At 41.8% G+C, this 72,089-nt stretch overlaps 1 long non-coding RNA gene across 1 annotated transcript; it reads left to right on the top strand.

Moving 5' to 3' along the window:
- The first annotated feature begins 23,515 nt into the window (after nucleotides 1–23,515).
- LOC120881506 lies at nucleotides 23,516–26,315 on the top strand. The gene is made up of 2 exons (XR_005725321.1): nucleotides 23,516–24,256; nucleotides 26,170–26,315. It is a non-coding gene; the product is annotated as an uncharacterized LOC120881506 (long non-coding RNA).
- Nucleotides 26,316–72,089: the final 45,774 nt, after the last annotated feature.

Here is a 72,089-nt window from a genome sequence, read left to right as displayed (position 1 = left end):
AGGCAATTTGTGCTTCAGAAGACATTTAGATCTATAGATTAGCCAGGGACATGTGCAGTCCAGTTGGTTCAATTTCATTATTTATTCATTTAATAATTATTCCTAGGAAAGCCTCTTTTAAACAAAATGCTCACAGAATGGAGTTTTCTGGCTAACTGCAGGCTGACCGTATATACCTGTAACCATGAAAATGTAATTGTTACAGCTGATTTTCAGATTAGAATCTTAAAAGCCTTAAGGAAGAGGATCTCTGCATGTTTAAAAAATAATCTTTTAAAGCTACAAATTAGTATTCCTAATATTTTTCTCCATTCCTAGAGAAACCGTAAGCTTTTAAAAACCCATGGCAAATAGGAAAAAAAAGTAACAGTAGCACAAATTCCGACTTGCAACTTGAATACATACACGCCTTAAATATTTTTGTTACAGAGAAGAACAAAATCTGACTATGGTGTTGGATTTGTTTATTTTACCTTAACCTTTGCTTCTGGTTGCTTTTGTTCACTAAAAGGAAACTGTCCACACATAGTGGTCTACATCAGGGACCCCTGCCCTTCTGTCTGAATGTTAAACCGAAGTGCCTTTGTTCAGGGTAATACTCTGACCTTGTCCATCTGTGAAATGGCTGCAAAAAAGAAGAAATTAACATAGTATCCCTACACCACCCCAGACTGGCTATTCCAGGAGTTATTTGCAAGGTTACTTTACTTTTTTACTTATTTGCTTTTCTACTTTACTTCCTCACCTCCTCCTTCTCTGTGTTCTATAAAAGAAACTGGCATCCAGAACCCCATAAGATGGTTATTTTGAGACACTAATCTGCCATCTTTTTGATCTGCTGGCTTTCCAAATACACTCCCTGTTCCTTGCTTCAACACCTCTTTTCCCGACTTACTGGCCTGTCATGTGGTGAGCAGAGTGAGCTTGGCTTTGGTAACACTTTCATAGTTTTCTGGAAAGTGTTTTTTTTTTTTTAAAGTGGGATTTAATTTACAAAAGAAAACACCACAATTCATACTGTAGATATGGTTTGTCGATATTTTGCACTCTGGAAGGTTGGGGTTTGCATGTCCATGGTTCTTTCTGAGTGCTTCTGGTCTGTGTTCCATTAAGAGCAAAATGCGAAAATTTGTCAAGGGGACTCTGACTTTTTTGGTTGGCTTGTTGGTGGTTGTCTCCTCACATTTTGTTTAGGATAAAAATGAGATTCAAGAATGCTCCATACCTGGAGGCTTTGACACAGGATAAAATTCCGAGCTTTGTGGCTATAATCAGGGTCTGTAATTACAGCTTTCCAAGTGACTTGCTCACACTTTTTGCTTTTGTCTGAAACCTTCAGTCAGGCAGCTTTTAGCATGAGGCACTTCACTTGTTTCTGTCTTCTCCAGAGCGTTGGTTATCTATTTTGGCAACGTTTACTCTAAAAACAGATACTATTTCAGGGAACTTCTTATTACCATAGATTTTGCTCTTTAAGCATCTACTTAGTGAAAAGCATTGTCCATAACCTTTTGGAATGAGAGAAAGGACAGTTGCTACCACCCCTTGGTTTGGCCCTTCCTCCATCCGCATGGCCTGGCTAGTGCCCAGGGCTCACTTATGTTGGCGTCTCCTCTTCTTCCTAAGCACAGAATCACATGCCCTTTCCTGCCCTCCTGCTCTAGATTGGACTGTGTTACAGCTGTCACCACTGAAATGTGTCCTGAAATGTTGAGTGCCACTCCTAGCCTGGCCCTGAAACATCCCTTGTATTCGTCCATTCACTGTCTCTTCAAAATCCGCCTGCTGGATGAATAGGAGCTGGTGGAGTACTCAGTGGCCCTAAAAGATGTCACTTAGTGGAAAGAGCCCACATATCTGAATAACCACTTGGAGCAGAGCCCTCCTCTCACCCCATCCCACAATCTCTATGAGACCCTACAATCCGTGTCACTCATGTTTATTTCTCAGCATTGAAACAAATCATTAAACCATTTTGTGTTAAGCCACAGAGATTTCTTTTTTAAAGTTTTATTTTATTTTCAATTTTACTTAAAAATTGACTGCTCTTTATGCTTCATGTAGTTCTAAAGGTTTTATGCCGTATTTTGCCACTCAGATGGTAGTGGTGGTTTAGTCTCTCAGTTATGTCTGACTCTTTGTGACCCCATGGACTGTAGCCCTACAGGCTGCTCTGTCCATGCGATTTCCTAGGCAAGAATACTGGAGTGGGTTGCCATTCTTTTCTCCAGGGGATCTTCCCCACCGAGGGAGGAGAGTTCTTTTATAGTCATCCTACCTTTACTAATAAACTTCAGACTTGCTTTTCCTTATTGGACCTGGTACCTGACTCTTCAGGCACAGTAATATCCTCACTGGTTTGTGACCCCACAGCCTTGCATGTAAACTGGGGCCATCAAATTCCTTCCTTTATGAAGAGCCTTGATAGGAAGCAAATGTAGATATGAATCTCAGTTGGTTACTGAACTTGGGCCTGCTCACCCATGTGCAGTAAAGCCAATCTACTGACACCAGATTGTGGAGAAGGAAAGTGCAGGGTTTATTTCAGGGAGTTCAGGGCAACGACTTCTCAAAACACCAGAATGCCCCCACGGGTTTCAGGGGAGCATTTTAAAAGGCCAAGTGAGGAAGGGGAGTTGCAGGGTTTGTGATCAGCTTGTACACAATTCTCTGATTGGCTGATGGTGTAGTAACAGGGCTCTGTCATAGGGGTAACACCGTCAAACCTCAGGTTCCATCCGGTAGGCCTGGGGTGTATATGCTTGTGATCATCAGGTAGTTAATTTCTTCCCTTTGGTGGAGGTTTTAGCATCTTTAAAACAACTCAGGAAATGGGCATCAAATACTATTGTCTAGGTACTCAGAGAGGAGCTAAAGCAGAGGACATGGGGAGGGGTCCTGCTCAGTTACAAGTCCATATTACTTACATGTGCTGGAAATAGAACATTTTTTTTCTCTCTCTTTGTTTTCAGCTTCCATTGAGCCAGTGGGCAGAAACTTAATTTCAGGCTTTTTATCTTTAAGCAATCTCAATCAGTTCAGGGTTTCCTTAGTGAATTTAGAGTACCAACTCCCTCCCTGCCTCCAGCTGTAGATCACATCTGTGTTTGAGGTGTTTCTTCTTTCCACTGTGGTATACATGCACTGTTGAATTCTTCTTGTCCTGATAGCTAAGTCCCTCCAACTTCAGCTCTCTCTCTCAGCTACTTCTGAATATATAGGAAACATCTGCTTGCACTTCATACCACCCTGGAGAAGTCCCACGAGGCTGTCTCAAGCTCGTTTGTGTAAATTCATCACACAACCATCACCACTGCCCCTTTTACATGTTGGTGAGAATTAACTCTGCAGGGCTTGCCACTTCTCTGGGATCTATCCAGGAAGTTAGGCACAGGCCCTGTTTACTTTTTTAAAATATTTATTTATTTGGCTGTGCCAGGTCTTAGGGTCTTAGCTGTGGCACACAGCATCCTGTTTACTTTTGAGCCCCCGAATCTATCTGTTGGGTTCTATGGTTATCCCCAAGAAATTGGCTCAGGCTGGTAGGGCACAGGGATTCCTATTAGCATATAATTCTTGTGCTTCTCATCTGATTCATCTTCTCAGTGGCCCAGGGAGTTCTCTAGTATGGGTGGGAAGGATGAGAAAAGCAAAAGAATAACAGGAAATCGGGATGGGAACCACTATGGTTAATATGTCAATATCATTCTGCTTTTACAAAGAAAGAATCTGCCATTTGGTCACATGACAAAAAGAATCAGACCTGAAGAGGAGAACTGAGTTGGGTGAGTGGTAGAATGGCCAGCAATCACACATCAAGTCCTTCTTGTATTTAAAATCTCAGATTTTAAAAATATTTATTTTTTTTAATTGAAAGATAATTGCTTTACAATATTGTGTTGGTTTCTGCCATACATCAGCATGAATCAGCCATAGGTATATATATTTCCTCCCTCATGGACCTCCCTCCCACCTCCCACCCCTTCCTCCCTCTAGGTTGTTACAGAGCCCTGGTTTGAGTTCCCTGAGTCATACAGCAAATTCCCATTGGCTATCTATTTTACATATGGTAGTGTATATGCCTCCTTTCTACTTTATCCATTCATCCCACCCTCTACTTCCTCCCTCACCAGCCCATGTCCATAAGTCTGTTCTCTGTCTGCATCTCCATTGCTCTGCAAACAGGTTCATTAGTACCATCTTTCTAGATTCCATACATATGCATTAATATATGATATTTGTTTTTTTCTTTCTGAATTACTTCACTCTGTATAGTAGGCTCTAGGTTGATCCACCTCATTAGAACTGACTCAAATGCATTCCTTTTTATGGCTGAGTAGTATTCTATTGCATATATGTACCACATCTTCTTTACCCATTCATCTGTTGATGGACATCTAGATTGCTTCCATGTCCTAGCTTTTGTAAATAGTGCTGCAATGAACATTGGGTTATATGTGTCTTTTTCAGTTTTGCTTTCTTCAAGGTATATCCTTAGTAGTGGGATTGCTTGGTCATATGGTAATTTTATTCCTAGTTTTTAAAGGAATCTCTATACTGTCTTCCATAGTGTCTGTATCAGTTTACATTCTCACCAACAGTACAAGAGGGTTTCCTTTTCTCTACACTTTCTCCAGCATTTATTGTTTGTGGATTTTTTTTTTTTTGATGATGGTCATTCTGATCAGTGTGAGGTGATATCTCATTGTAATTTTGATTCACATTTCTCTAATAATGAGCAATGTTGAGCATCTTTTTATGTGTTTATTAGCCATCTGTAAATCTTTGGAGAAATGTCTGTTTAAGTCTTTTGCCCACTTTTTGATTGGGTTGTTTGTTTTTCTGGTATTGAGTCATATGAGCTGCTTGTATATTTTTGGAAATTAATCCTTTGTCAGTTGTTTCATTTGCCATTATTATCTACCATTCTGAGGGTTGTCTTGTTTATAGTTTCCTTGTTTATATTTTCCTTTGCTGTGCAAAAGCTTTTAAGTTTAATTAGGTCCCACTTGTTTATTTTTGTTTTTATTTCCATTCCTCTGGAGGTGGGTAATAGAGGAACTTGGCTGTGATTTATGTCATAGTGTTCCGCCTATGTTTCCCTCTAGGAGTTTTATAGTTTGTTGTCTTATATTTAGGTCTTTAATCATTTTTGAGTTTATCTTTGTGTATGGTGTTAGGAAGTGTTCTAGTTTCATTCTTTTACAGGTAGCTGTCCAGTTCTCCCAGCACCAATTATTGAAGAGTCAGTCTTTTCCCCATTGTATATTCTTGCCTTCTTTGTCAAAGATAAGGTGCCCATAGGTGCGTGAGTTTATCTCTGGGCTTTCTATCTTGTTCCATTGGTCTATATGTCTGTTTTTGTGCCAGTGCCATACTGTCTTGATGACTGTAACTTTGTAGTATAGTCTCAAGTTAGGAAGGTTGATTCCTCCAGCTCCATTCTTCTTTCTCAAGATTGCTTTGGCTATTCATATAATTTCCATATGAACTGTGAAATTTTTTGTTCTAGATCTGTGAAAAATACCATTGGTAATTTGATAGGGATTGCTTTGAATCTGTAGATTGCATTTGGTAGGATAATCATTTTCACAATATTGATTCTTTCAGCCCAGGGGCATGTAATATATCTCCATCTGTTTATATCATCTTTGATTTCTTTCCTCTAAGATCAGGAACAAGACAAGAGTGCCCACTCTTACCACTGTTATTCAATATAGTTTTGAAAGTCCTAGCAACAGCAATCAGAGAAGAAAAAGAAATAAAATGAATCCAGATTGGAAAAGAAGATGTAAAACTCTGTTTGTAGATGACATGCTACTATACATAGAAAACGCTAAAGATACTATCACAAAATTACTAGAGCTAATCAGTGAATTTAGTAAAGCCACAGGATACAAAATCAATACACAGAAATCACTTGCATTCCTATGCACTAACAATGAAAAATCAGAAAGAGAATTTAAGGAATCAATCTCATTTACCATTGCAACAGAAAGAATAAAATACCTAGGAATAAACCTACCTAAGGAGACAAAGGAGCTATATACAGAAAATTAGAAGACACTGATGAAAGAAATTAAGTCTCAGATTTAAAGGCTCATGTCATAGGTCAGGTCCACTCAGATAATCTCCCCATTTTAGGATCAACTGATTTGGAACTGTAATTATATCTGCAAAATCTCTTTAAGCAGCACCTAGGTTTGTGTGTGCAGAGAAGGCAATGGCACCCCACTCCAGTACTCTTGCCTGGAAAATCCCATGGACAGAGGAGCCTGGTAGGCTGCAGTCCATGGGGTCACTACTAGTCGGACACAATTGCGCGACTTCACTTTCACTTTTCACTTTCATGCATTGGAGAAGGAAATGGAAACCCACTCCAGTGTTCTTGCCTGGAGAATCCCGGGGATGGGGGAGCCTGGTGGGCTGCCGTCCACGGGGTCACACAGAATCGGACACGACTGAAGCGACTTAGCAGCAGCAGAAGCAGGTTTGTGTGTGAGTAACTGAGAGAAGATATATGCACACCAGGGGGTCATCTCAAAATTCTGCCTGGTACACTGCCTTATGCTTTATATGGGAAGTCTTGTCTTCACAGTTCAGTTCAGTTCAGTCACTCAGTTGTGTCCAACGCCTTGCAACCCCATGAACAGCAGCACACCAGGCCTCCCTGTCCATCACCAACTCCTGGAGTTCACTCAAACTCACATCCATTGAGTCGGTGATGCCATCCAGCCATCTCATCCTCTGTCATCCCCTTCTCCTATTGCCCCCAATCCCTCCCAGCATCAGAGTCTTTTCCAATGAATCAACTCTTCGCATGAGGTGGCCAAAGTATTGGAGTTTCAGCTTTAGCATCAGTCCTTCCAAAGAACACCCAGGGCTGATCTCCTTCAGAATGGACAGGTTGGATCTCCTTGTAGTCCAAGGGACTCTCAAAAGTCTTCTCCAACAACACAGTTCAAAAGCATCAATTCTTTAGCACTCAGCTTTCTTCAGAGTCCCACTTTCGCATCCATACATGACACTGGAAAAACCATAGCCTTGACTAGACGGAGCTTTTTGTCTTCACATATATTATTAAATGGGCAGGATGGTATTATGACCACTTAAAAAATACATATGAGGAACTTGGAGCAATGGAAAACAGTCAGTTGATAATAGAGAAGGAATTAAACCCCCTTTTTATTCAACACTTTGTCTTTTAATGCCATACCCATCTTTGTTTTAAAAAATTTATAATCCAATTTGGATGTAATAGAAATGAAGAGCAATCACAGTCTAATATAAGTAGATTTGCTCTAATGTAATGAGACTTACATTGTATTCAATGTATTCTAACCCATTTGTATAAATGTTTACATTAAGGAAGGATTAATCATATTGTAATACTGGCTTACATCAGAGCCCTTAAAATTGTACCCATTATCACTCCTACCTGCTTAGTGAATAATGATGAAAACTAGTATTTGGTAATGTTTTACAGTTTGCAAAGTATTTCATTCATGTTTTATTTATTTTTTTGTGCCTGCTATCAAAGAAAATTTTATTTACTGTAATAAAAGCTTGTAATAAGCATGAAAATGATTTAAGAAAGTCACTAAAATTTGAGTTAAAATTGACTTTCACAGAGTCCAAAAGACTGTTCTATACATCTGTGTCTCTTTTGCTGTCTCTCATACAAGGTTATTGTTACCATCTTTCTAAATTCCATATATATGTGTTAGTATACTGTATTGGTGTTTTTTTTTTTCTGGCTTACTTCACTCTGCATAATTGGCTCCAGTTTCATCCACCTCATTAGAACTAATTCAAATGTATTCTTTTTAATGGCTGAGTAATACTCCATTGTGTATATGTACCACAGCTTTCTTGTCCATTCATCTGCTGATGGACATCTAGGTTGCTTCCATGTCCCGGCTATTATAAACAGTGCTGTGATGAACACTGGGGTACACGTGTCTCTTTCAATTCTGGTTTCCTCAGTGTGTATGCCCAGCAGTGGGATTGCTGGGTCATAAGGCAGTTCTATTTCCAGTTTTTAAAGGAATCTCCACACTGTTCTCCATAGTGGCTGCACTGTTATTGGACTCTGTGGGAGAGGGAGAGGGTGGGATGATTTGGGAGAATGGCATTGAAACATGTATAATATCATATAAGAAATGAATCGCCAGTCCAGGTTCGATGCAGGATATGGGATGCCCGGGGCTGGTGCACTGAGATGACCCAGAGGGATGGTATGGGGAGGGAGGTGGGAGGGGGGTTCAGGATTGGGAACACGTGTACACCCGTGGTGGATTCATGTTGCTGTATGGCAAAACCAATACAATATTGTAAAGTAATTAGCCTCCAATTAAAATAAATAAATTTAAATTAAAAAAATTGACTTTCACCTATAAAAATTTTCATATTTGCTGGATTTTCAGGAGCATCCTTTTGTGAAAAGGGAGATGTCCCTATAGGAGATGTAGGTGTTGGGGTATGTGTGTGTGTGTCTGTGATTATATGTACAAAAAAATGGAACAGTTTCTGATCTGTATGCAAATGTAGACCATATCTATGGTATTTCTTTGTAGTTGCACTGGCAAACTGGAAGTCATATTGACAGAGTGGAACCAGGGACAGAGAAGCTATGGAGCAGGATGTGTGTATGAGCTTGTGTGTGTTAGAGCCACACAGAAAATGACTAAAAATAGTGAGAATAAAAATTGCAGAGTGAGAGAGCAAAATGGAGAGAACACTTGAGTATCTGGTTGCACTGGGCACGAATTCCCCTTTGCTTAACTCTGATGGGAAAGCTAGTTTTTTCATACCTAGCCCACCTTCCGCCTCTGCTTCTAGCCCCGACAGCTCAGTCATGTGAGGGAGAGTAGCTTGAGAGGGAAGTATTTCTATGCTTCTGAGAATTCTGTTTACCTCTTTCCTCTCTCTCAGAGAGGCCATATCTGGTTCTGCACTATGAGCAGAGTTGTTGGCTGTAAGGGAACAGATTTTAGTTACCTGTATTTCCCTCAAAAGTAGTAACATGTACTGATCAAGGTTTTTTAAAAATTAATTTTTATTGGAGTATAGTTGCTTTACAATATTGTGTTCATTTCTACTATACAGCAAAGTGAATCAGCTACATATATATGTGTGTGTGTGTATCCCCTCATTTTTTGGATTTCTTTCCCATTTGGGTCACCACAGAATATTGAGTAGAGTTCCCTAAGCTATAAGCAGGTTCTCATCAGTTATCTGTTTTATGCATAATAGTATATACATGTCAATCCCAACCTCCCAGATCATCCCATTCCCCTTCTCCTCCTTGGTGTCCATACGTTTGTTCTCCACATCTGTGTCTGCATTTTTGTTTTGCAAATAAAATCATTTATCTATGAGGTTGGTTTTTTGTTGTTGTTGGTTTTTTTTTTTTGTCACTAATAGCAATTTGATCATGGGTGGTTGGGAAGAAGGCTTTGTGTTTGGGGGAACTGAAATGTATTTGGGGGAACATTTTCAAGGAACCTAGTGAAAAGGAGGAGAAAGGACTGAAGGATCTCTGAGCAGAGCAGAGAATGTCAGAATTACTGATGTCTATTTCATTACTGGGGCTAAAAGATCTGGCTATCTACCCTACCAAGGCAGAAATATGGGCTTTGGAGATGATACCAAGAGAAGGATTCCACCCTGAGAAGGAATTGGGTGCTAGGTAATCTCTTCAGATGTTAACTTTAGAGGGAGAAATTACTTCTTTATATTATTTTATAAAAAGACAGTAGTTCTAACAAACTGATTTTTTTATTTTGACACATATCAGTTGGCCAGGCCAGAAATCTACCATGCTACTAATTCATATCATTTGCTTCCTGAGACCAGATAGACTGGAAAATAAAATCTTCTTCCTTTTTATATACAAATACACAGAAAATCTCCCAAACCGTCACATACACAAACACAATTTTAGACAAGTCCAATCATATCTCTTCTTTTGGTCTTGGCATTAGAGACTGAGTGGTTAAATATGTCAATTTTGGAGTTGGATAGAACTGAGTTTTATTTCTGTTCCATAAACAAACAGCTAAGTCATCACTGGCAAATCATTTTGCCTTTCTGGCCTCAGTCTTTTCAACCATGAAATGGGGGGGGTGGTGGATAAAAATAATACTTGTCTTACAAGATTATAGGGAAGGGAAGCCTCATGCTCAGTCGTCTCCAACTCTTTGCGACCCCATGGACTGTAACCTGCCAGGCTCCTCTGTCCATGTGATTTCCCAGGCAGGAATACTGGAGTGGGTTGCCATTCCCTTCTCCAGGGGATCTTCCCAACTCAGGGACTGAATCTGTGTCTCCTGCATTGGCAGGCAGATTCTTTATCACTGAGACACCTGGGAAGCCCCCTGAACATAATAAAGTGTTCAATAAATGTTACCTGTTCTTACTATTATAAATAACCAGTTAAGGAATGTGATGTGCATTGCTACTGTAAAACCAAGAAGACCCCTTTGCCTTCAAGAGTCTTGTGGCCTCTGTCTTTCCTTATTAAATGCTTTGCCAGTGAAAAGGGAGAATTTCTTTTCACGTCTAATATTCCAAGCAGCCTCACTGTGAGTTCTACAGGACATTGAGCAAGTTAGGGAACAATGTAGGGCATGCAGGTCTGTGTGCTTGGATCTTGCATCTTGGACTGAGAAAAGGCTGTTATTTCCACCAAGGAAGCAGTATCACAAAATGGGTATGATTAGGGGAAAAAAATCCCAGCAGTTTAGGCCATACAAAAGAGCATTTGTTTTCAACTGGATTAAGGGAGGATATTGAAGAATGATGCTTAACAAGGAACATAGTGAAAATGGTTGTGTGTGTGCACTGTTTCTTCAGTTGTGTCCAACTCTTTGTGATGCTGTGGACTGTAGCCCACCAGGCTCTTTTGTCCATGGGATTCTCCAGGTAAGAATACTGGAGTGGGTTGCCATTTCCTACTCTAGGGACTCTTCTTGATCCAAGGATCGAACCCACATCTCTTATGTCTCCTGCACTGGTAGGTGGGTTCTTTACCACTAGCACCACCTGGGAAGCCCCTGAAAATAGTCATGCACCTTTGTAAATGGTTATAATAGTCATAGTGAACTCTTATGAAGGTTGTTGTGAGGATTAAATGAGATAATACATGTTAAATAAGATAATACATGTAAAAAGCTTAGTATAGTGTCTGGCACACAAGCAAATGCTCAATAGCTATTAGCTATAATAATTACAAACTCTGTTTCTACTCCTTGGAGATTCTGACTCAGATTTGAAGGAGGAACCTAGGGATATGAGAACCCCATGAACCTAGGTATATGAGAACCCCATGAACAGTATGAAAAGGCAAAAAGATATGACACTGAAAGATGAACTCCTCAGGTCGGTAGGTGCCTAATATGCTACTGGAAAAGAGTGGAGAAATATCTCCAGAAAGAGTGAAGAGACAGAGCCAAAGCAGAAACAACAGCCAGTTGTGGATGTGACAGGTGATGGAAGTGAAGTCCAGTGCTGTAAAGAACAATACTGCATAGGAACCTGGAATGTTAGATTCATGAGTCAAGGTCAATTGGAAGTAGTCAAACAGGAGATGGCAAGAGTGAACATCGACATTTTAGAAATAAGGCAACTAAAATGGACTGAAATGGGTGAATTTAACTCAGATGACCATTATACCTGCTACTGTGGGGAAGAATCCGTTAGAAGAAATGGAGTAGCCCTTATAGTCAACAAAAGAGTCTGAAATGCAGTACTTAGGTGCAATCTCAAAAATGATAGAATGATCTCTGTTTCTAAGGCAAACTATTCGATATCACAGTAATCCAAGTCTATGCCCCCACCAGTAATTCTGAAGAAGCTGAAGTTGAATGGTTCTATGAAGACCTACAAGACCTTCTAGAACTAACACCCAAAAAAGATGTCCTTTTCATTATAGGGGACTAGAATGCAAAAGTAGGAAGTCAAGAGATACCTGGAGTAACAGGCAAGTTTGGCCTAGGAATATGAAATTTGCCAAGGGAAAAGGCTAACAGAATTTTGCCAAGAGAATGCACTGGTCATAGCAAACACCTTCTTCCAAGAACACAAGAGACGACTCTACACATGGACATCACCAAATGGTTAATACTGAAACCAGATTGATTATATTCTTTGCAGCCAAAGATGGAGAAGCTCTATACAGTCAGCAAAAACAAGACTAGGAGCTGACTGTGGCTCAGATCATGAACTTCTGATTGCCAAATTCAGACTTAAATTGAAGAAAGGGAAAACCACTAGACTATTCAGGTATGACCTAAATGAAATTCCTTACGATTATACAGTGGAAGTGACAAATAGATTAAAGGGATTAGATTTGATAGACAAAGTGCCTGAAGAACTATGGATGGAGGTTTGTGATATTGTACAGGATGTGGTGATCAAGACCATTCCCAAGAAAAAGAAATGCAAAAAGGCAAAATGGTTGTCTGAGGAGGCCTTTCTCTTCTCCAGCTGAGAAAAGAAGAGAAGTGAAAGGCAAAGGAGAAAAGGAAAGGTATACCTATCTGAATGCAGAGTTCCAAAGAATAGCTAGGAGAGATAAGAAAGCCTTCCTCAGTGATCAATGCAAAGAAATAGAGGAAAACAACAGAATGGGAAAGACTAGAGATCTCTTTAAGAAAAATTAGAGATACCAAGGGAACATTTCATACAAAGATGGACACAATAAAGGACAGAAATGGTATGAACCTAACAGAAGCAGAAGATATTAAGAAGAGGTGATAAGAATACACAGAAGTACTATACAAAGAATATCTTCATGACCCAGGTAACCACGATGGTGTGATGACTCACCTAGAACCTGACATCCTGGAATGTGAAGTCAAGTGGGCCTTAGGAAGCATCACTATGAACAAAGCTAGTGGAGCTGATAGAATTGCAGCTGAGCTATTTTAAATTCTAAAAGATGATGCTGTGAAATTGCTGCAGGGAGTGGAAGCTCATTGAGAATCCAATTCAGTTGGATTAGCTTTGGCACCCTGGATTTGGAGCATGTATGCAGGAGAAGGGTAGAAGGGGTAGCCTAGTACTTAGGACTTCTCTGGCCAGCTGTGTGGAGGTTTGCCCAATTCTCAATTCATTCCACTCCTTTCTTCTACTCTAACATCAGATGACCAAGCATGCCTTCTAATACTCAAGGAATTAATGGCAAATAGTGTTCTACAATTTTTCATCACCAATGTGCTTGTAAGACTAGAAAGACGGTGGTCCAATTTGAAGCAAAGTAAAGGCAATAGAGACTACTGTAGAAAGCAAAGGAGGCTTCAGTGAAACAGGTCTCATTATTATCATTTGTTAATTTCAGATCCATAGACCCAACATGGAAGTGTGGGATGATGGATCAGAGCCACCTTTTCCCTTGCTTTACCCGTTGAGTCAAGTTCCAGGAAGGATCACCTCTTGCCAAAGTCCCCTCCTTTCATCCTAGTTCTCAGAACAGCAGGTTTTACCACAGAGTCACCATTTACAGAGGAGGAAACAGAGGCTTAGAGAGGTCAAATTATTTTCCCAATGTTTTGCCCAGTGGTAGAGATATTCAAACCCATGTAATCTGACTCAAGAGTCCCAGTCCCAACTATTAAGGTTAAACTGCCTCTACATGGTTTTTTTTTGCCAAAAACTCTATAAGAACTTCTGATTTCATGCCTAGTTAAGAACTCCTGATTTGTTTCTTGAATCTTTAAAAATTATTTGAAGTATTTTAGGCAAAATGTAATACATAAATATAGTAACAAGTTCAAATTATACAAAAGATCATACAGTGAAAAGTGAGTCTTCCTCTCCGACCTGCTCTAGATCCACAGTTCTCAATCCTCCCCTCTCTAGAGGCAAATGTTATTTTTTTGCATTCCCTTCCAGAAATAATCTGAGCTACAGTGCTCCATATATACCCTTGAAAGATAAGTGGAAGCATGTGATACATACTGATGCCTCCAGTCTAACTGAGAAATCCTGCCTTGGCAAATAACACCATCGCCAAGATCCAAACACAGGTGAGGACTGGATGGATATAATGTTTTATATACCCATGAAAAACCTGGTGATGTAAAGAATTCATCCTGTAGTTTCAAGCAGTTAATCTGGATAGGAAGTGACTCCATCTGGAAGTGTCTTCTTGGAGGAACTAATGCTCACTTGGGTACAGGCTGAACAGCTCTGCTCCCTGAGACACAGGAATCTCCTATGTCTTAAAGAGGGTTGTATCCTGCTCAGTATCTAATGAGCTTAGTTCCTTGTGTATATACACTGGCTTTTCAGTCAATGATGGCTGTAGGTATGCTTGCAAAATTTGCTTTGTTTGCTTAAAAAAATCCTTGTAATGGAGTGTGGGTTACTCCCATGATAAATCCCTTTGTTCTCCACTTTCACTTTTCAGTACCAAGGTGCTCTGTACTCTTAGTGTGTACAAATTTTTGAATTATGCTGAAAATCTAGTTTCCTACAAACTGGCAAAGATTGCTGGTATGGTCCAGAATGGTACAAAATAGAAATCCTGATTAGTATTTTTACTTTCAGAAAAGAATTAACAAAATATCACCTAGCACCTGAGGACCACAGGAACACAAACAAAATATCATCTATTTATTAAAAAAAATGTTTTGCTCTAAGCTATAAAGAATTGGTGTTAAATTTCTAAACAAAAACTATCAGTTTGGGAGGGGAAAAGTTTATGACAAGGATTATGGGTGTGGGAGGTAAAGGTAAGGTATATATATATATGGTGGTGGTGGTTTAGTTGCTAATTTGTGTCTGACTCTTTGCGACCTCATGGATTGTAGCCCGCCAGGCTCCTCTGTCTGTGGGATTTTCCAGGCAAGAATTCTGGAGTGAGTTGCCATTTCCCTGTCCAAGGGATCTTCCCCACCCAGGGATTGAATCTGGGTCTCCTGCATTGCAGGTGGATTCTTTACCAACTGAGCCACCAGGGAAGCCCAGAGTATATAGTCAAGTAAGGTGTTGAACAAAACTAAAACATGAACATGAAACTGGAACAAATCACACTAATTTGCTAAATATTGGCGGGGGGTGGGGGGCAAGTAGATATAGCTGCTGCTGCTGCAGAAAAAGAGATTTTGGAGATGAACAGACTTGGATTCCAATATAACTTTACTCTTTAAGGACCCAGTGTAAGCTCTCTCTGAGCCACAGTTTCCTCATCTGTAAAACGGGTATGATCATGATTAGAATCTTCTTTCTTTATTTTTTAATATATTTAAAAATTGAAGTATAGTTGATTTACAGTGTTGTGTTAGTTTCAGGTATACAGCAAAGTGATTCAGTTATACATATATATGTATATGTGTGTATATATATATGTGTGTGTGTGTGTGTTAGTTACTCAGTCGTGTCTGACTCTTTGCAACCCAATGTTTTGTAGCCCGCCAAGCTCCTCTGTTCATGGAATTCTCCAGGCAAGAATACTGGAGTGGGTTGCCATTTCCTTCTCCAGGGGATCTTCTTGACCCAGGAATCAAGCTTGGATCTCCTGCATTGCAGGCAGATTCTTTATCATCTGAGCCACCAGGGAAGCTCTCTCTCCCACCCTCCCCACCCCCCCCGACCCCGACACACACACTCATTTTCAGATTCTTTTCCATTATAGGTTATTACAGGGTTTTGTATACAGTTCCTTGTGAAAATCTAATTATGAAATGAACTCAAGCAAGCTACACATTTATCAAAAAACAAACACCTCCCCCAGTCCTTTTATTATCATTGAGGGAAACGAAACCTCCCAAGAACCTAGTAATATCTTTCCTTTTTAATTGTTCCCTTAATAGCCTATAGTTATTTTCACAGTTCACTCTGAATCTTAATTTTATCTACCAAAGCATTTTAAGAGTTTCTCTTTGACTCTTGTGCTTATTACCTTTCTCAGTGTGGAAGACAACATCTAAGGTGGCTCTCAGTGACGCCCAGCTCTTGATATTCACGCCCTGGTGTAATCCTCTTTTAGCTGGATCCAGTGACTTACTTCTAAGGAATAGAATACAGCCAAAATGGTGTGGATCACTTCTGTGACTAGGTTACAAGACTGTGACTTCCATCTTGCTAGCTGTCTCTCTTGCTGGCTTTGCCAAAACAAGATGCCATGTTGGAGAGGTCTGTTTGGCAAGGAACCAAGCATGGCTTCCAGCCAATAGCAAGTGAGGAAACTCCTGCTGACAGCCTGTGAAGACCTGAGTCCTGCCAACAAGCACATGAATGAGCTTGGAAGCGGATCCTCCCTCAGTCAAGCCTTGAGATGCTACCCCGGCCCTGGCCAATGTCTTGATTATAGCCTATGAGAAACACTAGAGCAGAAGACCCTGTTTAGCCATGCTTGGATTCTTGACCCACAAAAACAGTGAGATAATAAATGTGTTATTCTAAGCTGCTAAATTTTAGGGTAACTTGTTATGCCTAGAATGGTCTTTCTAGTACTATTTCCTAGAAGTCAAAAGAATGATCCATGCTGAACTTTCAGTAGAAAAATATGACAACACTATTATCAGTTATTGAACATTTCCTATGTGCTGGGTATAGTATTTTTTTGTTTACTTTAAAAAATTTATTTATTTTAAATTATTTTTGGCTGTACTGGGTCTTTATTGCTGTGTGCGGGCTTTCTCTATTTGTGGTGAGTGGGGCCTACTCTCTAGTTGTGATGTGTGGGCTTCTCATTGCAGAGCACGGGCTCTAGGTGTTCCCAGGCTCAGTAGTTGTCCCCATGGGCTTAGTTGCTCCATGGCATGTCAGATCCTCCCTGTCCAGGGATCGAACCAGTGTCCCCTGCATTGCAAGGTGAATTTTCAACCACTGGACCACTAGGGAAGCCATGGGTATAGTATTAACTGCTTTATTATTAAGTTCATTGACTTAATTCTCATGACAACTCTCTGAGGTAGGCATTAGGATCTCTATTTTACAGATTAGGAAACTGGGTCTCAGAGAGCTGAATTAACTTATCCAGTGTAAAATAAACAGTGGCTGGTATAACTTCAAAACACGTGTTCTTAATCAGATAAATAGGGTTGTTGTTGTTCAGTTGCTAAGTTGTGTCCAACTCTTTGTGACCCCATGGACTGCAGCACACCAGGCTCCTCTGTCCTTCACTATCTCCTGGAGTCTGCTCAAACTCATGTCCATTGAGTCAGTGATGCCATCCAACCATCTCATCCTCTGTTGTCCCCTTCTCTTCTCCTCTCCTCCTGGAGGAGGGAATGGCAAATCACTTCTGTATTCTTGCCTTGAGAACCCCATGAACAGTAGAAAGAGGCAAAATAGAGTTGGCTTCATAACAATATGATAACTCAAGATGTACTCTGCCCTTAGCTCAATGCTTGGCACATAGGAGGTGCTCAGTATATATGAGCTACGATTATTACACCTTGAACTCACAGCAAGGAGCCTCTGCATCAGTCCCCATTCAAAAACAAGCTCTCTACACCCTGCTGGGGTACACAGTCTTGCCCATAGTGGCCACAGTGGTCCACACATCCTGAACAAGGGGTCCACACATCCTGAACAAGGTCCCGCTTCACCAAGTGATCTTAATAACCCATCCTAATATGTCCTCTTGAGAGTTCCATCCAGCATGTGGCAATGTGCTGGACTCATTTTCATTCTGCTTGGGTGCTACCATTGAGCTCTGGAGGCTCTTGATCTGTTCACATGGATTACCCACGGCCATATACACATGCAGGGCTATTTAGAATAGTGATTGAATTTGAGGCACCAGGTGCCTTCCAATGATCTGTTGCAGCTGAAATTAAATACTCCTTTCTTTTACACCCCTATAAGGCTTGGTTAACTCCTATTTACAGATGGAACTTTACAGCTAGCATATTTTATAGAGCACTTACCCTATTGATAATAACAGAAACACCTTACAATTGTGTCAGCTTGACTGTTTATAAAACACTTTCATATGCATTTCATTTGATTCTGTGGCACTTCATCTATGCCATATGAGATGAATCGCTTTCTACCTTGTATTATAGCTGCCTATATACATGAGGCAGGATGGTCTGGTGGAAGAATCCCAGTTCCACCATGTACTAGATGTGTGGCTTGAATAAGTTTATGATCTTCCCTGAGCTTCTGTTATACTCATTTATAAAATGGGCTTAATCATGCTCATCTTATAGGGCTATTGTGGGGAATGAGATCACATGTAAAGTGCAGGACAAATAATAAGAACTCAACTAATATTTTCTCAAAAATATTGTTAGTTTGCATGCTGATACCTAGCAAAATCTGTAACTATTCTTTACGTCTGCAACAGGCCTGGCACTGTGTCTTCTATCTTTTAGAAAGAAGCTCAATATGTATTTCTTGAATGGGCAAGCCTGGAGATATTCACGAGAGTTACTATTATCATAGCAAGTGGAGGTTCAGCGGCCTGCCCAGGACTCGCATGACTGATAACTGATAGAACTGGAATTTGAATTCTGGTTATCTTCTGCCTAGTCCAATCCTGTGGTCTTTTGGGTTGGTTTGAAAGAAAGATGTACTGGGAATAAAATCTCTTGTGGAAGTGAAACTACAGAGAGCCTAGGCTGGATTTCTCCACCAGGATTCAGATCTCTTTGGACATGCTGTAAAGAGCCTCCATCCCATGCCTCCATGGGTTACCAAGGAGACTTCTGAGAGTCATGTTCACATGCTAGGTACAATAGTAGTGCCTTAGTTGTTAGAGGGCTTGGGAAAATCTGAGTATAATATATTGCCTGCCACTCAGATTTACCCATTGGTCTACTTCCCTAAGGATTTGTATCTAACTAGACACAGAGGGTTAAGGGATTGTGAAAATAAAAACAAGATTATTGTTGTTTAGTTGCTAAGTGGTGTCCGACTCTTTTGTGACCCCATGCACTGTAGCTTGCCAGGTTCCTCTGTACGTGGAATTTCCCAGGCAAGAATACTGGATGGGTTGCCATTTCCTTCTCCAGGGGATCTTCCCAATCCAAGGATCAAACCTCTGTCTCCTGCATTGCAGGTGCATTCTTTACCACTGAGCCATCTGGGAAGCCCCCAAAGAAGATAAAAGCAGGAAAAAACAAAGCAGTTTCTCTGAACTCTGTGAGACGTTGGAAAGGAGCTAAGGCAGCACAGCTTTTATGATGACCTGATTGAGCATTGGCTCAGAACATAGCCAACTCTGGCACATGGGGTTTCCAGGGAACAGAACTCAGCTTTGGCATTTAAAGAGTTGTGATACATCAGTGACACCAGGGGCAGCACAGAGGGCCACTTTGTTTTAAGAGTAGTGCAGGGTAGGGACTTCCCTGGTGGTCCAGTGGTTAAGACTCTGCGCTTCCAATACAGGAGGCCCCGGTTCAATACCTAGTCAGGGAACTATTAATAAGATTCCACATGCAATGTAGTGCAGCAAAAAAAAAAAAAAAAAAGTAGTGCCAAGCAGCATCAGTGGCTTAATGTAGCTCTGGAGGCTTTGGGAACAGGGGTAAGTGGTATCCTTGGTACAAGCATTAATGCCCTTATCATTCATGGTGAGCACTGCTAGCAGTGATGAGATGCCTGGGATGTGGCTTCTGTATGTGGTGAAGCTCTAAGAAGTCCATAAGGCTGAGAAGCCTTCTTTATGAATAGACCTGAGACAACCACTGAGAAATAGTGGCGGTACGATAACAATGGGTTTGTGTGAAAATCAGAGAAATGTTTATGACAATTGTTTGTTTTTTTTTTTTTACCTGTAGCTTGATATGATTTGGGGAATTTCAGATTAGCAACCTGACACCAAAAGTCAGATTGATAACAGTTTACCCTGTAATCTTGGAGCCCTTCCTACTTCTGCTCCCCTGTGTGAGGTGCTAATTGTCAGAGGTAGAATCCTCCCTCCTCCTGCTCCTATGCCCCCAAAGCTCATTACTGCATGCAATTGGGCAGAATTCCTGGGAGCACAGACATTGGAAAGAGAGGTTACTGAACGTGACTCGACATCTCCATCTGGCTATTTGGATGAAGGTGGTAAGCACTCTGGAGCATCTAGGTGAGGGGCTGGGGGAGGCAGGGGCAGTGAGGGGGAAGCTGCGCATCATTACCAGTGTGCATGGAGATGGCAAACCACGTGTCCTGGAGTGGGTGGCATAGCTCTGCTTCCCTCTTACAAAGTGCTGGCTGTGCAAAGGGCTGAGATGGTGGCATCATGCCTTTGCTATCAGTGACACAAGTTGTATCTTGTACGCTAAGTAAAACAAGCTTCTTTCCCTCAAGCTCATCTGTCTGTCTTGCCCTTCAAGGTTAACCAAAGATGTGGTAAAGACGTTAGATACATGTCAAGAATGACACCACCACCAGCAACAAGAGTAAATGCTTATATATGTTCTACAGTACACACACACACACACACGTACACACACACATGTACACATGCACACACACACACTTCCCCCCCATTGGTCCATCCTCTATCTCACAATGGCTTAAAGATTGAGTTAGAGACTTATCTTCCTGACCAAAAAGGTTTTCCGAAAATTTAGTTCTAAGACCAGTTGTGTCAGGCAAATTTAGTAGGTGGTAGACAAAAAAGGGTTCCCTGATCAAGTAAGTTTGGGAGACATTGCATTATACAATGATTTGACAATACAGTTGGGTTATACAGTTACTCTACTGTAGGACTTCCTGGGGGGGCTAATGTGTGTAGAGACAAGGATGGGAAAATAAAAGTGAAATAGGAATTTCCCAAAGAGAGACAGCAAGCATGGTGTTATGCATGGGCGGCTCTGGCAGCAGACCTTCTGGGTTTAGAACCCAGCTAGTATCTGTCACTTTCTACTTAGGGGACCTTGGAAAAGTTTATTTCACTAAAGCTATGACAAACCTTGAAAGCATATTAAAAAGTAGAGACATCACTTTGCTGACAAAGGTCCATATAGTCAAAGCTGTGGTTTTTCCAGTAGTCATGTATGGATATGAGAGTTGGACCATAAAGAAGGCTGAGCTCAGAAGAATTGATGCTTTTGAACTCTGGTGTTGGAGAAGACTCTTGAGAGTCCCTTAGACTGCAAGGAGATCAAATCAGTCAATTGTAAAGGAAATCAATCTTGAATATTCATTAGAAGGACTGACGCTGAAGCTGAAGCTCCAATACTTTAGTCACCTGATGTGAAGAGGTGACCCAAACACCCTGATGTTGGGAAATATTGAGGGCAGGAGGAGAAGGGGATGACAGAGAATGAGATGGTTGCATGGTATCACCGACTCAATGGACATGAGTTTGAGCAAACTCTGGGAGATGGTGAAGGACAGGGAAGCCTGGTGTGCTGCAGTCCATGGGGTCACAAAGAATCAGACATAACTTAGTAACTGAACAACAACAACAATTCTTTCTTAAAGTCTTTATTGAATTTTGTTGCAGTATTGCTTCTGTTTCAATTTTTGTTGTTTTTGGCCATGAGACCTATGGGATCTTAGCTCCCCGACCATGGATCAAACCTGCACCCCCTGCATTGGAAGGCAAAGTCTTAACTACTGGACCACTAGGGAAGTCCCCTTTTTTTTCTTTTTAAAGAGATACTCACCCTTTGAAAAATCTAAAAATAAAAAAAATAAAGAGATACTCACTTGCTAGCCTCAAGATGGTTGTGTGTACAGTTTTGGAGGAAGGAGGATGGACTCAATGAGTGGTTTTTGTCAATTATACAATGACTTGAATGCCTTTGATTTCTGGATCTAAAAAGTGTCTTGGAATTTTGCTAGGAGTAAGGAGTGATACCAAAGCATTCAAGATTAATCCAAGCCCACAATCAAACTGAATCATGTTCTCATACTCCAATTTCATCAGAAAACATCAAATGGCAGGAAATCAAGCTGCCTCCTGACTGGGCAGAGTGTTCTTTGTGAGCTGATGATCTACACCTGCAACCGACTTTTAGCGACAGGTAGTATCATATAGAGCAGTACTCAAGCTATCGTGTGTATCAGAATCACCTGTGTGGCTTGTTAAAGTCCAGGGGGCTGGGCCCCCACCCCAGTTTTTGTTTCACTAGGTCTGGTTGGGGGCAGGTGTGGAGAGACAAGGCTGAGGACCACACTTTGAAAACTACTGATACAGAGGTTAAGGGAATGGACACTTCAGTTGGACAGACCTGGGTTTAATTTCTAGTCCCACCACTTAAAAGATGTGGAATCTCAATTAAGTTACTTGTGTGCCTCAGCTTACCCTTCTGTAGAGTGGGGATCATAGCAACTACCTCATGGGATTGTTGTGAGGATTAATGAGTTAATATACAAAAAACCCTTAGAATAGTGCTTACTGTATTAGTGTTAGTTGTTACTATTGTTGTTGTTGCTGCTGCTGCTGCTAAGTCGCTTCAGTCGTGTCTGACTCTGTGTGACCCCATAGACACCAGGCTTCCCCGGCCCTGGGATTCTCCAGGCAAGAACACTGGAGTGGGTTGCCATTTCCTTCTCCAATGCATGAAAGTGAACAGTGAAAGTGAAGTCACTCAGTCGTGCCCGACTCTTCGCGACCCCATGGACTGCAGCCTACCAGGTTCCTCCATCCATGGGATTTTCCAAGCAAGAGTACTGGAGTGGGGTGCCATTGCCTTCTCCGACTATTGTTACTATTGTTATTAAGAGATTAGACCACCAAGTTGGGACAGGATCCATAGAATGGGAAAGGAGCATTGATATAGCAAGCTGTATCACTGCCTTTTAATTTGCCATTTTAAAGGGATATTAATGGTAGGATTTGACACTTGGTTTTCTAGTGATGGAGGTGCTTTGGGGCAGAGAGATCTGAACCCTGAGGATTGACCTCCTCCCCTTTGTCTGGTTTACTGGTCTCTCTTACTTCCAGTCTCATCCCCACCAAGGGCTTCACTTCCTAGCAAAGTGGTAACAGTGCAAGTTTGGCTGCAGGCGTCAAAGGCAAATGCTCCACATCTCTTTGGGAATCTCATGGAATATCTTTATTCCAGACAACATTTATGAAGTGCTCACTGGTGTTCAAACCTTCATGGTTTGATCTCTCTTTCTTAGAGTTCCAGTTAATGATCCTGTTTAAAAACAGAAGTTTCTGTTTAAAATTCTGAAGCCTTTGGTAAGTTGCTTGTAGAGGAAAGAAATGTATACATTTCTAATCCATTCACCCTACCCCCAAGTGTGCCTCGCTTGTCCTGAGGTTCCCAATATACCTCTAGCTCAGATGATAATTAGGAAGCTTGCTAGCATCATCAGAATGCAGCTGCTTGGGGGAAAGTGCCTAAATCTGACCATAATGTAACCAACTCTCAAGCTCTTTCGGTGACAGTCCAAGTTCTTTGGGTGTTTGTAAACACCAGCCCCTGCACTTCATTGTGGTGGCTGATTCTGGTAGGCTGGAGGGGAAGGTTAATAATTCCCAGTGGGTCCATTAGCTTTAGCCAAGTCTTTCTCGGTGAACTAAAATGCAGTGTGGCTATCATCCACAGTGGCTTTCCTCTCTGCTCATTAGTTAATGTCAAGGCTTTAATGGTGCAGAGCAAAAGGAAGGGTATGTATATTTGTGTGTCCCCATTTGCCTTTTCCCTCATCAGTTGAGCGTAATTTCTTTCTACAAAGGAAATGATGCCTTAATGAGTCCTGGCCTAGAAGCTGGAAAACTTTGATTCTAGAACTAGCATCCCCTCTGACTTGCTCTATTACCTTGGATTATTAGATTTTCTGGGCCTTTGTGTCCTTTTCTGCAAAATCAGATGATCCTGACTCCCTCATCTCAGAGTTGTTGAATAGCTAACGAGATAAGATAACTGGTGGAAACTGATTAGTGCTTTATGGATGTGAGAGAGAATTATGATACCCAGTAAATTCAGATTAGAGATCCTGTGCTTTCTTCACACACTTGCCAAGTCTTATTTAATGAAAATAACCCTTATAACTTTTTAAAACTAAAAATATAAATTGAATAAATATCTTTTACAAAAGAATAATTAAATTATAATTTGATATTTTCCAAAAAGAAAAAGAAGAAGCATCTTTCACAATAAAAAGCATAGAGGAGATTCACCTACTTGGTGGATCATTTTCTGGAAAAAAAAATCCAGAATTGAACACTAGATGTCAGTGTTGGACAAGCACAGAGATATTGGCAGCACCTCCCGCATTAGCGTCTGGCTCCATTTCAGCTATCAAGTTTCTCTGCAAAGGAGAGGGAGTTTGTGTAACTGAAGCAAAGATTTTGCTTTCTCACTTCTCGCCCCGTCTTGCGGAAAACAGCCTGATGCTCTGGGTAAGTCGCCCGTTATCTGTTATCTTCACTTTCAGTGATTCCCTTTATAGATCTGCAGTCTGCTGAGAAGTTTAAAACACAAAATTAAACATGTGCTTAGCTCCCCGAAGGCCACATACTTGTTTTTCTTCACAAAGGTTTGCTTTTCTTTTTCCAGATCAGCCTTCCTGGCCTACCTTTGCGTAAAATTAATCAAATCTAACAAGGAAATACTGCTCTTGGGGACCCAGGTTCCAAAAGCCCTTGAATGAGGGTCTTTGTTTATTTATTTTTTTATTTATTTTTTGCTACAGTGACACTTGCTCTGATTTCAGATCATTTTCTAAAAATGGCAGCTACTTGGTGTGTCATTTTTAAAAGAAAACGTGGTCACATTATAGCTGTGCTAAACAGCCTCTTTCAGTCCTCTTTCATTTTACACTTTTACTGGGAGGCTTGAAAAGAGGCAATGTAATTAGGTTCGTTGTGTCTGTTGAGCTCAGAGATGCTCACCTTTCCTTGGGGGAAGATGAATTCCTGTTATGTTGGTTTCTTATCACATCCTGGATTACGGAGGAAATCTGTGGTGAATTCAGACTTAAGCTAGTGATAAAATCAACTCAGCTCTTTGAAAAGGCCACCTGCTCTGGGGTTTTGGAATTCAGATTTTTGGGGCTACCCCTCTTGAACAATTTTCAAGGGTAGAGTTTCAGTTTCTTGTGCCACTCTTGCCCTTTATAGAAGGCCAGCTCAGACACATTTAGAAAACGTTTTGTGGAGTAATTTGGAATTGACACATCCTTTCATTGGTTTAGCTTGATCCCTTTTGCCCTCCAGTTGGCCAACAGGAAGAAATGGTTTAGTGACACAAAGTCAAACGTGGCTTTCGTGTGTGGCCACACTTCCTGGAGACCAGTGGAGGGAGCTGGATGTGACAGCGCCTCGTGGTGTGGAACAGTGCCCTGCTGCAGCACCCTGCGTGGCTGCTGGCCAGGAACTGGCCGTGTCCTGGGGAATGAGTCATCAGGCACAAGCAGCTTGCTCTTGGAGGCAGGCCCAGCATTGGTTTCAAGGTCCTCTTGGATCTGCTGCCTCTCAGCTTCCACTTCACTGCGTCTCAGCCTCCCTGGGTCTCCTCAGCAGTGTTCAGAATTTTGCAGGAAGAAAAGCCCCCTCACCCTCTGCCCTATTCCATCACTTTGCCACTTCCCCACTTATGCCTGAGACCTTGCCCCTCCCCAGCTTCTGAAGGATCTTTTCCCAAACACATCCGCTTCTGGTCTGGCGCTTTCAACCTTGTCTCCTCCCTGCTGCTTCCCCGGTGCCTTCCTGCCAATGAGGGAGCTGAGAGCAATAGTTTTGGGGTCAGACATAGCTCAGCTACTCGCTACTTGTCTGACAGGAGGGCAGTTCCTTTAGTTCTCTGAGCTTCGGTTTCTTAATAACAGAACTTATCTAGTTGTGTTTTGTGAGGATTAAATGAGCTAAAGTCTGTAAGGAAAGCAACTAGCACTTTGTTGGAGTTATGGGAGCCATAGCTGCTGCTGTTCACTTTGTTGTTTCTGACTATTCTCCTAATTGTCTGCCCGCTCTCCGTTCTCTCTTCGCCCTTCAGCTGCTCAGTATGTCTAATGACTGGGTTATCCTTACTTTTGCTCTTTTACATCTACTCACTGTCCATTGCTTCTTTTTGTTTTGGCAATTATATTTTAAATTCCTACACTTTTCCTTGTTCTTGGTTTCTGGCTTGTAGAATCCTGTCCATATTTTCTAGATGCAAAGGTCATCTCCAATCACTCTAAAGAAAAGAATTAAGTTAAAAAATTATCTTTTTTTCCCCCAGAATTATCTATATTCTAGGATCTTTAGTTTTTCCTATTTACCCAATTATTATCCCTTCTGTGCTTATTGAAATTTTATCTGTTTTTTTCTAGGCCTTGCTGAAATGCCACATCCTCCAGAATGCCATACTTAATCTACAAATTTGAAGCGAGTTTGTCTTCCCTACTCCACCTTTATAACCCTTGGCTTGAACCTTTTTATTACATAGCACTGTATATTATATACCTAAGTGCTTGTTTTTGTGGCTCACTTTGACTTTCTTCTTGGAGTATAAGTTCCTGGAGGTCAAGGACTAGCCTCTCTGCCTTTATGGGGACAGAGGTCACCACCACAGGACAAGAATCATGTAAAACTTAAGTAAGAGTGTCCTGTTAGATCAAGAATTGCACTGGTTGATAGAGGAGGCAATAGACCTTTCCTAGAAGTCTTGGCAACCCACTCCAGTGTTCTTGCCTGGAGAATTCCAGGGACGGGGGAGCCTGGTGGCTGCCGTCTATGGGGTTGCACAGAGTCGGACATGACTGAAGCGACTTAGCAGCAGCAGCAGCAGCTGAAGTCTTTACAAATGGCTGTGTCCTCATTAGACTGAGATGAGTGGAGGTTTGCTGCAAAATGAACTGTTGTGATACTCTAAGTATAGTGGCTGTGGACGCCATGAGTCTGCATTGCAGGGACGCCCTGTCCCCCTGTAGCAAATGACCGGTAACTTCAAAGTACATGTATGTCAGCAGGGACCTGACTGAGTAAGGTCTCAGCAGTGGGTTTGGACCATATCAGGGTTTCTTCAGAGGGGATTGAGATTTATTTGAATGTTTTCACTCAAACTATCCAGCAGGGAAATCTTTCCCCACAAACATCATAGTATAAATAAGAAGCTTGCCTTTATTTTTTTCCTGTCTGAGGTCTGTCAATCTCACACATACAATACAACGCAAGGCCAAGGCCACGACCTGACTGATTTGACTGGTAAGGATACAGTGAGGCACTTTTAGATTTAGAAAGTTGAGTACTCACGTAGACAGTAAAAACAAAAAGAAGCTGAAAGAGCCACGTTTTTGTAGCTGTTGTCCCCCACACTGAAAGGAATGACATGGGCCAGATGACCACAACATGAGTGGTGGGGCACTTCATTGCTGAGAAGCCCTATGTAGGCCACCACAAAGTAGTTCTGTATTCTGCATAATAAATATATAAATTTATATTAGAAATTGTATTTTATATTTTTATAACATTTATATTTTATAAATGTGTGTTTATATATTAAAATAGTTAGATATTCTGAGAAGACAAGGCAGAAAACCACATACCTCATTAGGACTTGAGAAGCAAGGAGAAACTGTCTCATGAGAACCTCCAGGGCAGGAGGGGTGGGGGTAGGGAGGGTGAGGGGGAAGGTAGATCACTAGGAGATGGACTCCTAGCAACTCCTTACACGGCCTCCTCCCATTGTCTTCTGTACCAGGAGGATCACAAAGCATCGGACAGGACTCAGGCTGCACTTCCACACTTTGCCTGCATGACCTGTGTGGGTGGATATATACGCATGGCCACCAGGGGGCCGTGGCAGAGCCACTCCCCAGCATGGCTCAGGGGTGCCTTCTCTGGAGCCCAGTCAAGTGTTTGTTGATAGTAGCTTTGGTTTCTGCATATAGAAAACTTCTGAAGTTCTAGCCCCACCACAGCTGAGACACACACACACCTCTTTCTCTCAATTCAGAGTTTAGGTAATTGCCAACAAAACTATCTATACAATTTGCTCTTGTTCTTATATTTCATCCTGATCATTATGCTCCCTACTCAAGTTACGCTGATTCACTTCCTTGCTTCCTCAGCCAAGGTTCTTTCATCATAAGAAACATCTAAGAAACTTCCTAAACAGGACAGGAATTGGCCTCTGAATCCAAGTCTCCTCAAAACCTGGCCCCTCCAGTTTGCTCTCTTGCTTGCTTTGTCCTGAACAGTTGCTTTCTGTAGGTCTTCGGGATTTTGAGCATATATATGGCTTAAATTTTTTTAATTTATTAATTTAATTTGTTGTTTTTGACTGTGCTGGACCTTTGTTGCTACACACAGGCTTTCTCTAGTTGCAGCAAGTAGGGGCTACTCTCTGTTGTGGTGTGGGGGCTTCTCCTTGTGGTGGTTTCTCTTATTGTGGAGAAGGGCATGGCAAACCACTCCAGTATTCTTGCCTGGAGAATCCCAGGGATGGCGGAGCCTGGTGGGCTGCCGTCTATGGGGTCATACAGAGTCGGACACGACTGAAGCGACTTAGCAGCAGCAGCAGTTGCAACTTCCAGGCTCTAGAGCACAGACTCAGTAGTTGTGGCACAGGGGCTTACTTGCTCCACAGCACGTGGATCTTCTCAAACCAGGGATCGAACTGGCATCCCCTGAATTGCCAGGTGGACTCTTAACCACTAGACCACCAGGGAAACCCCATATATGGCTTTGGACCAGAGGCCTTTCCCTACCCTTTGTCAGACATGTTCTTGTGGTTCCAGACTATTTTGCCCAGCCTCGGAGCCCCAGCTTTGCAACATCATGAACTGTAGCCCAATAGGCTCCTCTGTCCATGAAATTCTCCAATCAAGAATACTGGAGTGGGTAGCCATTCCCTTCCCCAGGGGATCTTCCCAACCCAGGGATCAAACCCAGGTCTCCCGCATTGCAGGTGGATTCTTTACTAGCTGAGCACTACCCTAAAACTCCTCTGTGCTCTACCTATTCATCCCTCTTTTGTCTCCCCCTCACCCCTGGAAACCACTGATCATTTTACTGTCTCCATAGTTTTGTCTTTTCCAGAATGTCACATAGTTGGAGTAATATAGTATGCAGTCTTTTCAGACTGGCTTCTTTCACTTAGTAATATGCATTTAAGTTTCCTCCATGTCTTTTTGTGGCTTGGTAGCTCATTTATTTTTGGCCCTGAATAGTGTTCCTTTTGTCTGGATGTACCACAGTTTATTTATCCCTTCACCTACTGAAGGACTTCAAGTTTAGGCTATTAAGAATAAAGCTACTATAAACAGTGTTTCAGATTTAGGCCATTCTAATAGGTGTGGAGTGGTGTCTTGTTATTTTCATTTACATCTCTTCAATGACATATGATGTGGAACATCTTTTCATACACTGAGAAAATTATTTCAGACCAATCTTGGGGATATCCATTTATGGTGGGGATTGAGAGTAGTGACTCATTATTCATCTATCCATAAATTTATCTATTCAACAAATATTTACTGAATATTTTCTATGGACCGGGTACTGTTCTAGGCCCATATGTGAATGAAACAGATGCTATTGGAAATTCTCAAGAAATTCTAATTGGTGGTATGGAGGGAAGAAAACATTAAACAAGTAAACAAAAATAAATCAGATGAAATCAGGTACTGAGAAGTGTTACAAAGAAAATAAATTGGCAATGTGCTAGAGTAGATACATGATAGATAGAAAAGGCCTGTCTGAGAAGGGGATATAGGATTTATGTAAATTTCAGGAAGAATAGCATTTTAGGCAGAGGGAGGAGCTAGTATTGAGACAGTGAGTATTCTAGGCGGAATATAAATAACACCATAGTGTCTCACTCTTCACAAAGGGCTGTGGTGGTGGGTTTTGAAAGGGGAGGAGGTAACACTGTGAGGATGTCTCAAATGGACTTCCTTTCATCAACATCCCTCCAAACAAATAAAGACTCACATAACTGGCAGCCCCCTTGCCCAGACACAGAAGAAACTGAAATGAGGCTTTCAGTCTCTGACATCCATTCTGATGTTCAGCAGTTGGCAGTGATGATTGTGAATATACTTTTAGGAGACAAGAAAGGATGACTTTTTTTCCCTTCCCTCCATCTCTCTCTCTCTTTCTTTCCCCTCCCTTCCCTATTCCCTCTTCTCTATATATACATCTAGTGAAAGAATTTGACAGATTAATTCATACTACAATGTTAATGGTTGTATATGATCCCTCCTGTGAATATTTACCTTTTTAAAGATGACTCCTAGGGAAAAGGCAACAAATACAGGAATGAACCAACTGAGCTTCTGATGTTGGAATTTCAAACCCTGGTCTGGCCAGGTAAAGGAGAAGTTCCCTTTAGATCTGTTAAATCTCTCATGTACATTTTCCAGATTGATGATGTCCACATCTCTACGTCTATCTAGACTCCTTGCTAACATGCTGTCCCTGTCCCAGATCAGGAGGTGGTTCCAGATATGTCCATAGCAGCCTTGGGGGTCACCCACATTTTCCATCTTCTGCTGGAGCCCCTTTTCTTGAACTTTAGTTTCCTGCCTGAAAGTGAGTCACTCAGTCATGTCTGACTCTTTGTGACCTCATGGACTATACAGTCCATGGAATTCTCCAGGCCAGAATACTGGAGTGGGTAGCCTTTCCCTTCTCCAGGGGATCTTCCCAACCCAGGGATCGAACCCAGGTCTCCCGCATTGCAGGCAGATTCTTTACCAGCTGAGCCACCTGGGAAGCCCTTCCTGCCTGAGGACAGGAACAATTTCTACCCTCTCCTCACCCTCATGAGCTTGGCAAGCTGACAGAGAAAATTAAGATCACTGCCATCAAGTTTTTATCTGCTATAAGCAAAAACAGGAAACCAAGAAATAGAGGCATGGCTCAGCAATAGCTCCTGAGTGGGTAACATGGGAAAAGTTTTTCTTAAATCCTCTTCTCATGTGCCTTCCCACCCACATGTTCTTAGTCAGATTTATTTTTTGTATTTCAGTTTCTGAGGATGACAAGAAACCTGCCCTTTTCTTAACTATGGTTTTCAGAAGCAGATTATCCTGCGCTTAGTGGAGACCTCTCATGGAACCCTTGGAATAAATAATACCTTCGGCTCCGGGAGTGGGTGTTGAATAGAGATTTTATGACTCATGATGGAGTGTCAAAATAGCCACTGCTGATGTATGGGTCCTTTGTCAGTTTTGGAAATGGCACTGGGTGAAACCACACGCTCCTCTGGTATTGAAATGCTGTGATGGAGACAAGTTCTAAGAAGACTGTTCAGCGTTTCTTGGTATTTCCAAGTCCCACGTGGAATGGTAACCTTTTTCAAAGGTGACTTGGGCTTAGCCTGGAAAAGCCACTGTCCCTTGGGGAAGGGAGCAGAGCATTTCTCTGGTGTGGGGGGTGGGGAAAGCTCGAGGATGAAAGGAGGAAAAGATTGGCATTTCCCTGCCCTGTGTTTTGAGGTGCTTGTTCCCAAAGGAACGTAGGGTTAGGATTTTATGCTTTCCCTAGAATAGATGGAGAGATGACATCAAGCTGTTAGTTGACATTTCCAGGGCTCAGGCCTTTGCTGTTCTCCCTCTCTTCTTGGAGGAAATGAAAAGTGTGGTCCTCTCACTAGGCCCATGGGTCTGAGGGCAGCCTCACCTTGAGCTGAGCCCCTGTCTTTGGATTTAATCTCAATGGCCACACTCTGAGCACAGGGCCCCTTAGTGTAGTAATGAGGTTCTGCAATGTGCCTCTTAAGATATTAGTGCTCTGTGTAGATGCCTTTCCAACAAGAGATACTTGTGAATATCTGCCATGTTTGCAATCCAGTGGGCCAATTCAAAGCAATACAAAATCTCTTCTTCCTCCTCATGAGTTCAAGAACATGTTGGGGAGATTAAAAAACATGAAATAGGGACGTCCCTGGTGGTCCAGAGGTTAAGACTCTGGGCCTCGACTGCAGGGCACATGGGTTGATCCCTAATCAGGGAACAAAGATCATGTATGCCACGCAGAACCAACTGAAAACCAAACAAAACAAAAAAACCTGTAGGGAATAAATAGAGAAAAATACAGGTCAGTGTACAATGTGGGGCTAGATCACATGAAACAGACTATAGGGCTTAGTAGGGAAGAGGAACGAGAAGTAATGTGGGCTGGAGGGGCTAGGAAGTTCTTCCCAGAGGATTTGAGGCTTAAAGCAGGAATAGAAACTGGTCAGGTGAAGAGAAGTGAGTACATGTGAGGCAGAAGGGTCAATAAAGGCACAGGGACCAGCAGACTAAACATTTCTGAAGTGGAGGGTCCTGCTTGAGGAGTTGTGGGACTGGACGGCTGGATATGCATGTATGGGGCCAGATAATGAGCTTCTCAGAAGCCAGACAGGGTTTCATCTGAACTCTGCTCATTAGCTTCTTTTGTTTGCAAGGGATAGAGACTCTTTCAAATGACCTGAATTAAGAGGTGGGTACATTGTTAAAGAATTACAAAGGAGAGAGAGACTTTTAGGGGACTAAAAGACCAGGAAGCAGAGTGCAGTGGGACCTCGTGGGAACTGTACTTGGATCCACAGCAGCTTCAGTGACCTCAGCAGCAGGAGCGGGACTTTTCACTCGAGTGTTGTACTAGGAACATCACTCAGCCCTAATCTCCCCTCATTCCTGCCTGCCTTCTTTTCCCCATCTGCTCAGTTCATCCTTTCTAAAGCTCCCAATTCTATCATACTCCTCACCTCGGCTTCCTTACAGTTTTCATTTGTGCAGCTAGCCCACCAAGGCTCCAGCTTTCTACTTCTCCCCTTAATGTTCTGACTTGTCTTCATGCCTTCTGTATTTATCTATTTATTTTAATTGGAGAATAATTAATTTACAATATTGTGATGGTTTTTGCCATACATCAACATGGATTGGCCGTAGGTATACATGTGCCCCCCCTCAATCCTGAACGCACCCTCCCACCTTGCTCCCCCTCCCCAGTCCTTCTAGGTTGTCACAGAGCACTGGCTTTGGGTGCCCTGCTTCTTGCATTGAACTCACACTGGTCATCTATTTTGCATATGGTAATATACATGTTTCAATGCTATTCTCTCAAATCACCCCACCCTCTCCTTTTCCCACTGAGTCCAAAAGTCTGTTCTCATGCCTTCTTTCCACACATCCTTTCAGCCTCAGCTTCTGTTTCTCTCCCGTCTCCCTCCCCCTTTTCTCTTCTCCTTCCCTGCCCCCTCCCTCCTTTCTCTCTCTCCATTTTCTTTCTCTTCCCCACCCCTCCCTCTCTCCTTCTCCCTCTAGTATTTCTAGGCCAAATAATTTTTATTTAAAAAAAAATATCCAAAGATTTTGTTCTCATAAAATTGCATGCTGCTGCTGCTGCTGCTGCTAAGTCACTTCAGTCGAGTCAGACTCTTAGCAACCCCATGGACTGCAGCCCACCAGGCTCCCCCATCCCTGGGATTCTCCAGGCAAGAACACTGGAGTGGGGTGCCATTGCCTTCTCCAATGCATGAAAGTGAAAAGTGAAAGTGAAGTCGCTCAGTTGTGTCAGACTCTTAGCAACCCTATGGACTGCAGCCCACCAGGTTCCTCCGTCCATGGGATTCTCCAGGCAAGGGTACTGGAGTGGGTTGCCATTGCCTTCTCCCCATAAAATTGCATAATCCTTTCAAAAGGAATGTGGAGAAAAGTTGGGTCTTCCCAGGTGGCACTAGTGGTGAACAACCCGCTTGCCAATGCAGGAGACTGACTTGAGATGCAGGATTGATCCCTGGGCTGGGAAGATATCCTGGAAGAGGGTATGGCAACCCACTCCAGTATTCTTGCCTGGAGAATCCCATGGACTGATCCCTACAGTTCATAGGGTCACAAAGAGTCTGACACGACTGAAGAGACTGAAGAGACAGTGTGGCCCAGGGAGAAAAGTTAGAGGTCAGCATTGTTAGGATCACGTGCTACTGCAAAAACTCCTGTTAGGCCAAATTTCTTAGAGAATCTGATCAGTCTAGTTCATATGTTTGTACCAGGCTCTGTCTCAGGTCACTGGCCGAATATGGATTGGCAACCCTTGGACCAGGGACCTGTCCTTGGTCCTTTTGGCTCAGGCTTGGGGAGAGGAGGTGATGTCAGAGAAACCATATAAGAGACTGGTTGAGCAGAGGAGATGGTAACCCACTCCAGTATTCTTGCCTGGAAAATTCCATGGACAGAGGAGCCTGGTGGGCTATGGTCCATGGGATCACAAAGAGTCAGACACAACCGGGCACATGGCACAAGCAGGGGGTGATGGATCCTGGTTCAGACAGTGAGAATGGTGAGGAAAGTGACTATAAATGATATTTCAAAGGAAAAAAAAATGGTAGGAATCAGTATCTCACTGACTACAGGGTAGGTAGAGAGATAGAAATTGGTGATCAGATCAGGGTGACTAGGAGAATGATAAGGCAAGGAAAAAGGGAGCTGTGTCAAGGAGTTAGTTTAGGGGAGGACAGAGAGTTCTATTTTTGCCATGTTGAGTATGAGTCAACAGTAGGCTCTGTTGGCCAACTCTGTTGTGTCCTGTCTCAGTGACCTCCTTTCCTCCCTAACTTGGACACCCAGTTATGGCAGAGTTCTGAGTGACTCAGGTGACAAGCCAGGGGCTAGAGAGTGTGTGGAGAGCTTCTCTGAAAAGGTCTACTTGACTCATTTTCTCCTTCACCCTTAAGTAGCCAATGGCCCCATGGAACAATGGTTTTTCCCAGGAGGGCAGACGTGAGGAGGCCTTTTCAATCCTGTATGATACCTGATTCTCTTTTGGTTGCTGGTTTCTAAGCCTTCCGAAGAGAGAAAGTGAGTAAGGATGTAAAGAAATGAGGTGAAGAAATGGAGAAAGCCTTGAGCAAGTTGGAAATCATCTACATATTCATGGCTGTTCCATACCCACTTCGAGAAAAGCAGTTCAGAGGAACATGGCAAGTAGAGTGCATCCAAGCATGTGATGGAGACCCAGGTGGAACGGGCTGAAGTTAGTTACGAGGAGTACCTGGTGGCTCAGAGGTTGAGAGAAAATGCTGAATAGTCAGGTCTTGGGAAGGACAGGAACTAGGGCAGCCTCGGTGTTGGCCTTTAAGGAAGGAAACTAGAAGCTGAAAAGCTGTCAGGATTCTTGTGCCTTCTTATCTCTTCTCTCTGTGTTAGCTCCATTCTTAAGTTGTCTCCATCCTGAAAGCAGGATTCCCTCTGTGGCAGAGGGCATGGCAGTGTTAGCTCTCAGCTCACATGCTCACAGCTCATGGACCAGAGGGGAAAAGATGCTGCCTTGCTAGCTCCAGTCCAGCAAGTCTTGAGGAGGAGCTGTGATGGATTTGTTTTGAGTTCGTGCCTAATCCCAGACTAATCCCCATGGCCAGGAGTATGCGACCTATCCATGGCCAGTTTTGGAGCAAGCCAAGTTCAGTTCTCAGCCAATTACTATGGCCAAGGATACTGAACCATGTGAAAAGAATGGCAGCTACAATTTGGGTCATGTGCCTAGAGCTAGATGGAAGGAGGAGTTCACCAAAGAAGGGAGAGAGGCAGCACAGATAGGGCCCCTGGGGCATCTTTGTGAACCCAGTCATCACTCCAAATTGTGTTTTTCTATTTCAGTTTATGTTTTTCCATTTACTAAGCTGATAATGGAACAAAGCAATGTAAGAGAGCTCACACAGAAGCAGAAGGTATTAAGGAAGTACTGTCTCTTTTTAGTATTGTCCTTTGCCTTCCCTTCCCATTGACAGTCCCACCCCACCAAGCCCATGCTATGCTCCACGTATACTGAAATTATTTCAATTCCTTAAAACCACTGTGTCCTTTCTGCCATTCTGTCAGCTTTATTTCATCTTTTGGGATTCATTTTGGGTGACATTTTCTTTGGGAAAGCTTGACTATCTATGCATGCATGCTAAATTGCTTCAGTTGGGTCGGACTCTTTGTGACCCTGTGGACTGTAGCCCGCCGGGTTCCTCTGTCCATGGGATTCTTCAGGCAAGAATACTGGAGTGGCTTGTCATGCCCTACTTCAGGGGATCTTCCCGACCCAGGGACTGAACCTGTGTTTCCTATGTCTCCAGCATTGGCAGGCAGGTTCTTTACCACTAGCCTCACCTTCAAGTCTGGGTTAGGTTTTCCTTGGATGTGACCCTGTTGCTCCCTGCACTGCTTTCTGTATTTTGTCATTGCTCTCCCAGTAGAATGGAAGCTCCACGTGGGTGAGGCATTCTCTTTCTCAATCACTACCTCTACTGCCTAGAGATGCTCATGAACATTTACTGAATAAAATAAGGAATGAATGACTCCAGTTTTCAGGCTCAAGTGGCAGGGCTGAGTACCCTGAAAAGATTCCAGAACAGTCCAGAAGCAACTAAGGAAGAGAATGGCCTTTCTGAAGATGCCTCTTCTGAAATAAAGAAAAGAAGGAAAAAAGAAAACCTTTAGGTAAATAAAGTTTATTATAGCATTTCAATAAAGGCAAAGGCATTTGCTTGGTGGGCTTCTCTGGTGGCTCAGTGGTAAAGAATCTGCCTGCAATGCAGGAGCTGGAGGTTCGATCCCTAGGTCAGGAAGATCCTCTGGAGAAGGGTACGGCAACCTACTCCATATCCTTGCCTGGAGAATCCCAAGAACAGAGGAGCCTGGTATGCTACATATAGTCCATGGAGTCGCAGAGTCTGACATGACTTAGCAGCTAAACAGTACTGTGCCCGACTCTGTGCAACCCACTGCACTGTTGCCCACCTCTGTCCATGAAATTCTCCAGGCAAGAATCCTGGAGTAGGTAGCCATTCTCTCCTCCAGGGGAGCTTTACGACCCATGGATTGAACGCAGGCCTCCCGCATTGCAGGCAGATTGTTTACTGTCTGAGCCACCAGGGAAGCCCTTCTAATTCTTTTAGTTTTTGTTTTTGCTAAGTAATGATTTGCTTATAATTAAAAGTAAGGTTTAAACTAAATATTTTTATTTTCTTGTGAAATTAATGAGTTAATACATTCTCCCAATAGAACAATTGTATCTCTATTAGAAAGTGAACCTGCGGGTGAATTGTGTTACAAACCTTCTTTTAGCTTTCCACACCTGAAGGAAGCTCACATGTTGGGTTTAAGTTGGATAGGCACCAGTTTTTATTTGATGGTGGTTGACTGTGTCCAAGACGGCAATATCTTGAGGTGGGGGCCACAGACCGTCTACATCGGAGTGGGAAGAAGCCAACTGCCGTGCTGATATGAATGCCGTGGGGACACTGACTCTGAGGCTTTGGAGATGGGGCCCAGAGATATGCATGCATCATGTCCTTCAGAGGAGTCTGAGGCAGGCTCAAATTTGAGCCACTGGACTAGAAGGAGTGAGGGCAACAATTATGCCCTTTGACCAAATGAAGAGCAGAATGATCAGATAAGAGAACTCTGATTGTTGCAGTTTCCGTGGATCTGTTGGGATGATCAGCACCTACTATGAATGTTGGTGGACTGACAAATGTTTGCTTGCAGGGTGCTGCCAGTGCCATTGTGCCTGCAGGCTTGGCTGTCTCATTGGTCTTGGTCACCCCCTCATGGGGTTTGCTCAGGTCTATTGGGTTGGCCAAAAAGTACATTTAGGCTTTTCTGTAAGATGTTATAGAAAAACCTGAATGAGCTTTTGGCCCACCCAATACATGAGAAAGCTATGGCACTAGAGTGCTGGGTAGAAGTGAGATTACCTATTCAAGTGTGCTTAGTCTGTCAGTCATGTCTGACTCTTTGTAACCCCATAGACTGTAGCCCACCAGGCTCCTCTGTCCTTGCGGATTCTCCAGGCAAGAAAGAATACAGGAGTGAGTTGCCACGCCTTCCTCCAGGGAATCTTCTCAACCTAGGAATCAAGGGTAGTGTGTAAATGTGCAAAAGAATTTGAAAAGAAAAGGTTAATTCTGTATCTCCTCTAAATGGCCAGGGGAACACCCTCCTCCTCTGATTATTTGGCTGCCATTAAGCAGACTGTAGAAAGTTACACAATGTGTATAGATTCAGGGCTTGTTTCCAGAAAAGCTCCATGACTCGGCCCATTCCACACTGAGGGGAAACATCAGGTCATTCATTCTAGAAGGTGCCTTTTGCCAAGAAGCCTTTTAGTTCCTTCCTGATTCTTGAATTTCCATTTGTGTGTTAAATTTTTAACTGAAACATTTCAGCTTTAATGTCGAGTCTAGTACAGTTGTAGCTGGCATTTTAAATTGAGTTAGAGAAAGATCATGTAGCACTTTGTAAAGCTCTCTAATGAGGCACTCTGGGTATCTCCTACCATCTCTCAGGTTTAAGGACAAGCATTCAGTAGAAGTGGTTAGACATTCTAATAAATAGTGATTTAAAAAGTAGCCTGGTACTGTGGATCTCTGTGAAGCACAGTTTCTCAAACGATGATAGGTAAGCCAGAGGTCCACACCCTTTTTGGCACCAGGGACCAGTTGCATGGAAGACAGTTTTTCTCCAGACTAGGGCAGTGGTCGGGGGCGGGTGCATGGGATGGGATGGACATGGTTTGGAGATGATTCATCTGCATTGCATTTACTGTGCACTTTATTTTTATTTTGTGGCAATCTCAGGATATTCTGCCTTGACTTTAGGGTTAGGGTTCTCATTGCTATGAGAATCTAATGCCTCTGCTGATCTGACAGGAGGTGGAGTTCAAGTGGTAATTCAGGTGATGGGGAGCGACTGTAAATACCCATGAAGCTTTGCTAACTTGCCTGCTGCTCACCTCCTGCTGTGCGGCCCGGTTCCTAAGCTGGGGACCCCTGATTTAAGGTTGGGGACCCCTGATGTAAGGTGTTCAACAAAATGGAAACAGAGGTTCTGCTACCAAGAAGTGTTAGAGAAGTTCCTGATGCTGCATACTAGAAAGCCCTTTTAGAGATTCATGATTCATGTTAAAACTCTGATTAAGTCCTGCCATAAAGTCATCTGTTTAACTTTGTGTAGTCTTTTTCCTGAAATTTATTCAGTCTGCTTCAGTTGACCAGCTTCTTCAAATGGAAATAAAATTTGTCAGAGGATCAACCAACCCAGACAGGTTTATAGAGCTCAATGTTTCACACCAGCCATACAGATCAGGAGGTTGGTGGCTGACCTGGGCAGCTCCCCCTTGTACAAGGTTTATGAGCCCAGACACTATAACTACAAAAGCTTCCTTAGCCACTGGGACCAGCTTGAATAATATCACATTACACTCAGCTACAGCCTTGATTGCGAAAGCAACCATGTACTAAATAATACCTAACTTTGGTAGAACCTAAAAAAATCGTTATTACATATTATCCTATTATGTAATAATGGGACTTCCCTGGTGGTCCATTGGCTAAGACTCTGTGCTCCCAGCCTAGGTGGCCCAAGTTCGATCCCTGGTTGGGGAACTAGATCCTGCATGCCACAACTGGGAGTTCACATGCCACAACTAAAAATCCTGCATGCTGCAACTAAGACCTGGTGTAGCCAAATAAATATTTTAAAACTCCTATCAACATTTATTTGAGGAAGATATTATCATTCCATTAGGGCCCTAAAGAGCTTAAGTATCTGCACAAGGATGATAGATATAAGGGATGATATTTCCCTCCATAATGTGGGTGAGCCTCAAACAACCAGTTGAAAGCTTTAACAGCAAAACCTGAGGTTTCTTAGAGAGGAGGAAATTCTGTCTTGAGACTATAAGATAGAAATTCTGCCTAAGGTTTTTCACCCAATCAATTTTGGACTTTCCAGCCTCCACACATGAGCCAATTCCTTAAAATAAATCTTTTAATATACATATATACATATATATGTATATAAATATATATCTCCTGTCAGTTCTGTTTCTTTGGAGAACCCTTATTGATACAGTATCTAAATTTGAGCTGCTGTCATGAAGTCAGTTTGTATCAGCAGCTTTAAGTCTGAGGCCTGTAGGCTTTCACTACTTTAAGGAAGAGTCTGGTGATGAAAGTTTCCTTATGACATGAGTTTTGTTTGGAAAGGCCTACATTCCCCTTAAATGGGATTTTCCCAGGGATCCATACCAAAGAACACTTCACTTACACATTCTTATTTGGGAAAGAAAAAACAATGGTTTATCAGATAGAGTTTACCAACCCCAAATCAGGAGACAATGTCCCAGAATTCCCAGAGAGTTATCTAATGTTGCTGTGGAGACTGACAAGGCAACTTGCTTTACCTGCATTATATGTACACTGCTTTTTACTGTATTTCAAACTGCTTTCACAGACATTATCTTGAATCTTTGTCATAGGTGCGGCAGAGGCTGCTATTTGTATTCATATACCACTTTGCCCTTTCTTCCCTAATAAAGCCCCTCAATATTTTCTTGAGTCCGTTGCTATCCTGTTCAGTTCAGTTCAGGCGCTCAGTCATATCCGACTCTTAAGTGACCTCACGGACTGCAGCACGCCAGGCTTCCCTATTCATCACCAACTCCTGGAGCTTACTCAAACTCATATTCATAGAGTCAGTGATGCCATCCAAGCATCTCATCCTCTGTCGTCCACTTCTCCTCCTGCCTTCAATCTTTCCCGGCATCTAGGTAGGTCTTTTCAAATGAGTCAGTTCTTTGCATAAGGTGGCCAAAGTACTGGAGTTTCAGCTTCAGCATCAGTCCTTCCAATGAATATTCAGGACTGGTTTCCTTTAGGATGGACTGGTTGGATCTCCTTGCAGTCCAAGGAACTCTCAAGAGTCTTCTCCAATACCACAGTTCAAAAGCATCAGTTCTTCAGTGCTCAGCTTTCTTTATAGTCCATCTATTATATACATACATGACAACTAGAAAAACCACAGCTTTGACTAGATGGACCTTTGTTGGCAGAATGATGTCTCTGCTTTTTAATATGTTGTCTAGGTTGGTCATAGCTTTTCTTCCAAGGAGCAAGGGTCTTTTCATTTCATGGCTGCAGTCACCATCTGCAGTGATTTTGGAGCCCCCCAAAATAAAGTGTCTCACTGATTCCATTGTTTCCCCATCTATTTGCCATGAAGTGATGGCACCAAATGCCATGATCTTAGTTTTCTGAATGTTGGCAGGGTGACAATATACAGCCTTGATGTACTTCTATCCCAATTTGGAACCAGTCTGGTGTTCCATGTCCAGTTACTGTTGCTTCTTGACCTGCATACAGATTTCTCAGGAGGCAGGTTAGGTGGCCTGGTATTCCCATCTCTTTAAGAATTTTCCACAGTTTGTTGTGATCCACACAGTCAAAGGCTTTGGCATAGTCAATAAGGCAGAAATCGATGTTTTTCTGGAACTCCCTTGCTTTTTCGATGATCCAGCGGATGTTGGCAATTTGATGTCTAGATCCTCTGCCTTTTCTAAAACGACCTTGAACATCTGGAATTTCATGGTTCACGTACTGTTGAAGCCTGGCTTGGAGAATTTTGAGCATTACTTTGCTAGCATGTGAGATGAGTGCAATTGTGCGGTAGTTTGAGCATTCTTTGGCATTGCCTTTCTTTGGGATTGGAATGAAAACTGACCTTTTCCAGTCCTGTGGCCACTGCTGAGTTTTCCAAATTTGCTGGCACATTGAGTGCAGCACTTTCACAACATCATCGTTTAGGATTTGAAATAACTCAACTGGAATTCCATCACTTCCACTAGTTTTGTTCGTAGGAATGCTTCCTAAGGCCCACTTGACGTTGCATTCCAGGATGTCAGGTTCTAGGTGACTGATCACACCATCATGATTATCTGGGTCATGAAGATCTTTTTTGATTAGTTCTTATGTGTACTGTTGCTACCTCTTCTTTATATCTTTTGATTCTGTTAGGTCCATACCATTTCTGTCCTTTATTGAGCCCATCTTTGCATGAAAAGTTCCCTTGGTATCTCTAATTTTCTTGAAGAGATTTCTAGTCTTTCCCATTCTATTGTTTTCCTCTCTTTCTTTGCATTGATCATTGAGGAAGGCTTTCTTATCTCTCCTTGCTATTCTTTGGAACTCTGCATTGAAATGGGTATATCTTTCCTTTTTGCCTTTGTTTTTCACTTCTCTTCTTTTCTCAGCTGTTTGTAAGGCCTCCTCAGACAACCATTTTACCTTTTTGCATTTATTTTTCTTGGGGATGGTCTTGATTCCTGTCTCCTGTACAATGTCATGAAACTCCGTTCATAGTTCTTTAGGCACTGTGTCTATCAGAGCTAAACCCTTGAATCTATTTGTCACTTCCACTGCATAATCGTAAGAGATTTGATTTAGGTCATAACTGAATGGTCTAGTGCTTTTCCCCTGCTTTCTTCAATTTAAGTCTGAATTTGGCAACAAGGAGTTCATGGTCTGAGCCACAGTCAGCTCCTGGTCTTGGTTTTGCTGACTATATAGAGTTTCTCCATCTTTGGCTGCAAAGAATATAATCACTCTGATTTGGGTATTGACCATCTGGTGATGTCCATGTGTATAGTGTTCTCTTGTGTTGTTGGAAGAGGGTGTTTGCTATGACCAGTGTGTTCTCTTGGAAAACTGTTAGCCTTTGACCTGCTTCGTTTTGTACTCCAAGGCCAAATTTGCCTGTTACTCCAGGTATTTCTTGACATCCTACTTTTGCATTCCAGTCCCCTATAATGAAAAGGACATCTTTTTTGGGTGTGAGTTCTAAAAGGTCTTGTAGGTTTTCATAGAACCATTCAACTTCAGCTTCTTCAGCATTACTGGTCGGGGCATAGACTTGGATTACTGTGATATTGAATGGTTTGCCTTGGAAATGAACAGAGATCATCATTCTGTCATTTTTGAGACTGCATCCAAGTACTGCATTTAGGACTCTCTTGTTGACTATGAGGATTACTCCATTTCTTCTAAGGGATGCTTGCCCACAGTAGTAGGCGTAATGGTTATTTGAGTTAAACTCACCCATTCCAGTACATTTTAGTTTGCTGAATTCTAAAATGTCAATGTTCACTCTTGCCATCTCCTGTTTGACCACTTCCAATTTGCCTTGATTCATGGACCTAACATTCCAGGTTCCTTTGCAATATTGCTCCTTAGAGCATTGGACTTTACTTCCATTACCAGTCACATCCACAACTGGGTGTTGTTTTTGCTTTGGTTCCATCTCTTCATTCTTTCTGGAGTTATTTCTCTACTGATCTCTAGTAGCATGTTGGGCACCTACCGACCTGGGGAGTTCCTCTTTCAGTATCCTATCATTTTGCCTTTTCATACTGTTTGTGGGGTTCTCAAGGCAAGAATACTGAAGTGGTTTGCTCTTCCCTTCTCCAGTGGGCCACGTTTTGTCAGACCTCTCCAGCATGACCCATCTGTCTTGGGTGGCCCTACAGGGCATGGCTCATAGTTTCACTGAGTTAGACAAGGCTGTGGTCCATGTGATCAGATTGGTTAGTTTTCTGTGATTGTGGTTTTCAGTCTGTCTGCCCTCTGATGGAGAAGGATAAGAGGCTTATGGAAGCTTCCTGATGGGAAAGACTGAGGGGGAAACTGGGTCTTGTTCTGATGGGTGGGGCCATGCTCAGTAAATCTTTAATCCAATTTTCTATTGATGGGCAAAGCTGTGTTCCCTCCCTGTTATTTGACCTGAGGCCAAACTATGGTGGAGGTAATGCAGATAATGGTGACCCCCTTCAAAAGTCCTCCTCCAAGGTAGGCGAGGCCTAGCTTGTTTTAGAAGTGTATGGAGCACTGTGGTTAGGCACAGATTCTGGTATCAGGCCATGTAGGTTTTAGATCTCCACATTATCTCTTCAGCCAGTCAGTTCAGTCACTCAGTTGTGTCTGACTCTTTGTGACCCCAAGGACTGCAGCACACAAGGCTTCCCTGTCCATCACCAACTCCCGCAGCTTGCTTAAACTCATGTCTATCGAGTTGTTGATGCCGTCCAATCATCTCATCCTCTGTCATCCCCTTCTCCTCCTGCCTTCAATCTTTCCCTGCATGAGGGTCTTTTCCAGTGAGTCAATTCTTCACATCAGGTGGCCAAAGTATTGGAGTTTCAGCTTCAGCGTCAGTCCTTCCAATGAATAGTCATGACTGCTTTTCTATAGGATTGACTGGTTGGATCTCCTTGCATTCCAAGGGACTCTCAAGAGTCTTCTCCAACATCACAGTTCAAAAGCATCAATTTCTCAGCGCTCAGCTTTCTTTATGGTCCAACTCTCATATCCATACATGACTACATGCCTCATCTCTTACTAACTGCTAATTTACTCCTCTATGCTTCAGTTTCTGCATCTGTAAAATGATATGATCATAATACCTACTGTATTGGGTTTCTATGATGAATAAATGATTTTATATTTGTAAAGCCTTTACAACAGTGCCTAGCACAATAGTAAACACTCTAGAAATGCTAGCTATTATTTACTTTGTTATTTTGGCCAACAAGATGTAAGTGGCAGTGTTGTGTGGGATATCCAGGAAGCAGTGCTCCTTCCTGCTTCCTTGGAGTTGGACTGTGGTTGCAGCTTGAACAGCCATCATGGAACAGTAAGCCTGAAGCCAAGGGTCATGGACTAGCTAGACCAAGCCTGGGCCCTGATGGCTGTGGAGGTACTGCAGTAGTCCTGCACTGTCTTGCTCCATACTTCTCCTTGTTTAGGATAATGTTATTGTTATTTTTTGTTGTAAGCAGCAAAACTTAATACTAATTCTGTAAGTGTGACAGGAGGTCACACTTTTTACTGTTGAGAGATTATATCTCAGCTGCAACCCAGTAAAGTTCACCAGTAAGAGTCAGAATGTTTGACTTAGGGGAAAGCAGTGGTTAAATAACCCTTATATAGTCCAGCTTGTGACCTGGTTTGAGGGAAATTTGCTAGGCTTGTCTTTGGAGAGAGATATCCCTTTTTATCCCAGCCCTGTCCTCACCATTTCCCTCTGTCCCAATCTGTGCGGAAGTCACAAGAAGACTGGAACCACATTGATAACTGTATTTAAGAGGTGGTTAGCACCTTTATTTTAGCTATTTTCTAGATGTATCAAGGCATCATTTCTCTTTCCCTCTTTCTTCCTGGAATCTTTCTTTCTAATTTCCTACTACACAGTGACTCCAATTGACCCTGTCAGGTCCAACCCCCAAATCTGTGTCCTTCAGACAACCCCCTCTGATTATTCTAGCTGATTAAATAGCTTATTCTGTGGTTCTAGCAGGAAGACCCCCGTTCTTGCTGCTCCCTGTTGGAAGGAAACATGAGTCTTCCATTACCTGGGAAGGTTTGGAAGCAATGTCCATGAAGCAATGAAGAAAGAAGGGGGTCTCTCAATGCAGTCAAATGAACTGAATGAAATATGCTGATAAGTGGAGCAATGTAGCACAGACCTCCTTCCATTTTACCTACCCCCTTTTATCCCATTTTATTTGAATCCCTACACTTCATATGTATATTATCCAGATGTCAACTCTAGATTTGGGTTGGGTTAATGAAGTATTCTATTGCCATGTTAACTGAGAACAATTTGGCTTTTGACATCTTATTGCCTAGAGTGTCCTTTCACAGATCCAAAATATCTTTTGTGTTTAGTAGTCCATCTTTCCTGGAGTCCCTTACTTTAGCAGCTCAGAAGAACTGGCAGAGGCTATGAAATGTATTTTTCTTCTTCGTTCCCACCAGTCTCTGTGAGTAGAAGGGAACATACTGTTACTAGTATGAAATATGCCTCCTCCTTTAGAATGTAGAAAGAGAAAGATTAATTTTGGATTTTAAAAGATAACTAAAATCAGTGTTATACTAAGAACACTTGCTATTCATTGGTTACTATGGAAAACAATGTGTGAAATCCTTTATGTATATTAATTTGTTTCATCATCTCAACACCATGGGTAAATATTATTAATGTACCTACTTTGCTGATGAGGAAAGAAGCTCAGGAAGGTTCAGTAGCTTATCCAGAGTCACACAGTTAGTATTTGAATTCAGGGTGGTCTGACTCCAAATTCCTTGGGTTCAACCATATGCTGTACTGCTTCTCTTGTCAGCGTGTGTGTGTTCAGTGGCTCAGCTATGTCTGACTCTTTGTGACCCTGTGGACTCTAGCCCAACAGCCTCCTCTGTCCATGGGATTCTCCAGACCAGAATACTGGAGTGGGTACCTATTTCCTTCTCCAGGGGATTTTCTCAGCCCAGGGATTAAACCCACATTTCCTGCAGTGGTAGGCAGATTCTTTACCACTGAGCTACCTGGGAAGTACTCCTTTTGTCAGTACTCCTTACTTAATCTGTATGATTTAATGTATTGTTTGGAAGTATGATATAGTGGAAATAATGGCTCTGGTATCAGACCTGAGTTTGAATCTGAACTTGTTCTCCTGCTAGTGCTTTGACCTTGTGCATACCTGTATCATTTAAGTGAATGGGTGAAGGAGTGAATGAATAAACAACATGTCTTGCAGCAGTGTGGTGAGGATAAGATGTAAATATGCCCAGCACATAGCAGATACTAGATGAGACTTTTCTCCATCTGTTCTTTCCTCTTTCACATGGTTACCTTGTGTTTTGCCAATGATCCTATATATACCTTCATGACAGGGGCCATGTCTTTTGTGTCAGTTGAGTTACTCAGTTGTGTCTGACTCTTTGCGACCCCATGAATTGCAGCACACCAGGCCTCCCTGTCCATCACCAATTCCCGGATTCCACCCAAACCCATGTCCATCGAGTCGGTGATGCCATCCAACATCTGATCCTCTGTCATCCCCTTCTCTTCCTGCCCTCAGTCTTTCCCAGCATCAGGGTCTTTTCAAATGAGTTAGCTCTTTGCATCAGGTGGCCAAAGTATTGGAGTTTCAGCTTCAACATCAGTCCCTCCAATGAACACCCAGGACTGATCTCCTTTAGGATGGACTGGTTGGACCTCCTTGCAGTCCAAGGGACTCTCAAGAGTCTTCTCCAACACCACAGTTCAAAAGCTTCAATTCTTTGGCACTCAGCCTTCTTTATAGTCCAACTCTCACATCCATACATGACCACTGGAAAAACCATAGCCTTGACTAGATGCAGCTTTGTTGGCAAAGTAATGTCTCTGCTTTTTAATATGGTGTCTAGGTTGGTCATAACTTTCCTTCCAAGGAGCACGTGTCTTTTAATTTCATGGCTGCAATCGCCATCTGCAGTGATTTTGGAGCCCAGAAAAATAAAGTCTGACACTGTGTCCACTGTTTCCCCATCTATTTCCCATGAAGTGATGGGACTGGATGCCATGATCTTCGTTTTCTGAATGTTGAGCTTTAAGCCAACTTTTTCACTCTCCTCTTTCACTTTCATCAAGAGGCTTTTTAGTTCCTCTTCACTTTCTGCCATAAAGGTGGTGTCATCTGCATATCTGAGGTTATTGATATTTCTCCTGGCAATCTTGATCCCAGCTTGTGCTTCTTCCAGCCCAGCGTTTCTCATGATGTACTCTGCATATAAGTTAAATAAACAGGGTGACAATATACAGCCTTGACGTACTCCTTTTCCTATTTGGAACTAGTCTGTTGTTCCATGTCCATTTCTAACTGTTGCTTCCTGGCTTGCATACAGGTTTCTCAAGAGGCAGGTCGGGTGGTCTGGGATTCCCATCTCTTTCAGAATTTTCCACAGTTTATTGTGATCCACACAGTCAAAGGTTTGGCATAGTCAGGAAAGCAGAACTAGATGTTTTTCTGGAACTCTCTTGCTTTTTCCATGATCCAGCGAATGTTGGCAATTTGATCTCTGGTTCCTCTGCCTTTTCTAAAACCAGCTTGATCATCTGGAAGTTCACAATAGGAAGTCAATTAATACTTTTTGTATTACCACTTTTTATATTTATATAATACCTTTAAAATTGAGTTATAATTTACATACAATATTGTGTTAGTTTCATGTATACAACATAGTGATTCTCTATTTTTACATATTGTGAAATGATCACCACAATAAGACCAGTTACCATCTGTCAGCGTACAAAGCTGTTATAGTATTATTGACTACATTCCCTTTGTGTACATTGTATCCCTGTGACTTATTTATTTTATAGCTGGAAGTTTGCCCTCTTAATCCTCTTCACCTATTTTGTTCTCTCCTCCCCTCTGGCAAATACCAGTTTGTTCTCTATATTTGAGTCTGTTTCTATTTTGTTGTGTTCATTCATTTGTTTTGTTTTTTAGATTTTACATATAAATGAAATCACATAGTATTTGTTTTCTCTCTGTCTGACTTATTTCACTTCATATAATACCATTCAGGTCCATCCATATTACCACAAATGACAAGATTTCATTTTTTTTCTTTTGTCTTTCTGATAGTTATTACTATATGGAAATGCAACCAATTTCTGTATATTAACCTTGTATCCTGCCACTTTACTGAATTCATTTATTAGTTCCAATTTTTTAGGTGGAGTTCTTTAGGGTTTTCTCTATACTTTATCATGTCATCTGCAAATAGTGACATTACTTCTTTGTTTCCAATTTGGATGCCTTATATTTGTTTTTCTTGACTAATTGCTGTGACTAGGACTTCTAATAATATATTGAATAAAGTTGGTGACAGTGGGCATCCTTGTCTTATAATATGTTTTAAAAGGAAATCTCGTATTAAAATTTGACACCTATAAAATATTTTAAGAGGTTTTTCTCCATTTTAGAAGCAAATAATTAACTGGAAATTGCTGTTTTGGTCCCCTTTGTAGTGTATGAAAATAGTATAAGTGTGTTTATAAATGCTTTAACAATATTTTTTCTAATGTATAACATGGGAGATGAGTAATCATTGTCAAAAGCATCTCAGTTTAGCTTAAAATTTTCATGTCCTCTCCCAAAATGAGAATTAGTTTTTTATTTGAGAATAACTTTGGAAATCCTTGGATGTCCATTTTCTTTATGGAGATCTTTAGGGCATTAAAAAATTAGTTCACTCAGATGATTCGTCAACTTAAAAAATAATTAGCCAATCTATTTGAGTGAATTATCTTTTTCACTTATTTGACAGTTTTTAATCAAAATTACTGAGGGGCTATTATTTTTTTAAATTTAAATTTATTTATTTTAATTGGAGGCTAATTACTTTACAACATTGTATTGGTTTTGCCATACATCAACATGAATCCATCATGGGTGTACACGTGTTCCCCATCCTGAACCCCCCTCCCACCTCCCTCCCCGTACCATCCCTCTGGGTCATCCCAGTGCACCAGCCTCAAGCATCCTGTATCCTGCATTGAACCTGAATGGCAATTCGTTTCTTATATGATATACATGTTTCAATGCCATTCTTTATTTTTAAATATTTATTTTTATTCATTTATTTGGCTATACCAGGTCTTAGTTGTGGCATGTGGGATCTAGTTCCCTGACTAGGGATCAAATCTGGGCCCCCTGCATTAGGAGTGTGGAGTCTTAGCCACTGGGCCACCAGGAAAGTCCCTACATGTTGATATTTTAGCATCTTGTGTTTAAAACAGTAATATGAGACCTTTAAAGAGAGAATTAGAGACATGGAGGATAGATTTAAGGAAACCAGAAACAATATGAAGAGACAATCTACAAAATGGGAGAAAACATTTGAAAATGATGTGACCAAGGGATTAATCTCTAAAATATACAAATAGCTCATACAGCTCAAAGTAAAATAAATAAATAAATAAATAAATAAAATTAAAAAAAAAATGAGAAGAAGACCTAAATAGATATTTCTCCGAAAAAGACATACAAATGGCTAAAAGGCACATAAAAAGATGCTCAACATTGCTAATTATTGTTCATTGTTGTTCAGTTGCTTACTCATGTCGGACTCTTTGTGACCCCAGTGACTGTAACATGCCAGGCTTCCCTGTCCATCACCAACTCCTGGAGCTTGCTCAAACTCATGTCCATTGAGTCAGTGATGCCATCCAACAATGTCATTCTTTTCTCTTCCTGCCTTCAATCTTTCCCAGCATCAGGGCCTTTTCTAATGAGTCAGCTTTTTGCATCAGGTGGCCAAAGTACTGGAGCTTCAGCTTCAGCATCAGTTCTTCCAATGAATATTCAAGATTGATTTCCTTTAGGATTGACTGGTTTGATCTCCTTGCAGTCCAAAGGACTCTCAAGAGTCTTATCCCACACCACAGTTCAAGAGCACAGTTCAAAAGGCACTCAGCCTTCTACATGGTCCAACTTTCGCATCCATACATGACCACTGGAAAAACCATAGCTTTGACTATATGGACCTTTGTTAGAAAAGTAATGTCTCTGCTTTTTAATATGCTGTATAGATTGGTTATAGCTTTTCTTTCAAGGAGCAAGTATCTTTTCATTTTATGCCTGCAGTCACCATCTGCAGTGATTTGGAGCCCAGGAAAATAAAATCTATCACTGTTTCCCTCATTTCCCCATTTGTCATGAAGTGATGGGACTGGATGCCATGATCTTAGTTTTTTGAATGTGAAGTTTTAAGACAGCTTTTTCACTCTTCTCTTTCATCTTCATTAAGAGGCTCTTTAGTTCCTCTTCGCTTTCTGCCATAAGGGTGATGTCATCTGCATATCTGAGGTTATTGGTATTTCTCATAGCAATCTTGATTCCAGCTTGTGCTTCATCCAGCCTGGCATTTCACATGATGTACTCTGCATAGATGTTACATAAGCAGGGTGACAATATACAGCCTTGACATACTCCCTTCCCAATTTTGAACCAGTCTGTTGTTCCATGTCTGGTTCTAATTGTTGCTTCTTGACCTGCATACAGGTTTCTCAGGAGGCAGGTAACATGGTCTGGTATTTGTTAGAGAAATGCAAATCAAAACCACACTGAGGTACCACCTCACACTGGTCAGAATGGCCATCATCAGAATGTCTACAAATAACCAATTCTGAAAAGGGTGTGGAGAAAAGGGAACCCTTCTATACTGATGGGAATGTAAATTCGTACAGATACTATACTATGGAGAATAGTATGGAGGTTCCTTAAAAAACTAAAAGTAGAGCTCTCATATCATCCTGCAATCCCAATCCTGGCATATACTGGGATAAAAACTTAATTTGTAATGATACATGAACCCCAGTGTTCACTGCAGCACTACTTATAATATCTAAGACATGGAAGCAACCTAAATGTCCACTGACAGATGAATGGACAAAGAAGATGTGTACATATATGCAATGGATTATTATTACTCAGCCATAAAAAATGAAATAATGCCATTTGCAGCAACATGGATGGCCCTAGAGATGATCATACTAAATAAGTCAGAGAAAGATGAATATATGATAGCATTAATATGTGAAATCTAAAAAAATGATACAAATGAATATATTTACAAAACAGAAACAGACTCACAGACTTAGAGAACAAACTTATGGTTACCAAAGGGGAAAGGGGAGTTCATTGTTCAGTTGCTAAGTTTTGTCTGACTCTTTGTGACTCCATGGACTGTAGCATGCCAGGCTCCTCTGTCCTCTCCTACCTTCCGGAGTTTGCTCAAACTCATTATCATTGATTCATTGATGTTATTTAACCATCTCATCCTCTGCTGCTCCCTTCTCCTTTTGCCTTCAATCTTTCCCAGCATCAGAGTCTTTTCCAATGAGTCTGCTCTTTGCATCAGATGGCCAAACTATTGGAGCTTCAGCTTCAGCACCAGTCCTTCCAATTCAGGGTTGATTACCTTTAGGAATGACTGGTTTGATCTCCTTGCTGACCAGGGGACTCTCAAGAGTCTTTTCTAGCACTGCAATTTGAAGCAGCAATTCTTTGGTGCTCAGCCTTCTTTATGGTCCAACTCTCACATCTGCACACGACTTCTGGAAAAACCATAGCTTTGACTACCCAGACCTTTGTTGGCAAAGTGATGTCTCTTATTTTTAATTTGCTGTCTAAGTTTGTCATAGCATTCCTTCCACGAGCAAGAGTCTTAAATTTCATGGCTGCAGTCACAGTCCAAAGTGACTTTGGAGCCCAAGAAAATAAAATCTGTCAATGCTTCCACTTTTTCCTCTTTTATTTACCATAAAGTGATGGGACCAAATGCCATGATCTTAGTTTTTGTAATGTTGAGTTCCAAGCCAGCCTTTTCACTCTCCTCTTTCACCTTCATCAAGAGGCCCTTTAGTTCCTCTCCATTTTCTGCCATTGAGGTGGTATCATCTGCATATCTGAGGCTGTTGATATTTCTTCCAACAGTCTTGATTCTAGCTTGTGATTCATCCAGCCCAGCATTTTGCATGATGTACTCTGCGTAGATGTTAAATAATCAGGGTGACAATATACAGCCTTGACATATTCCTTTCCCAATTTTGAACCAGTCTTTTGTTCCATGTTTGGTTCTAACTGTTGCTTCTTGACCCATATGCAGGTTTCTCAAGAGACAGGTAAGGTGGTCTGGTATTCTCATCTTTTAGAATTTTCCAAAGTTTTTTGTGATCCACACAAAGGCTTTAGCATAGTCAATGGAGCAGGAGTAGATGTTTTTTTCTGGAACTGACTTGCTTTCTCCATGATCCAACAAATGTTGTCAATTTGATCTCTGGTTCCTCTGCCTCTTTGAAACCCAGCTTGTACATCTGGAAATTCTTGGTTCACATATTGCTGAAGCCTAGCTTGAATGGTTTTGAGCGTAACCTTGATAGCATGTGAAATGAGTGCAATTGTATGGTAGTGTGAACATTCTTTTGAATTGCCCTTCTTTGGGATTGGAATGAAAACTAACCTTTTCCAGTCCTGTGGCCACTGCTGAGTTTTTCAAAGTTGCTAATATATTGAGTGCAGCACTTTAACACCATCATCTTTTAGGATTTTTAAATAGCTCGGCTGGAATTCCATCACTTCCACTACCTTTATTCATAGTAATGCTTTCTGGGCTTCCATGGTGGCTCAGTGGCAAAGAATCTGCCTGCCAATGCAAGAGATGTGGGTTCAATCCCTGGGTTGGGAAGATCCCTTGGAGGAGGAAATGGTAATCCACTCCAGTATTCTTGCTGGGAAAACCCCATGGACAGAGGAGCCTGGTGGGCTACAGTCCATGGAGTCACAGAGAGTTGGACACAACTAGGTGTCTGAGTGCACATGCATGCAATGCTTCCCAAGGCTCACTTAACTTCACACTCTAGGATGTCTGGTTCTGGGTGAGTGACCACACAATCGTGGTTATCCAGGTCATTAAGACCTTTCTTGTATAGTTCTTCTGTGTATTCTTGTCACCTCTTCTTAATCTCTTCTGCTTCAGTTAGGAAATGGGCAGGAGGGATAAGTTAGGAGGGTGGGATTAACATATGTTGTGTGTTACTTGCTCAGTTGTGTCCGACTCTTTGTGATCCCATGGAGTATAGCCCGCCAGGCTCCTCTGTCCATGGGATTTCCCAGGCAAGAATACTGAACTGGGTTGCCATTTCCTTCTCCAGTGGATTAACATTTACACACTGCTATATATAAAACAGATAACCTACAGGTAGCTACTATATAGTATAGGAAACTATACTCAGTATTTTGTAATAACCGATAAGGGAGAAGAATCTGAATATATATATATATGTATGCTGAATTACTTTGCTGTACATCTGAAACTAACACAATATTGTAAATCAACTATACTTCAATAAATTTGTTAATTAACTAATTTAAATAAATAAAAATTAAAGGTCCAAATGATATCTAACATCAATCCCCAAAGGAAAAACTAGAGAGAATGAAAGGAGAGGCAAGTTTTAAAGAGAATGATTGAAAATTTTCCAGATTTGTTAAATGACATGAGTCTTTAGATTCAGGTGGCATGAATCTTAAGTAGAATGAACAAAAAATTATCTACTTTCTAGATATCTAGAATGTCTGACAGTTACATAGTGCTTATCATGTGACAGATGCTGTTTTAAGTTTTTAGCATATATTAACCCTTATATTTGGAGAAGGCGATGGCACCCCACTCCAGTACTCTTGCCTGGAAAATTCCATGGACGGAGGAGCCTGGTGGGCTGCAGTCCATGGGGTTGCGAAGAGTCGGACACGACTGAGCAACTTCCGTTTCACTTTTCACTTTCATGCATTGGAGAAGGAAATGGCAACCCACTCCCGTGTTCTTGCCTGGAGAATCCCAGGGATGGGGGAGCCTGGTGGGCTGCCGTCTCTGGGGTCGCACAGAGTCTGACATGACTGAAGTGACTTAGCAGTAGCAGCAACCCTTATATTTCTCATACCAGCTCAATAAATCAGGTACTAATTTTATCACAGTTTTGGGGATGAAGAAACTTAAGACTCACAGGGGAAGTGATTTGCCAAGGTCACAAAACTAGTAAGTGGATGAGCCGGGACTTACACGCTATACTGTCTGGCTGCAGAGTCCTAAAGCTATACATAGTGTAGCTCAACAAAATAAACTAAATATAAGTCAGGAACTATCTTTCACTTGTTCACTGCTGAATCCCTAGCACCCAGTATAATGACTGGCACATAATATACACTCAATAAATATTCATTGCATTAATAAAGGAATAAATAAGTGAATAAACATTGATTTGCAGTGACTATCCAGTGTGGCTGTATGGACCAAATTGTCCCATTACCAACTGACTACCTAGTAATGGTGAAATTTGTTATATGTAGGGCCAGTTTGTTTGAAGTGATGCCAGGCATCTTGGCAATTAGAGTCATGCCTTAATATCCTCACCCACAATACTAGCTTTGCCCTGTGACTTTGGTTGATCTGTTAAAATGGTTCTGAGTCCCAGCTCCAAATTGTAGCTGAACCCTAGATGCCACCTGCTAACCTCTGTGACTGTTTGGAGCCCAGAGTCAGCAGGAGCCTGGGTGGAGAGAATCCCAATTATGATTTTAAAAATCCGTGTGATTATCCATACAGATATGGATCTGTAACACAAAGACAACAAGAAGCAGCTGGAAACTCTCCATAGCCTGCATGTTCTCTGGGGAACTGCCTGATCATGTGATCACAGAACATATGGATTCTTAGCAGAATGAAATAATCAACATGCTTATAACATAAAAGCGTCTGAGAAGCAGTAAGAAGCCATCTGTCTCTCAGTTATGAGACCAAACTCAGGGCTAGTATTAGGCCTCTTGTGCATTACAGCTCCATTTTACTCTTAATTCCAAACAGATTCCTGTTAAAACAGACTCCTAAAAAAGCCTAACAGCCTAAGTGGGTAATCACTCTCTGAAAAACACAATCTCTCTGCCTTCACTCTGGAGCCCTTATGTGGCATTAAACAATTTTTAAAGTTTTAAGAGAATGAGTTTTCACTTAAAAGATGGCAGAGACTGCCTTGTCTGTCTCATGCCTCAGAACACTGAGCCACATCTACAATCTAATCATTGGAATTCTTAGGCTGATAATGCAACTTGCTAGAACTGAAGTGCTAGTCAGTGTTTAATATGATGATACCTACTCAGGACCCCTTGTCTGAACACTTCACTTGAAGTGATAGTTCTCTTCAGTGAAGTAATTAGTAAAAGGCTAATTCAATAATGCAGTTGGCTTTGTTAATTTCTTCCTACACTGGACAAACCAGCTGTTTTTTTCGAATTGTTTGCCTCAACCAGTTGTTTTAGCATTCTGTATTGAACAATGGCTGTAATAAAATCTGTCTACAAACCAGTGCAAACCAGTGCAAACTGCTGAATGACAACAGGCATGACCCTATGCAAACATTGATATTCTGTTGTTCTTTCTTGCTCAGAAATAGAAGGATTTGGCCATTCAATCATGATAAAAGATAATGAAAGTGTAAATTGTTAACAGAAATGTTGTCAACACATACCATTTCCTGCACTGAAATGTAACTATTGGTCAAGGGTGTAGTTACCTAAGAAATCAATGATGTGGGAGACAAATTGGTGATAATATACTCATCTTTTATCGAACAACAAGACTTCAACTAGGTTTGGGCATGATTAGTAAATGCTCCTTTTGCTCTGAATAAACCTTCCAATTTGCATCCATCACCACATATTTCTTAAGATGAGAGCTGGTGATCTTTTGATTTCATGAAATTTTCTCATTCATAATTGTCATTAACTGAATAGAGCTGGATCTATCCTCTTTTCTCTGATTTCTCTTACCAGAACATGATTATTCCGCTTTCTTAGGTATATAGCTGAAAAAGAGATAAATCAAAGAGATAGAAGAATTACTTTTGATTGAAGGAGGTGGAGGTGCTATAAATACATGTCTAGACACCCCTTTTTAACTTCCATCTCTGCATCATTAATAAATTCATTAATGAGGGCCCTGTTCACAAATCTATTATCAACTCTAATCATTTGTATGTTTGAAACAAGGTCTTCTGCCTTCATTAGTGTCATTAATGCCTGTCAGCAAATGATAATTTGTGGGAGAATCTCACAAATTTATCTGCATTCCCAGAGTGGAGACCCAAACCCAGTCAGTATTCTTGCATGACAGCAGCTGTAACAAATGGCCATCCTTTCCAGGAGAAGTGTAAACAGGTCGCTAATTAATGCATTTACTGTTAGCCTCTGTTTAGTCTTCAGTCACAGCATATTCATTCATTATGTCGGGACACCAAGTACAATGTTGTTATGGAAATGAGGTATTTGTACAGTCTCCTTAGATTCACATGACAGATTGAGTTATCTACCTGTTTTTCTCTCGGCCCTTTCCCAGATATCAGAGTATACAAATGACCTTGGAGAAGTTCCTACTTTATTACCAGCCTTCTCATGTAAATTGCATAATGGGTTGACAGTTTACTTAAATACATGCAATGAAAATCAGCTCTTGGTGTGTGTATAGAGGTGGAGGATAAAGTTGGAGAGTATTAAAGAGGAAAAAGAAAAGTAAATTCTAACTTTTAGGAGATGTGATATGATGGCAGGGAGTTGAAATCAAAGTTAGAGGTGGAGTGGGACAGTGAGAGTTTTGTTGCTGCTGAAAGACTGAAATACAGACTGATGGTCAGTCCCGTTCCCTCACAGCCACAAAATGATTGACAGTTCTGAAAGGAAGATATAGTTAGAACAAACTTCTCTTTCTTCCAGCTGGCAATTCTAAATTCCCTAAATCCTTAGATAAAAGCTTCAAATAAAGAGTGGGGGCACCAAGGAAGCCTAATTATGCCTTATTTATTGGCCATATAGGCTGCATGTTGACCATAAATAACAATTCTTATCATAAGTCAGGGCTTCCCTGGTGGCTTTGGTGGTAAAGAATCCATCTGCCAGTTCAGGAGATGCGGGTTCAATCCCTGAGTTGGAGGGATCTGGAGGGATCCCCTCTCTGAAGAAGGAAATGGTAACCCACTCCAGTATTCTTGCCTGGGAAACCCCATGGGCAGAGGAGCCTGGTGGGCTATCGTTCATAGGGTCACAAAAAGTCAGACACAACTGAAGCAACTGAGAACATACTCACGCATACACAAAGTAATCAGCAAGGACCTACTGTATAGCACAGGGAACTCTACCCAACACTCTAATAACCTATATGGGAAAAGAATCAGAAAAAGAATATGTGTGTGTGTGTGTGTGTTTGTGTGTGTGTGTGTGTGTAACTGAACCACTTTGCTGTATACCTGAAACTAGCACAACAGTGTAAATCGTCTATACTGTAATATAAAATAAAAAATAAAAAAGTTAAAGAAGTAGATGAGGGCGAGACAAACTGGAGTCTTATTAGTCATACTAAGAGGTTTTGGACTTTTTCAGGAAATGGTTGCATGACATAGCCAGATTGGGTGTTTTAGACATGACCTTGGTGGCCATGTGGAGGATGGACTGGAGTAGGGAGAGACTGAGGGCAAAGAGAGTGGTCAGAAGCTTGATGGAGTAACCCGAGCAAGTGATAAGGAGGGCCTGAACTAAAACAGAAATATTAAAGATGGAAAAGTGGTTTGAATTTAAGGGATATTTGACATCAGTTAACAGAACTAGTGACTAAGTAAACACGGCGGTAAGGGTAGTGGGAATTAAGAATCAAGATGTCCTTACGGTGGTTCCCTTACTTTCAGAGATGCTTGAGAGTATGGTACTATGGTATGTAGTTATGAATGTGCAAATGGAGAAACTGATGCATACGGATTGTATAATTTGTCAAAGTCAAGTCAGGATTAATAACTGTCAGGATATTAGCTCCTTTAATAGGCCAACTTCTTTCCTTAAGCTTCCTTTCTAGGCTTATGAGGGAAACTTCTTTTTCTTAAGGTTATAGACCTAAATCTGAATTTACAGATTTGAAATGGGAAATGCTTCTGTTATTTGGTCTTTTCTGTTATTCTCTTCTTTCAGAATAAGGCCATTTTTTCACGTTTTCTATTTTAGCCACATCTGCATGATGACCACACATAGAATTTGATCGAGATGGATTCAGCCAGTGAAGTGGAAAGTGCAGTGGTTGGGAGTCAGGGACTGTACAGTCTAATCCTAGTTCTTTCACTAAGTAGGTGCTTCAGTTTAGGAGGTCACTTAACCCATGTGGGCCTCAGTAGTCTCATCTCTAATGTAATAAGCAAGCCTTAATATTTGGTTTATTTTTGTCTCTATGATTCATTCTGTGATCTGTGTGATGTAATGCTAAATAACTTGCTAGAAAAATATTCACCCACCAAATCATCCATCCAAGAAAACAGCCCTATTGTTTTACTGAAATGACCCAAACATCCAGTGATTTGGTTGATGGCAATTCAGAGTTGAGGTGTTACATTACTGTGATATAGAAGCCCTTTCCCAGTTTTCAATTCTTTTTTAAAAATTATTTATTTGGGAACTCATGTACACGCATGGCTGATTCATGTCAATGTATGGCAAAACCAATACAGTATTGTAAAGCAAAATAAAGTAAAAATAAAAATTAAAAAAATTAAAAAAAATATTTATTTATTTATTTGGCTGCATCAGGTCTTAGTTTCAGCACTCTGGATCTTTCATTGTGGCATGCAGGCTTCTTTAGTTGAGGTGTGTGGGCTCAGTAGTTGTGGCACATGGTCTTAGTTGCCCTGTGGCATGTGAGATCTTAGTTCTCCATCAGGGATTGAACCCACATTCCCTACATTGGAAGGTGGATTCTTAAGTGGACCACCAGGGAAGTCCCCCAGTTTTCAATTTTTAATCCCAATTTCTATCTCCAGATTCAACCTGCTACCTTTTTGTTATTGACTAATGATTGAACACTGGGAGGTTGTTAAGAAGAAATGTGTGGATTGGCCTAGATCCCTGTGCTCCCTCCAGTCAGCTGCTCCAGTGGTTGGGAGTCAGGGACTGTACAGTCTAATCCTAGTTCTTATCCTTCTAATCCTAGCAGAAGGGTAAACAAAGCTAAAATAATATGAGCTACCCACTGGCTACTTATAGACAAAGACTTGGTGCCATTTCCCCAGTTTTAGACAACTTTCTTCCTGTTGTATCAGGGACAAAAATGGTGCCAAACCCTAATCACCCAGGCGCTTTTGAGATTGTTGCTTCCTTCTTTGGGTCTTGGTTTCTCTATCCATATAAGAAAGACAGTGATACATCTGCTCTTTGTTACACTGACAAGGTTATGATGTTGAATGAGATCATATGAAGAAATGAGAGCTGAAAACAGAATGGTAAATGGATTTCAATCCTGTGTGCCCTGGTTGTCTGGGCTCAGTTGGAAAGAGTAATCGCAGAGGGGATAGGATGGGAAGTGACTGAGCACAGCTCCGGTGCCAGTAGTAGTGTAGGTGAGTTATTGGAAGTGAGCAAGCTTCAGGGGGTCTGGGAGCCCAAGACAAAGGGTGCTTAGCCTGGTCCCCTTTATCCTCTCCCTCATAAATTGCAGTTCAGTTCAATCACCACATAGCATTTTGCCCTCAGAGTTGGGCACTGTGTGAAGAAGCTAGTTTTGACTGCGTAGCTTCCTCTGGTCAATTGGAAAGACTCTCAACAGGGTTGTTAGAAAAAGGAACTACAGTTTTTGGGGGGAGTGTTGGGCAGTCTACAGGGAACCAGTCAGAGCACCTCTTCCCCTTTGGCTCTGAGTAAGGGCAGCAATGGTGTTAGGGATTTGCTGCCCCTATGGTTTCCCCTGGAGAAGGCAGTGGCACCCCACTCCAGTACTCTTGCCTGGAAAATGCCATGGATGGAGGAGCCTGGAAGGCTCTAGTCCATGGGGTCCCTGAGGGTCAGACATGGCTGAGTGACTTCACTTTCCCTTTTCACTTCCATGCATCGGAGAAGGAAATGGCAATCCACTCCGGTGTTCTTGCCTGGAGAATCCCAGGAATGGGGGAGCCTGGGGGGCTGCCGTCTATGGGGTCGCACAGAGTCGGACACGACTGAAGTGACTTTGCAGCAGCAGTAGCAGCAGCATGGTATCCCCATTAGAGAGAGACAAATTTAAGGCAGTAGACAGTGGTTTAGGAAGAACTCCAAAAGAGTTTGCAAGTGAAAAGCCATACCTGTTTGATCTAGGGCATAAAGGCTGAATGCATGAGGCCTATGAAGCTTGAGGACCAGTCTACACAGGAAAGCACACTTTCAGGACAGTGAGGAGAGAAGGGTGTTTTTTTAAAAAAACTTTCAATGAAGTATAATATACATACAGAGGAGCAGAGGAGTGTACTTGTCATAGGTACACAGCCTGGTAAAATTTCATGAACTGAAAACAAGCAGTAAGAGTTACTGTTTTGTATTCATAGAATGCTCTTTGGGGGCCATACTGAGTCAAATGACTAAATTCATCCTAGAATTCCTCATTGTGGGGGCTTCAGAGGTGGTATGGTGGTAAAGAATCTGCCTGTAATACAGGAGGCATGGGTTCAATTCCTGGGTTGGGAAGATCCCCTCAAGAACGACATGGCAACCCACTCCAGTATTGTTGCCTGGAGAATCCCATGAACAGAGGAGCCTGGGGAGTTACAGTCCACAGAGTTGCAAAGAATTGGATAAGACTGAGCATGCGCGTGCACGTGCACACACACACACACACACACACACACACACACTCCTCATTGTGGAGTGCTATGGCTGGCTTTTGAGTGTTGGGGTGTTATACAGTTGAAATTAAAGTGGAATTTGGTGCCTGAAAACCAGGGTGCAGATTCTGGATCCACTGCAGTGTTGCTTTGTGACCTTGGGCAAGTCTTTTCTCAGAGTCTTAATTTCCTTATCTGTAAAATACTGTTAATGACAATTCATATGTTATTGAAGGGGTCAAATGTAGTTAAAGTTGTGAAAGCACCTTTGAAAAGTTGCAAGTGTCATTTTCCCAGTACCTAGCACAGTACCTGCCACATTGTAGGTTTTTGAATGAGTAGCATATGATAAGTCTCACAAAAGTTTGCCAACCTTATTAAAAGTAATTCAACTCAGTGTATACCTAAGGCTGTCATTAAGGCAATTTCTTCAAGAACATTAAGGTCAATTCAGTCACTTTGGATCTTTCAGTTTTAGATTCCTCCTTGCTTAAAGGAAAGGAGATTTATTCAGTGGGAATAATAATAAAAACACAGTAAGACCAGATCGTAGAATCCCATGGTGTTATGGTGGGACTATAGTTTTAGAAGGCAGGACATGTTTTTCTTTTTGCTTTATAGTATTTCCCTGTGGCCCCTGATGCTTCTCTGTAATACCTTGCAGTATAATATTTAGGTAGTTGTTAGGCCCTTCTGTCTCCATGGAGACACGGGTAGATTTGTGAGTGTGCTAGTTATTCCAAGTGACTAACCACAGCAGAAAGTTTAGCCAACATTTTTTTTCTCTCTCTTTTTTGCAGTTCAGAAGTCTTGAAAAAGCCTGCTATACTGCATGAATTGTATGGAATTCACTTTGTAAAATATGTTCCTTCCTGAATTTAGTTTATTTTGCCTTAGGGAGAGTGTGATTTGTTTATAGGAATTATTGCTTCTTGCCTGGAAATACTCTTTTGGTCAAATGAAGCTGTTTGCATATAAGAGTATTTCCAAGCCTCACTGCCCCTCCAAGCTCCTGCATGAAGATGTTCAGTAGAACAAAGGCAAATGAGAAATGTGCTTGAGTAAGAACTGCCCCAGCATGCAAGCTACTGTTGAGCCTGGAAAACCTTTCCCTCATTAGAGTAAAGCAATGGACTGAAGCCACAATCCCCCATTGGTTCTCCATCGAGCTGAGCTTATTCTGGCCACGAGAAAGTGGCCTACTTATGATGATGCTTGGCACAAGCAAAGCAAGAGAGAGAATGTAGGACAATTTCTCTCTATGACAAATCCCTCTGAAAGTGGGAAGCTGACAGCAGGTGATGCCATCAAAACAGGCTTTGGCTTTCAAAGCCAGCGCTTCATCTCCTGGCCCAATACCTCTCTTTGCCTTCTCCTGAGCTTCCCTTGATATTTCCACTAGAAGCAGAACAAGTATGGCTCTGTCAGATCCCAATTACCCTTCCCTTGAACTTGAATATAGGCTGGCTGAGTTTGGGAAAGTGAAGTTCAAGGGTCTGGGAGCTTTGATAAAAAATTTTTTAAGCAGAGTCAAAGCTCTAATATTAATGCCAGTAATTTCAAATTTGTAATAACTCAGAGGGCTGGCCTGAAAGTTACCTTTGTTCAGCAATGTATTCAAAAAGAACTTTGTTATAGAAGCTGTTAAAGATGTGCAAAAATCGTGAGAATAGTACAATGAACCTCCATGTACCATCACCCAACTTCAACATTTATTACCATTTTCCCAATATTAACGAAACAGTTCTTCATGCAGAGTTTCATCTTGATTTCATATAGGACTGTTTAATGCTCTTACGACTTTAAACTATCTTTGTGCTCGTGCTCAGTTGGTAAGTCGTGTCTGACTCTTTGAGACCCCACGGACTGTAGCCCACCAGGCTTCTCTGTCCATGGGGATTTTCCAGGCAAGAATATTGGAGTGAGTTGCCATTTCCTCCTCCACACTATCCTCCCCACCCAGGAATTGAACTCATATCTTCTACACTGGCAGGCAGATTCTTTACCACTGGGCCACCTGGGAAGCCCTGAAACTATCTTAAGAAACAGTAAATACTTTAGTTCAGAAGGTCCTCCTTTACATAGCAGTAACTGATCTATCAATTACAAGTAATTCCTAATTGTTCTTCAGATAGGTCTGTCAGAGTCATTCTGGTATGCTTCCTTAAAGCATTTTGAGCCCAGGTTGAGTTTTTTGTTTTTTTGAGAATAATAAAACTGTTTCTTTTTTTCCATTTGGATTTTGCCCTGGTTCACACTGACCTTATTCTTACCATCTTCCCTAGATAATAGCCATTACCAAAGAGGGCTGATTTAAGGAAGAAGGTATTTGCAGCCCTGAGTTTGTATAATAGCTGAGCTCTTCTTGTGGAGGCACAAAATCACTTAAGGCCAGCATTTCAGGCTGGATCACAGGAGGCCGTTGGCTTGTTTGTGCATGAATAAACAAAGAGGAGTGTGAATGGGGCCTAGATGAGATAGTGATTGTCCATTAGCCTCCAGGAAAGGACTGAGTCAGACTGTCCAAAGGGCATAAAATCAATCTGGATTGTTGGAGTGGATGATTCACTTCCAAGCTGCATAGATTAACAACATTATTATTTCTCTGCCATCAACCAGGCTTATTATGCTTTGTGTGAAGCAAGGCTAATATGCTTGAAAGCACTTGAAAGTGCTTGAAGCTTGGCAAGCTGCTAAAAATGTATACACAACCTGATATAAGTGCTTGGTCTATCTGAGGCCTATCTCTGGGTGCTTCAGAGCTATTAACTCTTTGCCTGCAGAAGAGAAAATGTCACCTCCCATCTTTTGCTTCATTAGCTGAGCAGCAGAAATAAACTAGGCAAACAAAGTATTTGATCAATTCATTTGATTAATCCAGAGCTCCTCTCTCCCTGACTAGCCCAGGCTGCTGTATCTCATGTGTAATAGTATCAGTTGCCTGCATAAAGGATGAGAGAACTGTGGTGTCCCTCCATCCTTCTGGAAGGAGGAACTTTGGGTTAATCATAATACTTGACTGTGAAACCCATCTACAAATCTCGGGGGGAAAGTCTTCTTCCCACGGGCCCTGGCTATGATGAGATATATAATTGGTGTCTCTGGGGTCTGAATTAGTGTGGCTGCAAATCAATTAAGCTCAACACTTTCAAACCATTTTTTTCTCATGCAGGTGAAAAAGAATCCTAGGTGTGATGTGAGTTTCAAGGGAAAAAAAGCATCTGTGCAAATTGCGTCTTGGAGGGTCCTCTATGACCATTATTTTGTGGGGACAAATTATTCTCTCATTGCTCCTTACCCTCTCATCTTTTCCCTTGTTTTATACTGGCTGAATGTGGAAATAGGACAAGGGTATCAATAAGAGGTATATTATTCCTTTCTGTTTGAATGTGTAAGTCTTGAGATAAGAGCTACGCTCAACTGGAATGCTTGCAGGTTTCTTTCTTTTTTTGAACAAGTTTGACTAGTAAAGACTGTTGGACTCAAAGTAATGTTTTATAGCATCTGTCTGTTTGGATTTCTTTTTTGATTGGTAAGAAGTAGATTTGTTTGGGCTTCCCTGGTGACTCAGACGGTAAAGAATCTGCCTGCAATGTGGGAGACCTGGGTTTGGTCTCTGGATCAAGAAGATTCCCTGGAGGAGACTCACTCCAATATTCTTGCTTGGAGAATCCCATGGACAGAGGAGCCTGGCAGGCTACAGTCCATGGGGTTGCACAGAGTCAGACATGATTGAAGCAACTAAGCAGCAGCAGCAGATTTATTTAGAAAGAAACACATTCCACTGTCAGAGTGTGGGCCATCTCAGAAGGCAAGAGGCCCTGAAATGTGGCCTGGTTAGTTTTTATAGGTTGGGTAATTTCATAGACTAATGAGTGGGAGGATTATTCCAATTATTTCAGGGAAGGGGTGGGGCTTTCTAGGGATTGGGCCACAGCCCACTTTTTGACCTTTTATGGTTGGCCTCAGACACTGGTGAGTATATCATTTAGCATGCTGATATAGTGCAATGAGTGTATAATGAGGCTCAAAGTCCACTGGAAGTTGAATCTTCTGCCATCCTTGGACCCAGTTGTTTCTAATCAGTCTCTGTCATGTCCTATGGCCATGTCATTCTTTTAAAGGTTGTGCCCTGCCCGCTTCCCTCCTGTTTCATTCCCCGCTTAAAGATTTTACTCCCATATTCTTATGGGAAACAGAGTGGCAGTGGTCTGTCTTCTGCAAATGCTTCAAGGCTGAGTAGGGGCGTCAGCCCTGCCTGTCAGTGAATAAGAATCTCTGGATGCCTGATCTGAGGACTCCAAGTGCAGGAAAGCTCCTTGTTTGAGTTGGTATGGACTGAAATCTTTGCATAGATATCATCTTGATGTGGAACTGCTGTACGTTCAGGTTTCTTAATGGGTTTTCTCATTTTAATGTGGCAATTGTTCCCCATCTTCAAAAGATATTTTTAGGTACCCAGGCCCAGTCACTTCTTATTTCAGGGGCTGAAAGGGAGAGGAAAAACATATTGGGAATGTGATGGTCCTGTGATTTTATTTTTCAGGTCTGAGATTCTCTTCTAGTTCTTTCCATTTCTGACAATCTCCAAAGGGTGGCTGGGACCCACGAGAGGCAGATCGGGTCAAGCCTCATTCCTCTACTTCTTTGCCCAAGTCAAGTGCTGCCTGTGGATCACAGGGTGCCTTCTACTTCTCCCTCAGTGCTGTACAGGATGAATCAGCATTTCCCCATCCATCCTACTGTGTGATACAGCCCCTCTGAAGTGAGAGAGACTTTCGGGAGTTGCACTTGTAAATTCATGTTCTAGAGAGGGCCTTGATGCATCAGTGTACATTCAGTTCAGTTCAGTTCAGTTCAGTCACTCAGTCGTGTCTGACTCTTTGTGACCCCATGAATCATAGCATGCCAGACCTCCCTGTCCATCACCAACTCCCAGAGTTTATTCAAACTCATGTCCATCGAGATGATGATGCCATCCAGCCATTTCATCCTCTGTCGTCCCCTTCTCCCCCTGCCCCCAATCCATCCCAGCATCAGGGACTTTTCCAATGAGTCAACTCTTCACATGAGGTGGCCAAAGTATTGGAGTTTCAGCTTCAGCATCAGTCCTTCCAATGAACACCCAGGACTGATCTCCTTTACGATGGACTGGTTGGACCTCCTTGCAGTTCAAGGGACTCACAAGAGTCTTCTCCAACACCACAGTTCAAAAGCATCAATTCTTCTGTGCTCAGCTTTCTTCACATTCCAATTCTTACATCCATACATGACTACTGGAAAAACCATAGCCTTGACTAGATGGACCTTTGTTGGCAAAGTAATGTCTCTGCTTTTCAATATGCTGTCTAGGTTGGTCATAACTTTCCTTCCAAGGAGTAAGCGTCTTTTAATTTCATGGCTGCGATCACCATGTGCAGTGATTGTGGAGCCCCCCAAAATAAAGTCTGACACTGTTTCCACTCTTACCCCATCTATTTGCCATGAAGTGATGGGACCGGATGCCATGATCTTAGTTTTCTGAATGTTGAACTTTAGGCCAACTTTTTCACTCCCCTCTTTCACTTTCATCAAGAGGCTTTTTAGTTCCTCTTCACTTTCTGCCATAAGGGTGGTGTCATCTGCATATCTGAAGTTATTGATATTTCTCCCGGCAATCTTGATTCCAGCTTGTGCTTCTTCCAGCCCAGCGTTTCTCATGATGTACTCTGCATAGAAGCTAAATAAGCAGGGTGACAATATACAGCCTTGACGTACTTCTTTTCCTATTTGGAACCAGTCTGTTGTTCCATGTCCAGTTCTAACTGTTGCTTCCTGACCTACATATAGGTTTCTCAAGAGGCAGGTAAGGTGGTCTGGTATTCTCATGTCTTTCAGAATTTTCCACAGTTTATTGTGATCCTCACAGTGAAAGGCTTTGGCATAGTCAATAAAGCAGAAATAGATGTTTTACTGGAACTGTCTTGCTTTCTTGATGATCCAGCAGATGTTGGCAATTTGATCTCTGGTTCCTCTGCCTTTTCTAAAACCAGCTTGAACGTCAGGAAGTTCATGGTTCACGTATTGCTGAAGCCTGGCTTGGAGAATTTTGAGCATTACTTTACTAGCATGTGAGATGAGTGCAATTGTGCAATAGTTTGAGCATTCTTTGGCATTGCCTTTCTTTGGGATTGGAATGAAAACTGACCTTTTCCAGTCCTGTGGCCACTGCTGAGTTTTCCAAACTTGCTGGCATATTGAGTGCAGCACTTTCACAGCATCATCTTTCAGGATTTGAAACAGCTCAACTGGAATCCCATCACCTCCCCTAGCTTTGTTCGTAGTTAAGGCCCACTAGACTTCACATTCCAGGATGTCTGGCTCTAGGTGAGTGATCACACCATTGTTATTATCTTGGTCTTGAAGATCTTTTTTGTGCAGGTCTTCTGTGTATTCTTGCCACCTCTTCTTAATATTTTCTGCTTCTGTTAGGTGTATACCATTTCTGTCCTTTATTGTGCCCATCTTTGGATGAAATGTTCCCTTGGTATCTCTAATTTTCTTGAAGAGATCTCTAGTCTTTCCCATTCTGTTGTTTTTCTCTATTTCTTTGCATTGATCGCTGAGGAAGGCTTTCTTATCTCTCCTCGCTATTCTTTGGAGCTCTGCATTCAGATGCTTATATCTTTCCTTTTTGCCTTTGGCTTTTCACTTCTCTTCTTTTCACAGCCATTTGTAAGGCCTGCTCAGACAGCCATTTTGCTGTTTTGCATTTCTTTTTCTTGGGGATGGTCTTGATCCCTGTCTCCTGTACAGTGTCACAAACCTCCATCCATAGTTCATTAGGCACTCTGTCTATCAGATCTAGTCCCTTAAATCTATTTCTCACTTCCTCTGTATAATCATTATGTATTCGATTTAGGTCATACCTGAGTGGTCTAGTGGTTTTCCCTACTTTCTTCAATTTAAGTCTAAATTTGGCAATAAGGAGTTCATGATCTGAGCCACAGTGAGCTGCCAGTCTTGTTTTTGCTGACTGTATACAGCTTTTCCATCTTTGGCTGCAAAGAATATAATCAATCTGATTTTGGTGTTGACCATATGGTGATGTCCATCTGTAGAGTCTTCTCTTGTGTTGTTGGAAGAGGGTGTTTGCTATGACCAGTGTGTTCTCTTGGTAAAACGGGGCAGCGGCTGAGACGAGCTACCCCAGGCCAGTGTACATTAGCTGATGTATAAATTGTTGTTGGTGGTGGAGGAGTACCCATAAAGGAAGGGATGTTTATTTCACCATCAGGGCCTCTCTCATTGCTTACACACGTGCTTTTGTAAAAGTAAAGGTTGCTCCCAAAGAGAGCAATCCAATACAGTTGTCTTGTTTTTTTTTTTTCCCAGCTGGAGGTAAGTATTGATATTTGTTTGTGTTGGGGGGTGTGGGATGAGGGGAGAATGTAAGGAAATCTGGAAGTTCCTTTAATGAAATCTCACGGACTTATTTTCCAGGGTTAGTTTTGGAGGGAGGATTTACCTGTGGGGTTGGCCAGCTGGGTCTTAGTGTCCTCAATTTTCTTTCTCTTAGGAGATTTCTTACTCTCTTAGGATCTCTCTTGCTCCTACATTGACCTGCATCTTGGGTTTTCAAAAGTGGTTGAGGAGCCTGGATTGTTTCAGCACTCTCATTAACTCCCCATTAGGCTTTGGGTAGTCTCCTTTTCCTCAGATGAGCAATCTGTAAAATTAAGGGGTTGACATAGATTAAAGATTTCTGTTTCCTCCAAGCATTCTGGGTCTCTAACTTTCTGGTCCTAAATTCCTGAATCTTCTGATTATGTCCCATGAGGGCATCATTGAGTCCCCAGAGATCGGTCCAACAGGTATTCTATATCATTCACTCAAATAGTAAGGCCTTTTGAACTTGTTTTCTCTGTTCGGGGGCTGTAAGAGATAATGTGCATATGTGCTAAGTCACTTCGGTCGTGTCTGACTGTGTGCGACCCTATGGACTGTAGCCTGCCAGGATCCTCTGACCATGGGATTTCTCCAGGCAAGAATACTAGGGTGGGTTGCCATGCCCTCCTCCAGGGGATCTTCCTGAACCAGGGATTGAACCAATGTTTCTTATGTCTCCTGCATTGGCAAGTGACTCCTTTACCACTAGTGCCACCTGGGAAGCCCTGTAAGATATAATTTGTTGTTGTTTAGTCACTTAGTCGTGTATGACTCTTTGCGACCCCATAGACTGCAGCACAACAGCCTTCTCTGTCCTTCACCATCTCCAGCATCCAGCATAAGACTAGGGTGAGTGTTCAGTGAGTCTCTTCTAAAACACCCTCTCTGATTTGGCAAGCTGGCATTCCACAGTACCCACAGCTCCCTGCCCTGTCTTGCAGCTGTGGAAGTACTGATCACACGGTATTCTGGGAGCCAACTGACTTGCATTGCTGCTTCACTGCCTTGAGGCTAGGACTGTGTATTCCTTTGCTATAGCAGTGACTGGCACAGAGGGGTTACAAAATGAATGTTTACTTATTGTATCAAAGACTTTATTGTTACAAAGACTCAAATGATATCTAGAGCTTGGGCCTTCCCTGGCAGTCCAGTGGTTTAGGATTCACACTTCCAATGCCAGAGGTGGAGGTTTTGATCCTTGGTCAGGGAACTAAGATCCCACATGCTGCATGGCACAAATAAAGAAAGGAAGAAAGGAAGGAAGAAAGAAAAGAAAATGTATGTTGCATTGAGTTATTGCAGATAGAACATAGTCTTAAAAAAGAGAAACCCCTACCTTCTACCTTGTGGGGCTCCTAGAAAAGTCCCTTTTTCAGAATTTTGTGTGATATTTTGTCCTTGTCATTCATTTGATCCCCATTATTTGAAAGCCCATTCTGTGTCTATATAGCACTCAGAGCATCCCTATGCAGAGATGAATCAGACAGATCCTGCCTTGTCAAGAAAGCTTTTATAGGTAAGGAACCACCAAATTAAAACCATGTCACTAGAAACTGAGCAAAATCTTAATGCAAATATGGGAGTTTCAATCCTAAATCAGACAGTCTAGAACTGTACGCACAAGATTTCCCACGTCTTCATTCTTTCCGCCCTGCTTCCCATTCCTGGCTGTTTTTTCTGCATCTTCCCATGTCCTGTGTGTTTTCAGCCTTTGGACTGGAAGCTGCAGTGTTGTAGCCTGCAGCCCTTCTGCTGAGAACTGCAGTGTCAGTGCTCTTTGAGCACTGTTCATTTCAGACATCATCAAACTAAATTCTTGCCTAACAGTTGTCATGGCGACTTACTAGTAATGTCTTCCTTTTTCATTTTATAACTTGATTAGGCACTAGAGCTGATCAGTAAGTTTTTTTTCTTACAACAACAATGTTTACTTCAGCCCTGGGATCTTTTGGGAAATTGCTTTCAATGGTCATTACATAGCATTTGCTTTGGTAGATATGTCGTTTATGCTTTGCTGTTGTTTTTTCCATCTTGTGAGACTGTGAAGTGAAATAAAAATTGCTCAGCTGTGTCTGACTCTTTGTGACTCCATGAACTATACAGTCTATGAAATTCTCCAGGCCAGAATACTGGAGTGGGTAGCCTTTCCATTTTCCAGGGGATCTTCCCAACCCAGGAATCAAACCATGGTCTCCTGCATTGTAGGTGGATTCTTTACCAGCTGAGCTATCAGGGAAGACTAGCTGACAATTATCCTAACAGATAATATTGCCAGTTCTACTTCTTGTTCCAAAGAATTGAACTATCCCCACTTAGATATGGTAAATGCTGGATTATTGTTGTCTTTGAAAAGGTTTGCCAAATATTTTAGGTATAGTATTATATTGGTTGGAGTGAATGTTAGCTGCTGTAACAGATAAACCCTGAAATCCCAGTGACTTAAAAACATAAATTTTCATTCTTACTCATTGTATCACTTTTCTGAGTAATGAATCCAGGGACCCAGATTCCTTTCATAAGATGAAACTGCCATCTTATGTGGCATTCCCAAGGGTACCCTAGGGCTTATCTTCATTCCAGAGAGCTGTAAAGAGAAAACAACATGGGGGACATGAGGTTTCTTATCCATGAGGTTTTTCATGGATAAGAGGTTTCTTAATGGGTCAGGAATGGATATATTATATATCACTTTGATTCACATTCCATTGGGCAAAAGTCAATCATAAGAATACAACTACCTATAGAAGAAATGGGCTTCCTTTCTGGCTCAGCTGGTAAAGAATCTGCCTGCAATGAGGGAGACCTGGGTTCAGTCCCTGGGTTGGGAAGATCAAAGGCTACCCACTCCAGAATTCTGGCTGGGAGAATTCCATGGGCTGTATAAGTCCTTATGGCAAACATAGTCTAGATGTATGCCCAGGAATAAAAGGAAATTTATTTTCATGAGCACATAATATTTACAACACGTACCTCCAGGGAGGCTGCTGGAAAGCTAAACCATTCCTTCCATACCTGACTTCCTCACTGGTGGAACAGAGTCACTGAGGAGCACATATGTTGTTTCTCACTTCTGTCATCTTCTGAAATGTGCGCTTAGCTCTCAGGTGGAAGGAGCTAGACCCCGACCTGACTGATTATAAAAGATTATTGACCCAGAAGTCAAGAATCGTTCACCACATGCCGTCTTAGGGAATGATAAATCTCTAAAGGAAATTATGCTACCTCCAGTTTTCCCTTTACCTTTTCATCACTGGTTTGCCTAGAGGTGAGGAAACTGGGATCTCTCACAGGTTCTTGCTGGAAGGAGTCACCTAGTTGTGTTCTGAAGTATTAGCAACCACAGCCAGGACCTATAAGTGACATTATCAGAAATATTTACCAAGCCATTAACATGTGCCAAGGACTTGCCAGTAGCCAGGGATATAGAGATAAATAAGATGGTCAAAAACAGCAATGAGACATCCTTTTTCTTTGATAATATTGGCAAAATGTAAAAGGTTGACCACAGCAAGTGTTGGTAAGGATGTAGGGAAGTGACAACTCTTGAACAGAACTTTTGGGCATAAACATTGGTACAGCTAAAAATTCCCACACCCTACAATCCAGCAGTTCTATTAGGTCTCTCTCTCTCTTTTTAGAATTTTTTTGTGTAGACTGATTTAAAGTCTTTATTGAATTTGTTACAATGTTGTTTCTGGCTTTTAATTAATTAATTTATTTATTTGGCCATGAGTCACATGGGATCTTAGCTTCCAGGCCAGGAATCAACCTGTACCCCCTGCATTGGAAGGCAAAGTCTTAACTACTAGACAACAGGGATATCCCTAGGTCTTTCTCTCTGTATTTTAGATGTTTATTCATTTTGGCTGTGTTGGGTCTTACTTGTGGCTCACAGGATCTTTGTTGTGGCATTCATATGGGATCTAGTCTCAGATGAGGGATCGAATCCAGGTCCCTTGCACTGGAAGCATGGAGTCTTACCCACTGGACCACCAAGGAAATCTCCTAGGTCTCTTTTTAAAGTAACA

Source organism: Oryx dammah, unplaced genomic scaffold (assembly GCF_014754425.2).
Source record: "Oryx dammah isolate SB20612 unplaced genomic scaffold, SCBI_Odam_1.1 HiC_scaffold_23, whole genome shotgun sequence".
Taxonomy (NCBI): Eukaryota; Metazoa; Chordata; class Mammalia; order Artiodactyla; family Bovidae; genus Oryx; species Oryx dammah.
Note: the sequence above shows the minus strand (reverse complement) of the source record. Positions and strands in the feature narration are given on the sequence as shown.